The 72,089-nt window shown below is 44.8% G+C and overlaps 2 protein-coding genes across 2 annotated transcripts; both read right to left on the bottom strand.

The window, feature by feature from the left end:
• Positions 1-11,993: 11,993 nt before the first annotated feature.
• LOC309557957 (hemoglobin subunit beta-2-like) lies at positions 11,994-13,609 on the bottom strand. The gene is made up of 3 exons (XM_082260844.1): positions 13,495-13,609; positions 13,058-13,280; positions 11,994-12,138 (listed from the first exon to the last, which is right to left on the bottom strand). Exons 1-3 carry the CDS (start codon positions 13,584-13,586, stop codon positions 12,010-12,012), a joined length of 444 nt encoding a protein of 147 aa, XP_082116970.1. The 5' UTR covers positions 13,587-13,609; the 3' UTR covers positions 11,994-12,009.
• A 22,356-nt stretch (positions 13,610-35,965) lies between these two features.
• Positions 35,966-68,360, bottom strand: LOC309558903 (hemoglobin subunit beta-3-like). Its single transcript, XM_082261999.1, has 3 exons — positions 68,207-68,360; positions 67,453-67,675; positions 35,966-36,105 (listed from the first exon to the last, which is right to left on the bottom strand). Exons 1-3 carry the CDS (start codon positions 68,296-68,298, stop codon positions 35,989-35,991), a joined length of 432 nt encoding a protein of 143 aa, XP_082118125.1. The 5' UTR covers positions 68,299-68,360; the 3' UTR covers positions 35,966-35,988.
• Between the last annotated feature and the right edge of the window lie 3,729 nt (positions 68,361-72,089).

Raw genomic sequence — 72,089 nt, 5'->3', positions numbered from 1 at the left:
AGTCTAGGGGATGTGTTTTTGTATTTTATTTGGAGAGCTTGGATAGGAGAAGGGATTTAGTAGGATACTCCAAATTAACAATTTACAGGTGAGGGCAACTTCATTAATAGAACTGTGTAGCAGACTGTCAGTAGCACTATGCAGCAGGCTGTACAGAGTAAAGAAAGTCTCTTTGCTTCTTCAAGACACTAGCCAGTGTCCCCCTTAGCTTACACTCAGTATGCTGACTTTCTAGCACCAAGAGGGTGATTTTAGCAACAACAGTCTTTGGAAACCCTTTAGGGGGTCTGTACTCACAAGGCCCTGACCATTGTAAGAGAGCCATGGGCTGTAGCTTCAGTATTTCAGGCCCTCGGGTCTCCTACCTGAGGTCGCATGGCAGCCTGTGCTGGGGAGAGGCAGCAGCCCTCTCCCCACCTGGGTCTCTCCCTGTAGAGGTGGGCTGGACTGAACTGCACTGCACATGTGCTCCTTAGATATAAATACAGTCACACAGCATGGCTTAGAGCTCATCCCCTTCTAATTGGCATGGGCTGTATAGACATCCCAAAAATGTGCCTGACTGTCTCCCTTTTTGGCAGAGAAACCAAAAACTGTATACACTCACTCTAGTGCATAACTAGGAGGGCACTACACTTCTCTTACTTCTTTTAATCAGTGGCGTCACTAGGGCTGGTGTCACCTGGTGCGGTAAAACATGGTGTCACCCCCCCCTATATTCGGGCCGGGCAGCAGCTCAGCTCAGATTTTTGGAGCAGGATGCGATGGTCAATAAGGCCTACAGGATAGCAGGTTAGGCACTTCCTAATAGCTCAGTCCCTAGGAGCAGTAATACAAGAGATGGTCAGAGACTACAGACATGATACAGGAGATGGTCAGAGACTGCTGACATGATACAAGAGACTGTCAGAGACTGCGGACATGATACAAGAGACTGTCAGAGACTGTGGACATGATACAAGAGACTTTCAGAGACTGCAGACATTATACAGGAGACTGTCAGAGACTACAGGCATGATACAAGACACTGTCAGAGACTGCGGACATGATACAAGAGATCTTCAGAGACTGCAGACATCATACAGGAGACTGTCAGAGACTACAGGCATGATACAAGAGACTGTCAGAGACTACAGGCATGATACAAGAGCCTGTCAGAGACTGCGGACATCATACAAGAGACTTTCAGAAACTGCGGACATTATACAGGAGATGGTCAGAGACTGCGGACATGAAACAAGAGACTGTCAGAGACTGCGTACATGATACAAGAGAGGGTCAGAGACTGTGGACATTATACAGGAGACGGTCAGAGACTGCGGACATGATACAAGAGATTGTCAGAGACTGCGGACATTATACAGGAGACTGTCAGAGACTGCGGACATGATACAAGAGACTGTCAGAGACTGCAGACATTATACAGGAGACTGTCAGAGACTACAGGCATGGTACAAGAGACTGTCAGAGACTGCGGACATCATACAAGAGACTTTCAGAAACTGCGGACATCATACAGGAGATGGTCAGAGACTGCGGACATGAAACAAGAGACTGTCAGAGACTGCGGACATTATACAGGAGACGGTCAGAGACTGCGGACGTGATACAAGAGATTGTCAGAGACTGCGGACATTATACAGGAGACAGTCAGAGACTGCGGACATTATACAGGAGACGGTGAGAGACTGCCGACATTATACAGGAGACAGTCAGAGACTGCAGACATTATACAGGAGACAGTCAGAGACTGCAGACATGGTACAGAGGGTGTTAGAGACTGCGGACATTATACAGGAGATAGTCAGAGACTGCGGACATTATACAGGAGACAGTCAGAGACTGCAGACATGGTACAGAGGGTGTTAGAGACTGCAGACATTATACAGGAGACAGTCAGAGACTGCGGACATTATACAGGAGACAGTCAGAGACTGCAGACATGGTACAGAGGGTGTTAGAGACTGCGGACATTATACAGGAGACAGTCAGAGACTGCGGACATTATACAGGAGACAGTCAGAGACTGCGGACATTATACAGGAGACAGTCAGAGACTGCGGACATTATACAGGAGACGGTCAGAGACTGCAGACATTATACAGGAGACAGTCAGAGACTGCGGACATTATACAGGAGACGGTCAGAGACTGCGGACATTATACAGGAGACGGTCAGAGACTGTGGACATTATACAGGAGACAGTCAGAGACTGCAGACATTATACAGGAGACGGTCAGAGACTGCGGACATTATACAGGAGACGGTCAGAGACTGCGGACATTATACAGGAGACAGTCAGAGACTGCAGACATTATACAGGAGACGGTCAGTGACTGCGGACATTATACAGGAGACGGTCAGAGACTGCGGACATAATAGAGGAGACAGTCTGAGACTGCGGACATTATACAGGAGACGGTCAGAGACTGCGGACATTATACAGGAGACGGTCAGAGACTGCAGACATTGTAAAGAGGGTGTTAGAGACTGCAGACATGCTTCTGTAGTGTACAAGAGACTGTACACTGTAAAATACTGTTGAAGTTCAATTTTCTTAAAGTTAAAAAGAACATGAACGATCCCAGTGATAATGTGCCAGCAGTGGAAGGGTTACCTGCAATTTAACTTGTACCAGCTTCTCCTATGCTGACAGAGAATGCAATTCAGCAGACTGGTGTGTCCCTCTCCCGTGTATAGGAAGTAAACATCACAGCAAGAGGAGGAGGGGCGGCTTCAGTGTACTCTCCGTACACACACACGACAAGTGAAGACTGCAGAGGCAGCTGGAGAGACATCCCGGCTACCATACAAAGTTTTGCCCGTAACCTAGACAACACGCACACGCCGCGGGCATTTCAGAAAGGTAGGGAGGTTTAGGCTTAAGTGGTGTCACCCCTCTGGCGGGTTTCACCCGGTGCGGACCGCACTCAACGCACCCCCATAGTGACGCCACTGCTTTTAATATATATGGACTGATTAATGATACCAGGACTGGACTGCTTATAGATTGGTCACTTTTACCACTATAGAGCTTAGTGGTAATTATATTTTCTGTTCTAAAATTGGTCTCATTTACCAATGCACAGTTCAATGCTTACTATATTTGGTCCACAAAAGCACCTGTCCCTTTATTAATTCTATTAATTGTATATGCTTTCAGTTGTTGATTTTTTTGCACATATTATGAAATTATTGTTTGCTCACTTTTTGGTTTACCACTTGACGACCAGCCGCCGATGGCAGGTCAGTTCTGTTACGCAAAATGACGTACATGTACGACGCTTTGTGTAGCAGTTAATGTGGGCGCAGACACGCTGATTGGCTAGAGGGATAATCAGTGGGTGGGGCGGCCGCGATGTCCGCCGGGCACCCGCGATCGCTCCCCGTGTAGACAGAATGGCGGTCTACCGATGTAAACACGGCAGACCGCTGTTCTGTAAATGATGAACACATGGATCCTGTGTTCCACCTATTTGGGAACACAGATCTCTGTGTTCATCCGGTGAGCCCATTCACCACACAATGAGAAAACACCCCCTAGGCACACATTTAACCCTTTTCATCGCCCCTGGTGTTAACCCCTTCCCTGCCAGTGTCATTAGTACAGTAACAGTGCATATTTTTAGCACTGATTACTGTAGAAATGTCACTGGTCCAATCAAAAGTGTCAAAAATGTCAGTTAAGTGTCTGATCTGTCTGCCGCAATGTCTCAGTCCCGCTAAAAAAACGCTGTTTGCTGCCATTACTAGTAAAAAAAATAAAAATAAAAATTACATAAATCTTTTACGTAGTTTGTAGACGCGATAACTTTTGTACAAGCCAATCAATATACACTTATTGGGATTTTTTTAACAAAAATATGTAGCAGAATACATATTGGCCTAAAATGATGAAAAATTTGATTTTTTTAATTTTTTTTAATTGGGAATGTTTTATAGCAGAAAGTAAAAAATATTGTTTTTTTTTTTTCAGAATTGTCGCTCTTTTTTATAGTGCAAAAAATAAAAATCGCAGGTGTGATCAAATACCACCAAAAGAATTGCTCTATTTGTGGGGAAAAAAGGAGATCAATTTTTTTTGGGGACATCGTCGTACGGCCGCGCAATTGTCAGTTAAAGTAACGCAGTGCAGTATCGCAAAAAATGGCCTGGTCATTAAGGGGGTAAAACCTTCAAGCCCTTAAGTGGTTAACAGAGTAACCACATCAACTTATTATTAATTGGATTTTTTATTTTACTTAACTTGTTGTTTCATGGAGTAGCACAAAGCACTAAGCACTTTTTAAAAACTAATTGAAACACACACCCATCACCCACTAGCTCTTGAATCTTTTTCACATAGACTCTACCTAGATAGTTGTCTTAGTGGAGTTCTTACTACAGCACACAATTAACCATCTGCGCAGAAACAACCCCCCCCCCCCCATTTTTTTCTATGGTAAGTTTTTTGAAGATATCATTTTTTATCTAAATTTTTTGGAAAACTAAGAAATTAAATAAACAAGTTTTTTCACAAAGTTGTCATTTTAACAAGTTATGTCTCACACACAGCTTAGGCATGCTTATAATTACACCCCAAAAAACATTCTGCTATGCCTCCTGAGTATGGGGATACTACATGTAGCCAGGTACTGGTTAACTTTGCCCGTGTCATAGTGGGACATTCTGAAATACCAGCTGCGGTGTGCCTGTTTGCCTGTAGTGCACAGCCTGGACACTGTGTTATCTCCTAAATGCAGAGCAAGCAGAGAACATCACCTGAGAGCAAGGGATCATGGGATATGTGGTCAGAGGTTTTAGGAGATATTTGCCCTGCATGCAGCCGAGGACACTACAGAGTTCCTTGTCAGCTACCTGCTGGAAAGTGACTCCCGCGCGCATGTGCGGGAGTGATGTCATCGCGGCTCCGGCCACTCACAGCGCTGGAGCCGCCGAACCCAGAAGAGACGCAGAGGGAGCATGACAGCTCCCACAGCGGTGTCCGGGCGTCCGTGTCGGAGCTTCGTTTTAAGGCAAGTATTTCATAATAAGCTAGTATGCGATGCATACTAGCTCATTATGTCATTGTCTTCCAGGGTTTGTTTTTTTTGTTTTTTTGGCAGTATACAACCGCTTTAAAGTAGTTGACAACTGATCAATAAAAGACCTTTCAACTAACTGACTATATAAAGCATTAGAAAAACGGAGTCACTCTCACAACAGGCCAGTAATAAATTAGTGGCCCACCTAATAGTGTCAGCAGGTGGAGCAGAGTCATCTTCCACCAAAGGCTCAGTGGAAGAGGTCAGTGCTTGATTAAAACGTTGAGTGGTCGCAATAAGCTCTCTCTAAGGGTATTATCAGTAAGTCTCTTTGGAGGATGAATTTCCCTTTTAAGTCTAGAAGATATGTTTCAGTCAAGTTCTGGCTCTGACTTCAGTTCCCATGAACTACATCCTGGCTGTGGCTCTTCCAACCTATCAGGCACAACCTTCTGATCATTCACTGGCGGTAACACCAAGCCTTCATCAATAACAGGTGTCTCTAGATTTTCCTCAGGGAGAGGATCAGGGTTCCCAACATTGAATAATTCAGGGCTGGATGATGGAGGAATAACTGGAACCTCTTCAAGACACGGTACCTCTGGCTGTTCAACAAGCTCTGCTTCAACTTCTTGAATGTCTCTATCCACAGTCAAGACAGGGTTTCGTAAATCCTTAGACTGAGGCCTCTCCCTCACAGGTAAAGGTAACCAGCCTCCCGCAGAGGAACCATCACTTCCAGAGGTATCTTCCATTGAAGAAGGCCACCACCAATTAAATATCACTCCTTCATCTTCACTATCTTCCTCCTCTTCCTGTTGGGTTGAAGATCCTGATACCCGCTGTGTTCCAGATCGTAAGGTGGGGGTTTTAGGAATATCAGCACAAGGAACTGCGGGTACCCTAATGGCATCTGAAAGCATCTGAGGCAACAAATGATTTCTATGCCATGCCCTCACGGGACCAATCTTGCCCTCTGGACACAGGTGGGCCAGATAATTTTTTGCAAATGATAAAGGGTTGAGAACGCCAACGATCAGCTAGCTTGTGTTTTACTGGCACTCCCAAATTTCTCAACAAGACTCGATCACCTGGTTGTAGATCCTGGATCCTTACTTTTAAGTCAAAATTCTTCTTATTCAGCTGTTTTCTTAAGGCAGATACTTCAAGAGCCTTTTCATAGGCTATTTTCAAATTCCTCCGAAGTCGATCTACATAGCCTTTATAAGAACTCTGAGACGTATGATCAGGTGATGTTCCGAAGGCTAAATCTACTGGCAACCGAGCTTCTCTCCCAAACATCAATCTGTAAGGAGAATGTCCAGTGGAGTCATTCACAGTACTATTATAAGCATGCACCACCGTGGCAATGCGATCACCCCAATGTTGTTTTTTTTCCATCTGCAAGGTTTCCAACATGTCCAACAGAGTATGATTAAACCTCTCTGGTTGAGGGTCTCCCTGTGGATGATACGGGGTTCTCCTGGATTTCTGGATATTTAATAATTCACATATTTGTCGGATCAGCTTACTCTCAATGTCCCGGCCTTGATCAGAATGAATGCGTTGCGGTAGGCTGTATTGGACGAAGAACTTTTCCACGAGCGTCTTGACAACTGTGCTAGCCCGCTGGTCTCCAGTGGGAAAAGCCTGAGCATATCTAGTAAAATGATTTGTCACAACCAGGGCATTACTACACCCACCCAGATCAGGTTTAAGACACAGGAAGTCAATGCACACTAACTCCATCAGTCCCTAATTTCCCAGATGGCCCATTGGGGTAGCTCCATGGGGCAAAGTCTTTCTCTGGATACACAGGATACAAGAGTGGCAATAGCCTTCGACCTTCTTTCTCATAAAGGGCCAATAGAACCGATCCCTGACCAACTTGAAAGTTCGGTCCGGCCCCAAGTATCCATGAGCATCATGGAGGGCTGTCAATACGGTCAATCGGTGCTTCTCTGGCAAGACCAATTGCAGAAGTCCATTTACCTCCTCTGCAAGGCACATTCGATAGACAATTCCATCCTCCAACTTCATCTTGTCCCAGTCTTTACAAATTACTCTAGCCCCTCAAATTTAACTGTTCAGCAGAGTTTTAGGATCTCCTGAAATTAACGCTGCTTTCACTAACGCACACAGAGGGTCTTCCTTCTGATCCTTCCTCAAATCTTCTTTGGTTATTTGAGGAAGCTCCAGACTTCGCACTTGAGTTAGGTCGCAGTAACAATATGGCACTCCTGCCGGGGAGACTCCCACAGCCTCAGCTCCAGTAGCTCCCTTATGTCGATACTCCACTCCTTGACATACAGCTTGAACTCCCTCTGAGGTCAGGTGCACCCAGGCACTTTCTTCTCCATTTGCAGAATGAGGCCGTCTGGATAAAACATCTGCATCCAGATTTCCCTTCCCAGGCCAGTACTTCAGACTGGACTGGAACTCAGATAGAGCAGCCAACCAACAATGTCCAGTGGCATCTAATTTGGCTGTGGTCAGCAAATAAGTCAATGGGTTGTTATCTGTCTTCACCACGAAAAAAGCCCCATACAAATAATCCCGCAGCTTATCCACTACTGCCCACTTGAGGGCCAGGAGCTCCAGCTTGTTTATGGGGTAATTCTTCTCTGAAGGTGACAGACTGACTTACGTAGGCTACAGGACGAAGCCTCCCTTCACTTTCTTGGTACAGCACTCCACCCAGTCTGTCCCAACTGGCATCAACATCCAACTGACAAGGTTTTGCTGGATCAGCGTAGGCAAACACAGGGGCCCTGGTAAGGCTTTCTTTCAATTTCCAGAAGGCAGGCTCACATCCGGTGTTTCACTGATCTTGAATAGACTCTCTAGACCCTCTTGGTCCCTTCGAACGTTGTTCCTTGACATTCGGATGCAGACCTTCTTTGTCACTTTCCTTTTGTAACAATTCATTTAGAGGCTTTGCTATCTGAGCAAAATTCTTCACGAATCTTTAGTAATAGGAACAGAACCCCAAAAAAGAACATAGTTATAGTTACCATCCTTGGTCGGGGCCAAGTAGTAACAGCCTCAAACTTGGGGTCAGTAGCCACCCCATCTGCTGAGACCACATGCCCCAGATAGGTGACAGAAGTCTGTTAGAACTGGCACTTTTCCAGGGACAACTTTAATCCCTCTTCATAGAGCCTCTGAAAAACCTTCTCAAGACGAGTTTCGTTTTCCTCCAAAGTTTTGCCAAACACAATGATATCGTCCAGGTATACAAGGACTTTGATCAAATTCATGTCACCCACAGTATTTTCCATTAATCTTTGAAAGGTAGCGGGGGCACCTGCCAATCCTTGTGGCATACGGTTGAATTAAAAAAAACCCAGTGGGCTGATAAAAGCAGTCTTCTCTCTATCTTCAGGGTGCATAGGTAGCTGATAGTAGCCACTTTTCAGATCCAGTACACTGAACCACTTGGCTCCCAACAGACATTGCAGGGCATCTTCAATTCTTGGAGTTGTGTATTGGTCAGGAATGGTTCGTCGATTCAAGGTTCGATAGTCAATACACATCCTGATAGTTCCATTCTTTTCCTGAACTACCACAATGATAGAAGCATATGGACTGTGGAACTCTCTAATGACTCCAGACTTCTTCAGTTCAGATAGCTGTTCCTGGAGATCCTCCAAATCACTTAAAGGGATTCGCCAAGCTCTCTCATTCTTCGAGAAAAGTCTCTCCAATCTGGTCAACTGGGCCTTCATCCGCTCCCCCCACATGAATGGGACATCTTGGAGTCTTCTTTATGCCCACTCCCCTCTTCCTTCAGGATCACTAGAGTGGCAACACTCACCCGCCCCAACACCATGCAAGGCTTCAAACCGACCGGCTGTCCAGTAATGTTCTGGATGCTGACAGGAACCTTCCCTCCGGTTCTCCACAAAGTCTCGGGAACCAGCTCCAGCCCAGTATCTTCTCCCTGTATAGAAGACACCTGGGAGCCAGAAAGCGTGCTGATTGATAGGGGATCAAATATTTATTTCACTCATTAAAATGCAAATCAATTTCGTCACTTTTTTGAAATGCGTTTTTCTGTTTTTTTTTTTATGTTGTTATTCTATCTTTCACTGTTAAAATAAACCTACCATTAAAATTATAGACTGATCATTTCTTTGTCAGTGGGCAAATATACAAAACCGGCAGGAGATCAAATACTTTTTTCCCTCACTGTAAGGCCCCTTTTACACATACGGCCCATTCAGTTCATCAGTTCAGTGACGTCAAAATGTATCCGTTTTTCATCCATTTTTTTTCCACTACCAATGCAAAAACAGATGAAAAATGGACCGTTTGTCCGTTTACATCAGTTTTTCGTTCGATCCGTTTTTTTTGACGGATGAAAAATAGGATATTGACGGAAGCGGATGAAAATGGATGTTAACGGATGATCATCCGTTGTCATCCGTTTTTACATAAAGATGCATTGCTCTCCGTTTTTCATCCGTCAACGGATGGATGAAAAATGGACAAACGGACCATATGTGTGAAAGGGGCCTAAACCTTTCAGATCAAACTCAGGAAGGGCCCATCAACAGCTGCATGTGTTTCTAGAAAGATAAGACAAATATATAGGATTATTTAAAAGATCCTTTGGTAACATGGTCTTCCAGACATAATAGTTTTATCATAAACTAGAACAAGCATGTTTAGGTGATATAGATAATCTATAAATACTACAATGTATATAGACGTTATCCAGGAGCCCTTGGCACCCTAAATATACTCTGCACATCATGGTCTCAGATAGGCATATGCGCAATGATGGTTTTTTTTACATACTTGATAATGTCACACTGCCGGCATGCTTTTGGCAGGCTTGCTATGGGGGCACCTGTAAGAGAGAGAAGGTGCCAGAAGAGAAGGTTTGAGGCTGCTCTTTGCAAATCCATTACACAGAGCAGGTAAGTATACCATTACATTAAAGCATAAAGTTACCCCATAATTGTGTTTAATAGAGTTTGCAGTGCTTAGGAGGCGTTTTAGTCTATTCTTGTACATTTAACATATTCAGCTTATGTATTTTTTGAATGGGTTGTTTAAATGGTATACTATAGGTTACCCCACAGCCTTTCAGTAGGATTTTTAAAGTATTGAAAATTATAGAGTAGCGCTATCCTATAAAGTGCTAAATAAATGTAAATACATCAGAATAAACCTAAGTGCCTAAAAACCTTGAAAAAACAAACAAACAAACAAACAATGTAAAAAATAAATGAAGAGCTATATAAACTGCATCAATGTGACTGTGTTATTGTGACACAACACTCAGCGAAGTGCAAGATTATTATATCAATGTGCAATAAATGATTATTAAGGTGAAATGGTGCCACTCTGTGCTACAAGCTCAAAAGTTCAAAAACATATGCAAATGTGAACGATAAAGTCCTTTGAGGAGTGAAAGTATATTTCAGTGCCAACACTTCACTAACTCTGGGCTGCAACACACGTGCTCTGGACGTGTGCGAGTGTTACAACCCAGAGTTGGTGAAGAGTTGGCACTGGAATACACTATATTGCCATAAGTATTGGGATGCCTTTCTTTACACTCACATGAACTTTAATGGCAACCCAATCTTAGTCCCTAGGGTTTAATATTGAGTTGGCTCGACCTTTGCAGCTATAACAGCTTCAACTCTTCTGGGAAGGCTGTCCAAAAGGTTTTGGAGTGTGTCTATGGGAATGTTTGACCATTCTTCCAGAAACGCATTTGTGAAGTCAGGCACTAATGTGGACGAGAAGGCCTGGCTCGCAGTCTCCACTCTAATTCATCCCAAAGGTGTTCTATCAGGTTGAGGTCAGGACTCTATCAGGTTGAGTGTGCAGGCCAGTCAAATTCCTCTACCCCAAACTTGCTCATCCATGTCTTTATGGGCCATGCTTTGTGCATTGGTCCAAATCATTTGGTGGAGGGGGGATTATGATGTGGGGTTGTTTTTCAGGGGTTGGGCTTGGCCCCCTAATTCCACTGAAGGGAACTCTTGAGGCATCAGCATACCAAGACATTTTGGACAATATCATGATCCTAACTTTGTGGGAACAGTTTGGGGATTTCCCCCTCCTGTTCCAACATGACTGTGCACCAATGCACAATCAAGGTCCATAAAGACATGGATGAGCTAGTTTGGGGTGGAGCAACTTGACTGGCCTACACAGAGTCCTGACCTCAACCCGATAGAACATCTTTGGGAGGAATCAGAGCGGAGACTGCGAGCCAGGCCTTTTCATCCAACATCAGTGCCTGACCTCATAAATGGGCTTCTGGAAGAATAGTCAAACATTCTCATAGACAGACTCCTAAACCTTGTGTACAGCCTTCTTAGAAGAGTTGAAGCTGTTATAGCTGCAATAAAGTTCATGTGTGTGTAAAGGCAGGCGTCCACATACTTTGGGTAATATATTGTATAAAGTAGCATCTTATAGCACCATTTCACGTTAACACTAACTTATTGCACATTGATATAACAAACCCGCACCCTTAAGTGTTGTGTCACATTTACTTTTTGCATTTTATATAATTCTTCACTTATTTTGTACGTTGTTTATATTAGTTCATGTTTTTCAGGCATGTTTATTCTGATATATTCACTTTTATTTAGCCCTATATAGCTTAATTCTTCTATATATTTTTCAATACTTTGGTGCTTAGTGTACAGGGGGTACATTTCTTGAGCAGAAGCTGGGCACATTTAGATTTAGTTCACATAGGTATTATTAGAGTGTGGGTGTTCCTGTAGAATTTTTAAAATATTTTACTATATTAATGAAAAATATGAATCATTTTTTAAACCTTTGTTTCCCCGGACTCTTGGTAAAACATACTGTATGTATTAATAATTAAATATTATTATTTAAAATAAAAATACATTTGATAAATGAATTGAAAGCTTTATTGAAAATGAATAATCACAGTGGAATTTGCTGTCAATAATGATGTTAAGTCTATGTATTTTGAAATGTGGATTCAATAATATCCATGGGTCAGAGCATCCACCAAAACGTTGCTGAATTTCTCCCAGGCAGCCTGGACTTTAGGGGTGAAGGCAGCTCCCAGCCTGGTAGCCAAGACAATCACCAGCACTTCTGTAAGACGCTGTGGGAAAAGAAAAGCCATTACTAAATTACCTTTTATTGTATCGTACCATATTGTTCAATAAGGCCAAAAAAGTTACCAGTAACATAACCCACTTTGCAAAATTTGTGTGGATCTCCTGCCTAGCACCTGAAAAGGAACAGTTTACATCTTGTATTCATGCCAGACTGGCAAACACAGTAAGATAAATGAATTATTCTAATGATTTTCTTAGTCTGACTACATATTTAATATTAAACACAGCTTTGTGGGCCTGGCATTTATTAATTTGGTATAAAATTTTGTGCATTTACATAATTTCTGTTTTTTTTGGTATTAGAGTTAACCAAACATTTATTCATTTTTTTGTAATATTTAGGGATAGTGGTAAGTCATATCATCTATCTTTTCTCAAATTGTTATTCTTATTACATATAAGAATGAAAAGTTGTATTTATTTGAACAAAAACCTTTTCATACAACGATATACACCTTGTAGTTTCTTTCAAGCACCAATACCAATAGTTTGTATATACATATACAGATCTACTTATAGTAAATATCAGATAGACATACATCCTGTATATTGAAATTGAATAAATATTAATGTCCCGGGATGCTCTCATATCAATAAATATTAGACTAAAAGATGTTCATAATCTTATGAAAATGTTTTACTCAACTAAAATACTATTTTTACATTGTATGTGTCATTCAAGCAAAACAGTTTTACAAAAAATAAATGGTATTATGCTTTTCCATTATTCATAAAACCACAATATATTTAATATTTTTGATCTGTTTGACTGTAGATACCTGTATACTCTGGATTTATATAGTCGACTTCACCCCTGAATTGATATATTTTTCACTATTTTCATAGTAAAATATTAAACTTATAATTTCTGCTATAACAGCAAGAGCATTTCAATAAACTTACCTTAAAGTTTCCAGGATCCACATGGAGGTCAGCAGCATGTTCTTTGCTGAGGTTAGCCAGAGTGCCTTTCACATCATCCAGATGCTGAATAGCGTTGCCAACAGCTCCGAGCACCTTCTTGCCATGAGCACGGACTTTGGCATTACTAGAGATGGCGCTAGCACTGGACAAGTTTCCAAAGCTGCTGAAATACCTCTGGGTCCAGGGGTACACAAGCAATAGCCTGAATAGGTAAAAGATTGGCTTACTAATTGTATGTTCATCAACAATTTTTATAGCACCATATTACAAAAACAGAAGCATTATGTGAGTAAAAATATGTAAAATACATTTTACAGCTATGTTTCAAGAGTTTAAGGATACTTTTTATAATTACAGCTATATAAAGACCATGTGTGATGTTACAATATTAAGTAAAAGGTACATTATTTGCTTACCTGGTCAGGGCTTCAGCACCATCATTCTCAATACTGACTTTTGCCCATGTTGAGGTGATAGCAGCTCTCTCGTCAGCTGTCCAGTGGACCATTTTAGTGCTGAGGTTTAGCTGTTTCTGAGGATTCAAATGAGAAGTTTAACTCTTCTGCTCATCTGAGATATTAACCCTGATTTATAGTCAACTTTGCCAAGTCACACCCAGTATGATTTCTGCTGTGTCATGTTAACTCCACCCCGCTCTTCATATGTGCTCTGACGTGTCTAAACTATATTCTACTGTAAATTCTTAATATTTTTTTTCTCAGCTTTCAAAAATAATTTAAAGTTAACAGTTTTGTTGTACATAATTTAATAATTTTTGAAATGCATGCTGATATTTTGAATACAAATTTTAGGTTATGCAAATCAATAATGAAAGCAACAGCTATCAATCAGTTCAGATGGAGGTTGACAGTTTTCCCAAAGAAAATATAACACGATATTAGAAGATAGGCGTACCATTCTCAGGTATTCTGTCAATTACAATGCTTTCTTTTTAATAAGAGCATTTTCCCCTGACATGTAACACCTGCGTGTGAGGCCTCTGATAGAAGCAAACATTCTATTACTTCTTTCCTTCAGTGACAATGAACCTGCTGCACAGGACTTTATGGTAACTTGCAATCTTAGGCAGCCAAAGACATTCATTTTTGCATCACTACTGATTGTTCATTTAATTATATACTGTACAATTATTCTAAGTGGTCTTTGGATCTCTTGCATTGCTTCAAATATCCTGTAGTGCATATCCAGCATTATTAAACAGACCATTCAATGTACAAAAAAAAAAAAAGCATACTTTATAACACTATGTGGTTGATTTACTAAAACTGAAGAGTGCAAAATTTGGTGCAGCTGTGCACGGTAACCAATAAAAAACAATTTTAACCTTAGCTTGTTCAATTAAGCATTGACAAAAAAAAAAAAAAAACAACCTGGAATCTGATTGGATTCTACGCAGAGCTAAACTAGATTTAAACTCTCTAGTTTTAGTAAATCAATCCAATATGCATCTATTTGCCAATGTAAATTTTAATTAAAGTGTACACATTCTTTAACACACAGTAGAAATACCACCAGGGGGAGAGAGAGTGCTTAGAGTAGCCTTCAGTATTGCCCTGAAGCAGCTGGGGGATGGAAGCTATGTCCTCATAGAAACTCCTGAAGAGATGATGAACAAAGAAGGAAGGATGGTGATTCCTGAGAGAAAGGACTGGAGAACCGGAGTGGAATTATCTACAGTAAACCTACATCATGTCATAACAGGTCCTCAACAAGTTGTAGCTAACTTCTTCCCTGTGTTGCGTGTTGACCCCTATACTGTAGTCCAAGTCAGAAATACAACTTCTACCCTCAAATTTAATCTGAGGGATCCAAAGTTGTCAGATCTGCTGGAAGTGTTTTCTACAGATGATATTGATATAGGTTGTGCCAAGAGTGCTTAACACATTTTTAGAATCTAAAACAAAAAATAGTACGCTGTCCCTTTAAATGATATAATAAATAATAAGCTCCATAGGTAAACCATAAAAACAAAATATGCAAATAAATGCAATAGTGCAAATCAAGCAGTGAATAAATTGAAGGTGTACAGATAAATGCTATATAGTATTAATAATCAATAAAAAACATCATAAAGAGTCTCTTATTTAAAAAAGCCCTGATATGAGTAATGATGATAAAGGTGCTCTGTGCTGAAAAAGTGCTGGAGTGCTCAGAAGTGCTCCTTCAAAAAAAAAAAAAAAGGGATGGCTCCTTACCAAACAGTATCGATCCCAAGTTACAGTGATCAAGAAAGCATGCAATCTGTCTCCAGGTAAGAAGCTTCCATACAAGACCAAATTTTGACAATATGCTTCCTCAGTAGACTGCAATGGACTGCAATGGACTATTGAGAATCGGCCCTTATGCCATCACAAGATCACACTCCATGGGATCACATATAGTAGACAAGCAGGGAAAATCTCAGATTCACTTTTATTAAAAAATAAAGTTGCACTTACAATTAGGCAGTGCATAAATGACAACAAATATAAAACACGTTAGCCACAGCATCTCCCATCCCACCGGCATGCAATAACGTCACACACACTCCATCTGACGCATTTCCAGAAAAATGGCATCCTCTGGGATTGGAGGGTTGTGTGTAATGTAAGGGGTCACTCTTTTAACCTGGCCGTGACACTGGAAATGTCCGACCAATACAAGCAGCCTCTGGGAAAAGAGATCACTCATACAGGGATGCAAAAATGTAAAAAATTGGATCTGATTTCTGTTGATGATTGTTATTGACCTGATTCTGCATTCTGCTTGCACACCTGTTTCTGACCTTGACTTTGTTGCTGAACACGCTACCTCCTACAATTCTGTACCTTGCTGCCCACCTACTACTGACTTTGGCTACTTCTGTGACCTTGCTCTTTTCTCTGAATTAGCTTCATACTACTTGTGAGTGCCTGCTTCGACTGTCCACCTTCTCAGCTTCAGTCATCACAGTGTACTCCTGCCTAAAGCCTGCTGAGAGCTTCGACAAGCCATGCATCCAGAACCTGCAGTACATGCGGAATGCCCCTGGTCCAGTGTGCTCCTGGCCTGATGTACTGTCTTACTTCTTAAGCCTGCATCTTTTGCTACAAGTTCTGCTATCAACCCCTGCCAGCACTCGTGTTCCTCCTGTCCCTCAGCACCATCTGATCCACCTTCTGTGGGGCCTGGGCTGGAGATACAAGAGGCCAACCTTGTCAATTTAGTATCCTACCAGGTACATGACAGTAATGGTCAGCCAGGGATTGAGTCTGAAAGGGAGGCTTCTCCTTTGGAGGATGTTTATCGATTGATTTCTGCTTTATCCTACATCGTGCGAGTTTGCATGGAAAGCCAATTACCAATCATGCCAGATGCTGTATCTTCCTCTGCTTCTCTAGCAGTCACAGACTCCTTTTTCCAGACAGAGTATGGCATCTTCTGTGGGGATTTCCCTCCGCCAAAACCTAGGGTACCTAAACCCAAATGTTTTTCTTTAAATCGCAAATTTTGGCCCTTTTGAAGCTCTTGTGAACTGTATTTTCCTATCAGAAGCTACTAAGGTGGGGTTTATTATTTCACTTCTTCTAGATGAACCCCAATTCTGGGCTCATCATCTCTGGGAACAATTTGATCCTGCTCTGGCTACTACAGACTAATTCTTCTTAGCAAGGTCCTAATTGTAAGCTGACCCTTTTGTGCATCAGACCTCTGAAACAACTCTTTGTAAGCTGCATCACGGCCAAAGGCCTGTGGAGGACTGTGTGGCTGATTTCTGTGTATGAAGTACAGACACCAAGGGGAATGATCCAGTGTTGATGAGCCTTGTCATTCAGATCAATCGTCACTTGCGGGAAAGACAATCTGGGAATGTTAGCATGCACCTGAAAGTCCTGAAGTACCTCCTTCAACACCTGTCACCATGCAGCTCACTTTTAGTCAGAATCGAGGAAGGGGACAAATGGAAGATGGCCTTTTGGACACGCTTCAGTCACTTTGAATATATGGTCATGCCATTCGGCCTCTGCAACACCCTAGCAACATTTCAGCATTTTGTAAATGATACATACATTCTGGGACTATCTTAAATTATTTATCATTGTTTACTTAGATGACATTTCCTGGTCATCTCGCACCTCCACTACGGCAAATCCCTTCTCTTTGGCTTACCTCTACATAGAATATCCCCCCTTCCAGACTCATCCTATCCCCCCTCAGGCTATCCGTCCTGCCAGACTCATCCACCTTACCAATCTCTCAGTGTCCGCTACTCCTCTCTGTCAAGCCCTCCACTGGCTTCCGCTCACCCAACAAATTAAATTCAAAACACTAACAACATCTTACAAAGCCATCCACAGTTTAGCCCCTCAACTACATCACTAACCTAGTCTCAAAATACCATTCTAATCACTCTCTTCGTTTTTCTCAAAACCTCCTGCTCTCTAGCTCCCTCGTCACCTTCTCCCATGCTCGCCTCCAGGACTTTTCCAGAGCCTCTCCAATCCTATGGAACTCCTTACCCCAATCTGTCCGATTATCTCCTACTCTATTAGCTTTTAAACAATCCCTGAAAACCCTTCTCTTCAGAGAAGCCTATACTACCCACACCGAACAACTATACTTCCTTTTTCTCCATCAGCTCATCCCCCACAGTTATTGCCTTTTGTTTCACTTGACCCTCCCTTCTAGATTGTAAGCTCTAACGAGCAGGGCCGTTCAATTCTTCCTGTATTGAATTGTATTGTAACTGTATTGTCTTCCCTCATATTGTAAAGCGCTGTGCAAACTGTTGGAGCTTTATAAATCCTGTGAACACAGAGGTGTCACCTACACTGAAGACTCCCACTAATTTTGTGTTATAGTTTCTGGCTTGATCACACTGAAGATTCACTACTATGTTTTCTAGTCACTGGACTATTGCACACTCAATTCATTTATTTATTGGCTTTTGTTCACGTTCCTAATTGTTGACCACATGGTGAAGGACAATTTATCTTGCAAATTTTTTCATGTCAATAGTTATTGTTTGTGTTTTATATTTTACATTGAAGTTTTTATGTTATACCCATTTCATTCATTCACATTCACTATCATAGCCACACAGCGCAGCACTACACCACTTCCTTTAAAGACTTTACTTACTTCTGCTTCTATCCTGAAGCATCTGAATCTCACTTTGGCTTATGTACTCGAGGTAGATGCATCAAAGCGTGCAGTAGAGGCAAATTTGTCTCAATGCCAGGGTCTCAATACCCAAATCTTTGCTCCATCCTGTTGCTTTCTTCTCCATAAAATTGAGCCCCACCAATCTATTGGATAAGATTTCACACCCCATCCTCATTTTCACACAAAGTACCTAAGGATTGTTAAGACTGAGCTCTTCTTCTCTCACTTCGTGTTTTATATAACATATCATTCAGGATTAAGGAACTGTAAACCAAACACACTTACACACATGTTTCTTGACACAGTGTTGTCCTCTGAACTGGACACAATCCTCCCAGCCAAGAACTTTCTACTTTTGCAAGTTAATCTAGTGTCACAAATTAGGGAGGCGATCATGGACCATCCTTCACCTCAGGATTTGCATATTCAACAAAATCGAATTGGGAGGTATGGCCTTTAGTTTAATAAAGGACAAATCTTTGTCCCTGAACAGTTCAGGGTCTCTGAAGCTCTGGTGAACTTCATGCCCAAGAGGGTTAAGGCAGTGCTGGAAAATAATGGTGGCCGCACAAAATATTGACACTTTGGGCCCAATTTGGACATTTTAACTTAGGGGTGTACTCACTTTCGTTGCCAGAAGTTTAGACATAAATGGCTGTGTGTTGAGTTATTTATGCCGTTATACAAGCTGTACACTCACTACGTTACATTGTAGCAAAGTGTCATTTCTTCAGTGTTGTCACATGAAAAGGTATAATAAAATATTTACAAAAATGTGAGGGGTGTACTCACTTTTGTGAGATTCTGTATATACAGTGGGTACGGAAAGTATTCAGACCCCCTTAAATTTTTCACTCTTTGTTATATTGCAGCCATTTGCTAAAATCATTTAAGTTCATTCTTCTTCCTCATGAATGTACACATAGCACCCCATACTGACAGAAAAACACAGAATTGTTGACATTGTTGCAGATTTATTAAAAAAGAAAAACTGAAATATCACATGGTCCTAAGTATTCAGACCCTTTGCTCAGTATTTAGTAGAAGCCCCCTTTTGATCTAATACAGCCAGGAGTCTTTTTGGGAAAGATGCAACAAGTCTTTCACACCTGGATTTGGGGATCCTCTGCCATTCCTCCTTGCAGATCCTCTCCAGTTCTGTCAGGTTGGATGGTAAACATTGGTGGACAGCCATTTTTAGGTCTCTCCAGAGATGCTCAATTGGGTTTAAGTCAGGGCTCTGGCTGGACCATTCAAGAACAGTCACGGAGTTGTTGTGAAGCCACTCCTTTGTTATTTTAGCTGTGTGCTTAGGGTCATTGTCTTGTTGGAAGGTAAACCTTCGGCCCAGTCTGAGGTCCAGAGCACTCTGAAGAAGGTTTTTGTCCAGGATATCCCTGTACTTGGCCGCATTCATCTTTCCCTCGATTGCAACCAGTCGTCCTGTCCCTGCAGCTGAAAAACACCCCCACAGCATGATGCTGCCACCACCATGCTTCACTTTTGGGACTGTATTGGACAGGTGATGAGCAGTGCCTGGTTTTCTCCACACATGCCGCTTAGAATTAAGGCCAAAAATTTCTATTTTGGTCTCATCAGACCAGAGAATCTTATTTCTCACCATCTTGGAGTCCTTCAGGTGTTTTTTAGCAAACTCCATGCGGGCTTTCATGTGTCTTACACTGAGGAGGCTTCCGTCGGGCCACTCTGCCATAAAGCCCCGACTGGTGGAGGGCTGCAGTGATGGTTGACTTTCTACAACTTTCTCCCATCTCCTGACTGCATCTCTGGAGCTCAGCCACAGTGATCTTTGGGTTCTTCTTTACCTCTCTCACCAAGGCTCTTCTCCCCTGATAGCTCAGTTTGGCTGGACGGCCAGCTCTAGGAAGGGTTCTGGTCGTCCCAAACATCTTCCATTTGAGGATTATGGAGGCCACTGTGCTCTTAGGAACCTTAAGTGCAGCAGAAATCTTTTTGTAACCTTGGCCAGATCTGTGCCTTGCCACAATTCTGTCTCTGAGCTCTTCAGGCAGTTCCTTTGACCTCATGATTCTCATTTGCTCTGACATGTATTGTGATCTGGAAGGTCTTATATAGACAGGTGTGTGGCTTTCCTAATCAAGTCCAATCAGTATAATCAAACACAGCTGGACTCAAATGAAGGTGTAGAACCATCTCAAGGATGATCAGAAGAAATGGAAAGCACCTGAGTTAAATATATGAGTGTCACAGCAAAGGGTCTGAATACTTAGGACCATGTGATACTAAGACACATGAAAGCCCGCATGGAGTTTGCTAAAAAACACCTGAAGGACTCCAAGATGGTGAGAAATAAGATTCTCTGGTCTGATGAGACCAAAATAGAAATTTTTGGCCTTAATTCTAAGCGGCATGTGTGGAGAAAACCAGGCACTGCTCATCACCTGTCCAATACAGTCCCAAAAGTGAAGCATGGTGGTGGCAGCATCATGCTGTGGGGGTGTTTTTCAGCTGCAGGGACAGGACGACTGGTTGCAATCGAGGGAAAGATGAATGCGGCCAAGTACAGGGATATCCTGGACAAAAACCTTCTTCAGAGTGCTCTGGACCTCAGACTGGGCCGAAGGTTTACCTTCCAACAAGACAATGACCCTAAGCACACAGCTAAAATAACGAAGGAGTGGCTTCACAACAACTCCGTGACTGTTCTTGAATGGTCCAGCCAGAGCCCTGACTTAAACCCAATTGAGCATCTCTGGAGAGACCTAAAAATGGCTGTCCACCAATGTTTACCATCCAACCTGACAGAACTGGAGAGGATCTGCAAGGAGGAATGGCAGAGGATCCCCAAATCCAGGTGTGAAAGACTTGTTGCATCTTTCCCAAAAAGACTCCTGGCTGTATTAGATCAAAAGGGGGCTTCTACTAAATACTGAGCAAAGGGTCTGAATACTTAGGACCATGTGATATTTCAGTTTTTCTTTTTTAATAAATCTGCAACAATGTCAACAATTCTGTGTTTTTCTGTCAGTATGGGGTGCTATGTGTACAATTTCTTGAGGAAGAAGAATTAACCTAAATGATTTTAGCAAATGGCTGCAATATAACAAAGAGTGAAAAATTTAAGGGGGTCTGAATACTTTCCGTACCCACTGTATGTCTTCTGTCTGTTATTTATTGGGAGGATCAGATATTTTGTTCCCTAACCATATACTGTATCTAGTTATTTATATTTACCACTGCATAGAGATACTGTATTTAAGAATAAATTGTCCTTTTTGTTAAACTTTACATATTAACTAATTTATACACCACATTTTTTTGAGGTTTTCATCCGATAATTCGATTAAGCGAAACAATAATCGGTCAACTAATCGATTATGAAAATAATCGTTAGTTGCAGCCCTATTATTTTCTGACCCAGTAAACAGAAACAATCTACTGAATGACTGTTGCTGTGTTCTCTCCCTATTAAAAAATAAGAGTAATAAAGCCCATTAGAAATGATTGCATGAACAAAAATGTGCTTCTTTGGCCACATGAAGCATCATTTTGTTTCTTCAAATTCTCCCCCTGTGGGCTACTCTAGGCCAAACATAAGGAAAACACAGCATATTTTCTGGATGTTGCTACACTCACGCAGCAGACCTAGTTCTTGTGATCAAGGTGTTGGGGCCCACCAATGCCTAAGCAAGAAGGTATTACTAATCCTTTAAAAAAAAAAAAAAAAACTAGAATTAAGGTTTAAGCATTTTCAACATCAGCAAAAGGAATAGAGTCTCAATCAACATTTTTGGACAGGATAGAAAACCTGCCCTGATCAACGCTAATAAACCTAGCCGGTTTCTTGCCCCCCCCCCCCATGTTGATTGGCTTCCCCAAGGCAGATTGTATTGTACTTTTTCACTTGGCTACCCTCTGTTTATGTGTGGTTTATTCATGGAATTTTATGTATATTTACATGTGGTTTAATAACATAGATTTTCCTTTATTGATATAAGGTTTGCAATAATAATTTGAGTTATACTGTTTATTACCTTGCCAAAAACACATCAGTGTGACATCAAAATAGGGTCATGGTTCAGAAGACATAGGGCATCCACTTCACTTTTCATCCAGAATGATGTCTCTTTTGTCCAAAAACTGACTGGACTGAAGTTCTCCAGATGGAAGAGATTTGAGTTATTTATATATGAGTACTGGATACAGTTACTTTTATAAGGGCAGCTGGGCAAGCTTTTTAGCTTTTAAAAGATGATCCTTGCACTATGTCAAATAAATAGGCCTCTAAATGTAGATATAATCTGCTCCAAAACATTAATAATAAAATAAAATGGACATGCTTGATGGATCAATATGCATTTGAGAATTCAGTAATAGTTCTTTGATAGAGCTTGAGGAGAGTAACTTATATATAGGATTGGGTTTGTTTTACCTTCTAATAACACTGATAATGTGGCTTTGCAGCCATATCTCTACCTATAATTTTGAGTAAAATAAATTAGGAACATTAACATTCATTTTATACTGGTTGATATGTAGTTATTTATTCTTTTAGAAAGTAATGCAAGCTAGCAAATGTTTTAAGGTATAGTTTTTATTTTTCAGTTTTTATTCATGTGACCTCATCAGTTTCTAGAACATAGTTGTTGCAATACACAGTATATATACAAGCACAAACGTTTCATATTGTTTTACTAGGTACCTACTGTACCTATACAACATTTTAGTAATTACTTAGAAGATGAATAAAACACATAATCATATTTGTTGGCAAAAAAAAAAACTCAATTATGTTTAAACATACTTTGCTATTTGTTTGTAGTTGGCTTGAATAACATTCGCTTATGTAAATGACATACAATGTACAATGCATTTATTGCTAAACATTGTGTAATTAAATTACCTGTACCTCATCACTGTTTTTTTTTCTGTCTAAAAGTAATCTGCTACCTAAAGTGTGGCCAAAATCAAAAAATGGCATATATGATACAGCCTGTCACCAGCATTATCAAAGTGGTCTTTGTTTTTCTGAGTGCCCTCATAAAATAGTTTTTTAGCAGCGTATCCAGCCATTAAGTCTGCTTTTCAGCTTCCTTTTAGGCCCCATTCACACCTCTGCAGTATGCTTTTGAGCGTTTCTTCAGTGCTTTTTGCAGTTGTTTGCCACAATTTGCGTTTTGCATTTTTTTAAATGCTTTTTTGGCAAATTTGTTGCTGGGCAGATTAAAAAACGCAAGGCGCTGCAAAATCACTGTAAAAATGCATTACATGCTTTTCTGCAGCTTCTCCACTGAAGTCTATTGAACCAAAAAAGCAAAAAAAAGCACTGTTTTATGTTTAAAAAAGTCCCTGACCCTTTCCAAAAATGCATTGATGAGAACGTGTTTCATGGGAACCCATGTTAACCACTTCAATACAGGGCACTTTCACCTCCTTCCTGCCCAGACCAATTTTCAGCTTTCAGCGCTCTCAAAATTTGAATGACAATTACTCAGTTATGCAACACTCTACCCATATAAAATTTGTGTCCTTTTTTTCACACATATAGAGCTTTCTTTTGGTGGTATTTAATCATGACTGGGTTTTTTATTTCTTGTGCTATAGATAAAAAAAAAGACCAAATGTTTTGTGAAAAAACACATTTTTCTTTGTTTCTGTCATAAAATTTAGCAAATTAGTAATTTTTCTTCATAAATGTTGGCAAAAATGTATACTGCTACATATCTTTGGTAAAAATAATCCAGATACTTATATCATTTGGTCTTTGTGAAAGTTATAAAGGTCTACAAGCTTTGGTGCCACTGAAAATTGATCACACCTGATGTACTGAAGTCCTATCTCATTTCTTGAGACACTAACAAGCCAGGAAAGTACAAATATCCCCAAAATGATGACTTTTTGGAAAGTAGACATTCCAAGATATTTAGTTGTAATTTTTTCTTTGTAAAATTAAGATTTTTTTTTTTTTTTACAAAATTGTTGTATTAACAGGTTATTTCTCTCACACACCATATGCATACTTGCAACTACACCCCAAAACACATTCTGCTACCCCTCCTGAGTATGGCAATACCACATGTGTGTGACTTTTTCACAGCCTAGCCACATACAGAGGCTGAACATGCAAGCAGCACCGTCAGGTGTTAGAGGGACATAAATTATACATATACAGTGCCTTGCGAAAGTATTCGGCCACCTTGAACTTTGCGACCTTTTGCCACATTTCAGGCTTCAAACATACAAGTGGGACACAATCATGAAGTGGAACGATTGGATATTTCAAACTTTGTTAACAAATAAAAAACTGAAAAATTGGGCGTGCAAAATTATTCAGCCCCTTTACTTTCAGTGCAGCAAACTCTCTCCAGAAGTTCAGTGAGGATCTCTGAATGATCCAATGTTGACCTAAATGACTAATGATGATAAATAGAATCCACCTGTGTGTAATCAAGTCTCCGTATAAGTGCACCTGCACTGTGATAGTCTCAGAGGTCCGGTTAAAGCACAGAGAGCATCATGAAGAACAAGGAACACACCAGGCAGGTCCGAAATACTGTTATGGAGAATTTTAAAGCCGGATTTGGATACAAAAAGTTTTCCCAAGCTTTAAACATCCCAAGGAGCACTGTGCAAGCGATAATATTGAAATAGAAGGAGTATCAGACCACTGCAAATCTACGAAGACCTGGCCGTCCCTCTAAACTTTCAGCTCATACAAGGAGAAGACTGATCAGAGATGCAGCCAAGAGGCCCATGATCACTCTGGATGAAATGCAGAGATCTACAGCTGAGGTGGGAGACTCTGTCCATAGGACAACAATCAGTCGTATACTGCACAAATCTGGCCTTTATGGAAGAGTGGCAAGAAGAAAGCCATTTCTTAAAGATACCCATAAAAAGTTTAAAGTTTGCCACAAGCCACCTGGGAGACACACCAAATATGTGGAAGAAGGTGCTCTGGTCAGATGAAACCAAAATCAAACTTTTTGGAAACAATGCAAAACATTATGTTTGACGTAAAAGCAACACAGCTCATCACCCTGAACACACCATCCCCACTGTCAAACATGGTGGTGGCAGCATCATGGTTTGGGCCTGCTTTTCTTCAGCAGGGACAGGGAAGATGGTTAGAATTGATGGGAAGATGGATGGAGCCAAATACAGGACCATTCTGGAGGAAAACCTGATGGAGTCTGCAAAAGACCTGAGACTGGGACGGAGATTTGTCTTCCAACAAGACAATGATCCAAAACATAAAGCAAAATCTACAATGGAATGGTTCACAAATAAACATATCCAGGTGTTAGAATGGCCAAGTCAAAGTCCAGACCTGAATCCAATCGAGAATCTGTGGAAAGAACTGAAAACTGCTGTTCACAAACGCTCTCCATCCAATCTCACTGAGCTCGAGCTGTTTTGCAAGGAGGAATGGGCAAAAATTTCAGTCTCTCGATGTGCAAAACTGATAAAGACATACCCCAAGTGACTTACAGCTGTAATCGCAGCAAAAGGTGGCGCTACAAAGTATTAACTTAAGGGGGCTGAATAATTTTGCATGCCCAATTTTTCAGTTTTTTATTTGTTAAAAAAGTTTGAAATATCCTATAAATTTCATTCCACTTCATGATTGTGTCCCACTTGTTGATTCTTCACAAAAAATTACAGTTTTATATCTTTATGTTTGAAGCCTGAAATGTGGCAAAAGTTCACAAAGTTCAAGGGGGCCGAATACTTTCGCAAGGCACTGTAATGTCATGATGACCTATCACACTTTTAAAGGCCCTGGAGCACCAGGAAAATAGAAACGCCCACAATATGACAAAATTTTGGAAAGCAAACACCCCAACGTATAATTTTTGAGGCATAATGAGTCTTTTAAACATGTCTTTTTTTTTCCACAGGTTTTTGTAAAATGTGGAAAGAAAATGAAAACGCATTGTTTTTAACACAAAGGTGTCCATTTATACAATATTTCTAACACATAGCATGTACATAGCAAAAATTGCACCACAAAAAAACATTCTGCTACTCCTCAGTATGGCAATACCACATGTGTGAGACTTTTACACAGCCTAGCCACATACAGAGGCCCAACATTCAAGTAGAACTGTCAGGTGTTCTAGGAACATAAAATACACATCTAATTTCCTGACAACCTATAATTTTTGAAGGCCCCACATAACATGTACATACCAAGAATTACCAAGAGAAGAGGAGAGCATTGGTCCAGGCAGCAGGCAGGGACATGCTTAGCGACAACAATAGTAATTATCCAGGCAGCAGGCAGGAATATTGCCTATAGTCATTAATGGGATATTGTCAGCACAGCCCAAGCATTTGTCCAAAGGAATTGTCCAGACAGAGACATGGTCAGCACAGCCATATTATTGGTCCTGGTACACTGTTACCTGCAGAAACACATAATTGTAACACTCTCCAGCCCTTCATAAACATATTGCCTCTTGCTACAGCTAATTATTCCCATAGTACAGATAGCAGGCAGAGGTGTGGTCAGTTCATGTGGCAGGCAGAGGCATGATGGCAGTAAGTCAGCAGCAGGCTGTGGGCCTCGGTCAGGGAAGACCTGGGCACAGGGGTAGAGACTTCTCCCACCCAAATCTCTTTGAAGCCTCTGGACTCCAGACCCTAACGCAGAAATTACAAACCAAAAAATTTGTTTTCTCCATCCGGAAAAACAATTCTGGAGCCCTTCACATATGTGAGACCCCTGTGTACTACAGTAGCAGGGCAACAGATCAGTCCAAGCAGGAGGCAGAAGTATAGTCAATCAAACAGACCAGGGTCAGTTCATGTGCAAGTAGTCCAAGCAGTAGGCTGAAGCATAGTTGATAAAATAGGCCAGGGTCAGTTCATGGGAAAGCAGTCCAAACGGTAGGCAGAGGCATAGTCGAAAAACAGGCCAGGGTCAGATTACGTGGAAGGCAATGGCATGGTTATTTGAGGAAACATGGAAAATGTTCAGCACAGATGATGAAAATAGGGGAATGATTAAAAATATGGACTACTATTTTAGGGATGTGTGATAAAGTCAGAAGCATTCTCCAATGCACAGGCCGGGTTGGGAGCAGGGCCGGACTGGCCTAGCGGGATAGCGGGAAATTCCCCGGGAGGCCGTCTGCCCTGGGGCTGCTGTCGGCTATGAGCTGCTCTGGGATGTTTTTTTTTTTTTTTCTTTCACAAGAGCAGCGTCCGGGTGCCGCCCACTCCATTACAACTGGTGCCTGGCAGTCATATGATTGGAGTGCAGCCACGCCTCTTTTTGTCAGCTGGCTGTGTCGGGGCTTTCACAGTAAGAAGAGCTCCGGTACAGGTGGGCGGAGCTAGAAGAGATTACACAGCAGCCCCGATCACTGCTTCCTGCCTGCCCAGCACATTCTGGCTGTCCCTGGCTGAGAGAAGATCTGAGAGGACAGATGGATGGCAGCCTTCATCTTCTCACTGTAAGTCCTGACCTTCTCTGCCTTTCACCCTCTTATATGCTGTCTGTAAGGCTACATTCACACCTGAGCGTAGCGTTTTTCGCGCGTTTTTTACCGCGATTTTACCGCGATTTTTGCGGCGTTTTTACCGCGATTTTACCGCGATTTTTACCGCGATTTTTGTGCAGGCGTTTTTAGATTGAATAGAGATCAATGGAAAACGCCTGTAATCTGCCCAAAAAGAAGCTCATGTACTTTTTTGAGCGTTGGGCGTTTTGTATACAGCGTCAAAACGCTCAGATGTGAACAGGGGCCATTGAAATGAATAGGATTTGTCTTGTTGGGCGTTTTGAGAGCTGATTCTAGAGCAGAAAAACGCCCCAAAAACGCCCCAAAACGCCTAGATGTGAACGGAGCCTTAATCTGCCCTGCACCTTACATTGCAGGTTTACAGAGAAGGAGAGAGAAAATTTCTTATAATAGGTTAGGGATATTTTGGGATGTGATACATAGATGTATTCCACACACACCTTTTATAATAAGATATAGTATGTATATGGAATACATCTATGTATCTCCTCAGAAGTTTAAGCATATTCCTAACCTATTAGAAACTTTAAGCATATACAGCAATAAATGGAATTGCATAACAGAGCCAACTCCAGGAAAGTAAAAAACAAAAAAAGTCCACCCTTGCAGTGTAGGTGTGGGGAGGGGGAGGGGGAGAAAAGCCTCTTTTACCTCATTCCATATTATTTGCAGACAGCTCCAGTGCTCTCTGCCTCCACACAAAGTCCTGACACCATCACAATACCATACAGGGACATTAACCCTGTATAGTATGATGGGGAGGTGGGAGTGTGGCACAGCCAGCAATCTGAACAAAAAAAAAACTGTGCATGTGTTCCAACTTAAATGATAAATTCACATTTTAGAAAATGTTACACCAGTATTCAGGGTGTAACATGTTCTAGTTGACCCCCCTCTCCTCCTCAGGCTCCTGTACAATGTCCGCAACCTCTGACCTCCCCTGTACCATGTTCACAGCCCTTGACCTACCCTGTACTATGTCCGCAACCTCTGACCTCCCCTGTACCATGTTCACAGCCCATCACCTCCCATGTACCATGTCCACAGCCCATGACCTCCCATGTACCATGTCCACAGCCCATGACCTCCCATGTACCATGTCCACAGCCCATGACCTCTCCTGTACCATGTTCACAGCCCATGACCTCCCCTGTACTATGTCCGCAACCTCTGACCTCCCCTGTACCATGTTCACAGCCCATGACCTCCCATGTACTATGTCCACAGCCCATGACCTCCCCTGTACCATGTCCGCAGCCCATGACCTCCCCTGTACCATGTCCGCAGCCTCTGACATCTCCTGTACCATGTCCGCAGCCCATGACCTCTCCTGTACCATGTCCGCAGCCCATGACCTCTCCTGTACCATGTCCGCAGCCCATGACCTCTCCTGTACCATGTCCACAGCCTCTGACATCTCCTGTACCATGTCCGCAGCCCTTGACCTCTCCTGTATCATGTCCACAGCCCATGACCTCCCCTCTACCATGTCCGCAGCCCATGACCTCCCCTCTACCATGTCCGCAACCCATGACCTCTCCTGTACCATGTTTGCAGCCTCTGATCAGCTCCTGTAACATGTCCAAGGTCTCTGACCAGCTCCTGTAACATGTCCGCAGCCTCTGATCAGCTCCTGTAACATGTCCAAGGTCTCTGACCAGCTCCTGTACTGTGTCCGCAGCCTCTGATCAGCTCCTGTAACATGGCCGCAGCCTCTGACCATCTCTTGTCTTTTATGGTGTCTGCAGTCTCTGAGAGGGAGCCTGGAAAGGAGTTTGCTCTTATAATTATAAAGCCCTATGTGCTTTCATATCTGTCTTATATTTATATAATACACTCTTCAAATGTGCTTTAAAACTCATGGTTTTCCCTATCATGAACAAGAAAATAATGACGTTATGCTGTTGGGCTGGTATGAAATTATTTCCAGGGCTGAATTTTATTCCCAGTCCGGCCCTGGTTGGGAGGGACACTGGGGACAATGGTAGCTGGTATCTCTACGAAATCCTTTATTGCTGCATACATCTTTTTTGGCGTCTTCGGCCTGCTTCAGATGGTGGAATGTTGTCCGGGAAGTGGCGCTCACGAAGTCTGCTAACAGCATCAGAGCAAAGGTTTTCTGGGGGGGGGGGGGGGGTCTTTGTTGATAGATGAGGGACATGACAACTTCTTTGATTAATTTTAGGAAGGGGGTGGGGTTTTCCATGGATTTGGTGTAGATAATATAATGGCTAAATTCATTAAATAAATCACTACTTTCTTGTACCAAAAACAGGACCTCCTTGTTGCCAAATAGGGCTGAAGGATTTGGTCATTGAAATCCACCCCCCCCCCCCCCCCATGTAAGGATTATATTATTGGACGCATTTTGGCTTTTGAATGGGACCTCGTCTTCTTTGAACCTCAACTGTGGTGTCATTTTGGATGGTGGACTTCATATATACATCTCTGCTATCCTTTCACCTCAAGGCTAGCACTTTGCTGCTTCTCAAAGCTGCTTTTTCCCCCTTTCACATTTTTTGTGGAAAGCCCTTCCTGTTCTTTCTGGTGGTTCCCCACGCCAGGGTTTTTGCATGGTGTAGGTGTTTGAAAAGGGGCAGGCTGGTATAGTAGTTATCCAGGTATATATGATAACCTTTGTTCAGCAGTGGATATGCTAGGTCCCATACAATTTTTCCGGTTGTGCTGGAGGGTGCTGGAGCTGGGATTTTCTTCCTTCATATGTGCGGAACGCATATAAATATCCCGTGGCTCTTTCACATAACTTGTGAATTTTGATCCCGTATTTGGCCCTTTTGCTAGGAATATATTGTTTTATTCCTTGCCGGGCTGTAAAGTGTACCAGGGACTCATCCATATGTATGTTCTGATCAGGGACATAAAGTTCTGCAATTCTTTGGGAAAAAAAGTTTATGAGAGGGCGAATTTTACATAATTTGTCATATTTTGGATGGTTTTGGGGAGGGCACTGGGTGTTGTCTCTGAAGTGAAGGAAGCGCATAATCATCTCATATCAGGACCTGAACATTACGGCAGAATAAATGGGCATGGGGTGGATAAGGTTGGTGGACCAATAGGCATATCCTTCATTTTTTTTGTAAGCCCCATGTTTATAGTGAGGCCCATAAACAATTTGAACTCCTCCAAAGTCAAATCTCTCTACTCTAACGGACGGGCATAGGATGATTGGGGGTTGTTTGCAATATACGGTTTGGCATAGAGATTGGTCTAGTCCACAATAAATTGCAGCAAAGTGTTTTGCAAAAATTAACAAAGAAAATCAATTTCTGAGAAATTCTCAGGATTGGCCTGCACAACTGGCTGGGCAGTGAAAGGGTGAATGCTTGCTGTTCCCGAGTTGGAAGGCAGCCATGTTGGTTTGGCAAGTGCATCTGGAAGGTATGTAGTGGCCCTGAATCTTGGGGGATGTGACACTCCAGTGCTGGTAGGAGGGGGATTTGAAATTCCTGCGCTGGTACTTGGATGTGATACTGCAGCACTGGTGCTGGGCCTGGGCATTTGATCCTGGGGTCTATTGCTGGTGGCTAACTGGTTTCCAGAGCACCATGCCCTTTTAGGAGAGACTCGATCTTCCTCCGATTCCGACGCCGATCCACTGCTATCAATTGGTTCAAATTCTGAATTGAATTTGGAATCGGAATTGAAATCTGGTGAGAACTCCTAACTGTTCTTATCAGTCATAGAGAGGATCTGAAATGCCTCCTCACTGCTGTACACTTTTTTTGGACATGATGGTGGCTGTATAACGGTACTTTGGTGATGGGCTGTGCGACGGGTGACAGATGACTGCTGACTGTCACTAATGGGTGGCAGGTGACGATCACTGATAGGTGACACGGACGGTCCTATTCATACATCACATTTATATTTTATATACACAGAGAGCCTACACACCTATCCTCTCCTCCAAATAGACCACTAGCGCGGAAGTTTTATATCTTTCAGGGTGAGGTGAGGTCCCCTATATAGATCCCCCCCTTACAGCAGGCCAGGGTCCTCCCCCAGACATTTCCTCTCAGTCTCCGCACCGACAGGATTGGGTTTGGGAGCTGAGCAGCCAGGGGCAGAAAGCAGCAGACACAGCGGCGGCGGCCATGGCAGAAGCACTGCACGAGGGTGATTCGGCACACCCGGCACACCCCGTGCACACGCCTATGAGTAGGGCTGCACAATATTGCCCTCCATCAATGTAGTCACCAGCATGCCCCCCCCCCATAAATTGACGATGTAGTAACCAGCATCCCAACCCATCAATGTAGTGACCAGCATGCCCCCCATCAATTGACAATGTAGTGACCAGCGTGCCAACCCATCAATGAAGTGATCAGCGTACGAACCTATCAATGTAGTGACCAGCATCCCAACCCATCAGTGTAGTGACCAGCATACCAACCCATCAGTGTAGTGACCAGCATCCCAACCCATCAATGTAGTGACCAGCATCCCAACCCATCAATGTAGTGACCAGCGTCCCAACCCATCAATGTAGTGACCAGCATCCCAACCCATCAATGTAGTGACCAGCGTACCAACCCATCAATGTAGTGACCAGCGTACCAACCCATCAGTGTAGTGACCAGCATCCCAACCCATCAGTGTAGTGACCAGCATCCCAACCCATCAATGTAGTGACCAGCGTACCAACCCATCAGTGTAGTGACCAGCATCCCAACCCATCAGTGTAGTGACCAGCGTACCAACCCATCAATGTAGTGACCAGCGTACCAACCCATCAGTGTAGTGACCAGCATCCCAACCCATCAGTGTAGTGACCAGCGTACCAACCCATCAATGTAGTGACCAGCGTACCAACCCATCAGTGTAGTGACCAGTTTACCAACCCATCAGTGTAGTGACCAGCGTACCAACCCATCAGTGTAGTGACCAGCATCCCAACCCATCAGTGTAGTGACCAGCGTACCAACCCATCAATGTAGTGACCAGCGTACCAACCCATCAATGTAGTGACCAGCATCCCAACCCATTAATGTAGTGACCAGCGTACCAACCCATCAGTGTAGTGACCAGCATCCCAACCCATTAGTGTAGTGACCAGCATCCCAACCCATCAGTGTAGTGACCAGCATCCCAACCCATCAGTGTAGTGACCAGCATCCCAACCCATCAGTGTAGTGACCAGCATACCAACCCATCAGTGTAGTGACCAGCATCCCAACCCATCAGTGTAGTGATCAGCATGCCGTGTCCCCTTCAATCATGCAGAGACCAGAGAGACTTACCTAAGGGTACAGCAGGTAGAAGAAGAAGTGAACGAGTGGGCGTCTGTGCAGCTAGTTCTCTGTGACTGAGCGCGGTGAGCAGCAGCGGCGCCGTGAGCCGCTTCACAGCTAACCAATCACGCGTGCCTGCACACCTGATTGGTTCGCTGTGCTGCTACTCACGGTGAGTAGCGGCACAGTGAACCAATCAGGTGTGCAGGCACGCGTGATTGGTTAGTTGTGCAGCGGCTCACCGCGCCGCTGCCGCTCACCGCGCTCAGTCACACAGTCACAGAGAACTTGCTGCACAGGCGCCCTCTCGTTCAGCTACCACAAGCAGTGTGGCAACAGGGGTGGCAAGGATGTCGTCTGGGGTGGCAATTGCCACCCCAGCTAGCCCTCTGGCTCTGCCACTGCAGAGACTGCAGACATGATATAAGAGATGGTCAGAGACTGAGGACATGATACAGGAGATGGTCAGAGACTGAGGACATGATACAAGAGATGGTCAGAGACTGAGGACATGATACAGGAGATGGTCAGAGACTGAGGACATGATACAGGAGATGGTCAGAGACTGAGGACATGATACAGGAGATGGTCAGAGACTACAGACGTGATACAGTAGATGGTCAGAGACTGCAGACGTGATACAAGCGATGGTCAGAGACAATACAAGAGATGGTCAGAGACTGCAGACATGATACAAGAGATGGTCAGAGACTGTAGACATGATACAGGAGATGGTCAGAGACTGCAGAAATGATATAAGAGATGGTCAGAGACTGCAGACATAGTACAGGAGATGGTCAAGAGACTGCGGATGTAATACAAGAGAAGGTCAGAGACTGCAGACATGATAGAAGATAGAAGAGCACTAGGGGGGCCAGAGAGCACAGGGAAAGCAGATAGCACTGGAGGAGCTGAAGGGCAAGGGGGGGGGGACTGGAGAGAATTAAAGGGGGGGTTGGAAAGCATTGCAGGGGGGTTGGAAGGCGCAGGGTGTGGATAGCACTGGGGGGGGGCGGGCAGGGAAAACCAGGGGGATGGAGAGCACGGGGAGGGGACTGGAGAGCACGGGGGGGGGCTGGAAATCACTTAGGGGGGAGCCAGGGAGCACAGGAGGTGGAGAGCACTGGGGGAGCCAGAGAGCATAGGGGGAGATGAAAAGCACTGTGGGGACTTGAAGAGCACGGGGGGGGCTAAGGAGCACAGGGGGTTTAAGAGCACTGGGGGGCTAAGATCACTGGGGGGAGGGGGACTAAGATCACTGGGGGGAGGGGGGCTAAGATAATGGGGGGGAGGGGGAGGCTAAGGTCACTGGGGGGGGAGGGGGGCTAAGATCACTGGGGGGGAGGGATAAGAGCACTGGGGGGCAGTAAAAGAAGTTGAATAGGAGGGGGATGGGACAGCTCAGCTGCATAAAGAGAAATTGATATTTCCATATTTCTCCTGCAGCAGCACAATGCCTGTAGAAGGGAGGAGGAGAATCATCCATCCATCCATCCAATGGCAGCAGGAGCCAGAATAGGGAAACATCAAATCCTCTATATGCAGCCGAGCCGCCCCATCCCCCTCCTATTCAGCACACACGGCCGGGGCTGCACAGGCTGCACTGCAGGCAGTCACTTACCTTCTCTCCCCGCCCCTGCCCCCGCGAGCAGCCCGGAGTCGGACTGAAGGTTAGGAGCTCCCATCTGCAGCTTCTCTTGATTGATCATTCTTGCCGATGCGAGGCTGGGCTGGCCACACCGGGCAGGACATCGGCGGCCGCGGGAAAGAACACACACACTGACTACTTGAATTCCGGGCCGGCTCCGCGGCCAATCAGCCTCCCTGAGCAGAAGGCTGATTGGCCGCGGAGCTGGTGTAGCTGGCAAGTACAGCGGCCGGCGGCCGCAGTGGGGGAATGTCTTCTAGTACTGTCTGTGTCTGTGAATCTGATGACTCTGAGCTGAGTGAGAGCAGCGCCGCGGCCCACCGGGACAATGCCCGTTCTGCCCTATGGCCAGTCCGGCCTGGCAGGGACAGAGAAGCTGGTCAAAGTTGATGGGAAGATGGATGGAGCCAAATACAGGGCAATTTTAGAAGAAAACCTGTTAAGAGTCTGCAAAAGACTTGAGATTGGGGTAAAGGATCACCTGCCAGCAGGACAACCCTAAACATACAGCCAGAGCTACAATTAAATGGTTTAGATCAAAGCATCATGTGTTAGAATGGCCCAGTCTAAGTCCAGACCTAAATCTAATTGAGAATCTATGGGAAGAATTGAAAATTTCTGTTCACAGACGCTTCTCCATTGAATCTGTCAGAGCTTGAGCTATTTTTCAAAAAATAATGGGCAAAATGTCACTCTCTAGATGTGCAAAGCTGGTAGAGACATCCCAAAAAAGACTTGCAGCTGTAATTGCAGTGAAAGGCGGTTCTACCAAGTATTGACTCAGGGGGGTGAATACAAATGTACGCCACACTTTTCACATATTTATTTGTAAAAAATTTTGAAAACCATTTATCATTTTCCTTCTACTTCACAAATATGTGCCACTTTATGTTAGTCTATCACATATAATGCCAATAAAATACATTTACGTTTTTGCTTGTAACATGACAAAATGTGGAAAATTTCAAGGAGGCATGAATACTTTTTCAAGGCACTGTATGTAATAGGAGTTCTCAGCCCACCTAAATGGAAAAATGATATGTTGCCCAGGGTTTAGGCTGAACAAGAAAATTTTAACCTTGTTTTTTGGGTTTCTGTAATTCATTTATGTACTTCTACCAGTATTGACACCTGTTAATATTTCAAAACGCGTAACTAAGAAAAACAATCCAATACAATAGAACTAGCTGCTATATGCACAGAGGTTGCATGTATTTGCATTTTATTACAGTATAAAAGCTGAAGTTCTTGCCTATGGAATCCATCTGCTTTTAAATAAAATGGAAAGAATGAAGTGAAAGAGAGATACAAAAAATATAATATAATATAATATACACAAATGTAGTAGGAGCCTTAGTTTAGAGCATCCACCATGGCATTCATGAATTTCCCCCAGGATTGCTTGGCTTTAGGGGTGATTTTATGTCCCGTCTTTTCAGCTGCTTCCTCAACCACTATCTCACCAAAACGCTGTGAAAGAAAAAACAATGAATTATTTTGACAGGCAGAGAGGCATCTAGACTGAGAGAGATTGGAAGTCAAAGTAACTAGTGTTATATACAAAAAATAAACTCTAGTGGTTTTTATTTTTGGTTTGGATTTTCCTTCTTTTGAAAGAAACACCATTAACACTGAACAAAAAAGAGGGTATGAAAGGTGGAGTACCTAGCACCCAGAGCCAATCATGTTTTTTACACCCTGCAAAAATGGTTTGAGTGAGCTGGGCCAAATTGTGGGCGTGGACAAATTGCAAAAAGTGGGAGGCCACAGTCCTTTTACCTGAAAAAATATGCTTTAATGACTATTCCACAAGCCTGAGTGTAACAAAGAAACTTCAGCACACTCATTTTAATGAACTGAAACTGTTCCATTATATATGCTTTTCTACATACAGCCTACCTTAACCACTTGCTTACTGGACACTTTCACCTCCTTCCTGACCAGGCCAAGTTTCAGCTTTCAGCGCTCTCACACTTTGAATGCCAATTCGAGAGTCATGCAACACTGTACCCAAATTACATTTTTTTTAATTTTTTTCCACACAAATAGTTTTCTTTTGGTGGTATGTAATCACCACTGTTTTTTTATTTTTTGCTAAACAAACAAAAAAGACAGAAAATTCTGAAAAACAAAACAAAACCTTTTTTATATTTTGTTATAACATTTTGCAAACAGGTAATGTTTCTCCTTCACTGATGGGCATTGATAATCTGCATTGATGGGTGGCACTGATGGGCACTGATAGGTGGCACTAATGGGCACTGACAGGTGGCATGGATAGGTGGCACTGATAGGCAGCACTAATTGGCACTGATAGGTGGCTCTGCTGTGCACTGATCAGGCACTGATAGGTGGCAGTGGTGGGAACTGAATAGCAGTACTGATGGGTACTGATGGATGGCACTGATGGGCACTGATATTTAGCAGCACTGGAGGGCACTGAATAGCAGCACTAGTGAGCACTTAGGGGACCAAAGTCTCTCTAACAGAAGTCGGTTAACAGCTTTCTTCTTCTTTTCTTCACGCTGATGGCTTCTATTTACTTCTGTGATCAGCTGTCATTGGCTGACGATCACGTGGTAAAGGGCCTGCTGTGACTGGCCCTTTACCTTGCTCTGTGATCAGCTGAGTCCCAAGGACTCGGCAATCACAAAGCATGCCGCCTCAAGGGCACAAGAATGGAGGACGTCTATTTTTGCCCTCCCGGCAGTTGAAGCCCACGCTATAGCCATCTTTTGGCTATAATGTGGGCGCCAAGTGGTTTAAGAAGAACTTCAGGAGTAAAGTCCTTAGGGTGCAGTGGTCAGGAGTATAAAAGGTAAAAAGCAGTGAGTGGAATTTATCAAAACTGGAGCAGACAGAATCTGAAGCAACTGTGCATAGCAACCAATCAATCAGATACTATCGTCAGCTTGTTCAGTTAAGCTGTGAAAATAAAAGCTATAAAATGATTGATTGCCATGCACAGCTGCTCCAGATTTGATCATTTACCCCCAGTGTCTATAGTGCAGGGGTCAGGAATACATAATGCACTCTCTACTTTACAGAGTGCAACCAAAACGACCTCCTCTTCGAAGCACACATCAATCTTCATCCCAAGCCCATATCCACACAGTACAGATCTCCCCTAACAACCCTAAACCCTCCTCCCAGCCTACCTCTTCAGTCCAGACTCCCCCTTTCAAGAGCACAGTCCATCCCCCCCCCCAACACAGCTCCTTCAGCATAGACTAACCCCCCAGCACAGATCCCTCAACACAGACCCCCCCTTCAAGCACAGACTCCTCAGCACAAACCAAACTATCAGCATAGATCCCTTAGTACAGACTCCCCCTCCCCCAGGACAGAACAAAGCCCCCCCGGCAAAGACCCGTCTTAAACACCCCCCCCCCCCTTGCCGCTCACCTCCTCAGTATGGACCCCTCGGTAGAAGAAACCTCCTCTCCCAGCACAGACCCCTTAGTACAAATTCCCCCCACCTTCTTCAGTATGGACCCCTCAGAAAAGACAACCCCCCTCCCCAGTACAGGTCTCTCAGTAAAAACAACCCCCCTCCCCAGTACAGACACTCCGCCCTCCCTGACCCCTAGTACAGATCCCTAAGGGCTCAGTCACACGTTTTGCTCTTTGAAGAGTTTTCCATGTTCACTGAGGTTATTCTTCAGAGAGCATTTGACTGCTTTTACTCCATCATTGCACTCATGCAATGAAATTGCATGCATTCCATGCAGTTGTGAAGCACTTGCAGAGTAGCCCATTTACTTGAAAAGTGACAGGGGGTATAATTCTCTCCACGGCCATGAAGCAAAACATTGCAGCCATGGCATGCATACACCCCTTGCTGCTGCCTCTGCAGCTAAAGGGGATAGTGGTTGGGAGTGGTAAAAGCACAGCTAAATCACAGGGTTTTACCACTCCCCAATCTTACATGTGAATGAGTCCTAAGTAATAAAAAAAAAACCTTCCCCCAGTACAGACAATACACAACAAGCAAATTGACTCCTGCGCTTGAGGGGTGGCATTGCAGCTAGTATCCCAAAAAATGCGATTTGGGTCTGATTGAAGTTATTCCGGCTGTGCTGCCACTCTCAACGGGTCGTGGTAACCCAAACAGGTTCTGCAAAAGGAATGGACAGAGGGCGCACCAGCCTAGCGCATTATCTTTAAAACAGTTTATTGTACACATTCGTATACATTATACTCACAAGACAGTTGTGAAACATGAGGATCTGCACTGGGCGTCATCTGCTACTGCAGGCCGTGGAAGGATGTGGACCTCCAAAAAAAACACTTATGCGTTTCGGGGTGTTCCCCCTTCATCAGAGCGGGGCATCGCTGTGTATCCGTGTGTCTCCGTTTCCTGTTTGTATCTGTATGTACATGTCTGGTGCCACCATCCTGGACACGTAAGCGTTTTTTTGGAGGTCCACATCCTTCCACGGCCTGCGGTAGCAGATGACGCCCAGTGGAGATCCTTGGTGCTCCCATATTGCTTATACTTGCCCATGTTTCCCAATTGTCTTGTGAGTATAATGTGTACGTATGTTTACAATAAACTGTTTTAAAGATAATGCGCTAGGCTGGTGCGCCCTCTGTCCATTCCTTTTGCAGACAATACACAACCCCCCCACTTCACAGTACAGACCTCTCAACACAGACAACCCCCCCCCCCCCCAGAACAGGTCCCTCAGTAGTAGAAACACCACCTACCTCTGAGTAAAGGCAACCCCCTCCTTCCCAGTAGAGACCCCCCATTCCCCCCCCCACCCAGTACAGACCCCTCAGTAATAGACTCCCACCTTCTCCCCAGTACAGACTCCTCAGTACAGGCAACCCTCCCTCTTCCTGGTACAGACATTCCCTATCCCCCCCCAAGTAATAGATACATTCCTCCCCCCTTCCCCTTCAATATAGACCCCTCAGCACAGGCAATCCCCTATCCTTCATCCTCTAGGTACAGACCTCCCAGTACAGATCTCTTCTGACACCTGCAGATGTGAATGTACTTTAACCACTTAAGCCCCGGAGGATTTGGCTGCTCAAAGACCAGGGCCCTTTTTTCAACTTGGCACTGCGTGACTTTAACTGACAATTGTCGGTCATGCAATGCTGTACCCAAACGAAATTTACTTCCTTTTTCCCCACAAACAGAGCTTTCTTTTGGTGGTATTTGATCACCTCTGCGCTTTTTATTTTTTGCGATAATAATAAAAAAAGAGTGAAAATTTTGAGAAAAAAATTACATTTTCAACTTTGTCTTTAAAAAAAATATCCAATATACTCAATTTAGGTCATATATTTTGGGCAAAATGTATTTAGCTACATGTCTTTGACAAAAAAAATCTCAATGAGCGTATTTTTATTGGTTTGCGAAAAAGTTATAGCGTCTACAAACTATGGTGTAAATACTGAAATTTACGCAGCTTTAGTGCCGGTTCACACTGGGGCGACCTGTGAGGCGACCTGGTCACCTCACAGGTCGCCGCAGGTCTCCTCCCATAGGGAAGCTGCGGACCCGTTCTAATAGGAGCGACACAAGTCGCTCCGACCTAGAAAAAGGGTCCGGAGCTTCTTTGGGGCGACCAGGAGGCGACCGCCATAGACTTCAATGTTATGAAGTCCGTGGCGGCCGCTCCGAGGTCGCGGCGCGCTGCTCGCACCGCGATCTCGGAGGTCGCCCCTGCAAGTAGCGTCGCGGTAATGTGAACCGGCGCTTAATTTCAGACTGCCTATCTCATTTCATGAAGTGCTAAAATGGCAGGGCAGTACAACCCCGCCCCCCCCCAAATTACCAATTTTTGGAAAGTAGACATCCTAAGGAATGTCCTGAGAGGCATGTTGAGCTCATTGAATATTTCATTTTTTTGTCACAGGTGTTTGAAAAATGACTAAAAAAAAATGTTTTTTTTTTTTTTTTACACAAAGTTGTCATTAAAATTATATATTGCTCGCTCATGCCATGGGTATATGCGTAATTACACCCCAAAAGATATTCTGCTGCTTCTTCTGAGTACATGGAAACCACATATATGAGACTTTTTGGGAGCCTAGGTGTGTACGGGACCCCGAAAACCAATCCCCACCATCAGAATTTCAAAGTGCGTACATTTTTCATTGCATTTTCTCACTACCTATAACGGATTAGGAGGCCCTGAAATGTTAAGATACCACAACCCCCCCCCCCCCCCAAATGACCTGATTTTGGAAAGTAGACACTCCAAGCTGTTTGCTGAGAGGCATGGTGAGTCCATGGAATATTTTATATTTTGCCACACGTTTTGGGAAAATTAAAGTTTTTTTTTTAATTTTTTTTAACACAAAGTTATCACTAAAAGATACATTTCTCACACATGACATGGGTATATGTGGAATGACACCCAAAAATACATTCTGATGCTTCTCTTGAGTATGGGTATACCACATGTGTGAGACTTTTTGGGAGCTTAGCTGTGTACGGGACCCCGAAAATCAATCACCATCTTCAGGTTTTCTAATGGCGTAAATTTTTGATTTTACTCCTCACTACCCAGGCCCTGAAATTTCAAGATAGCACAAAACCCCCCCAAATGACCCCATTTTGGAAAGTAGACTGTGACGGAACCGTCGACCCACACCGTGCTTGTGGTCTTCCGTCAGTATACGGCTTCCTCCAGTCTGGACATATAGAGATATTCCAGCCGCCCCCCATACAAAAACTAGCCTGAACTTAGCTTGTATGTCTCTGAAAGCAACTAGCTCATTTATTAAAACAAGCAGTAGACTTTTATACACTTGAGAAGCATGACAGTCACTACATGAACAATGGCCTGAATATTTACATAAAAGCATCACATAATGAATAGATAACGAGGTACAGCTGACTCATGGCTAATCCCATCTAGACAAGGATATCATTCACATGCTAATTAGCTCAGCGTACTTAAGTCAGCCTGGAAGCCCAGACTGCCGGCACCAAAAGTAAAACAGATACAAATACACATATTATAGTGTAAATACTGAGAACCCACAGTAAACAATAGATGATCAAATCAACATGATTTACAATCCATGGAAGACAGGTGTTTGAGCTGATGACATGCATCTGTCACAAGTCTGATCAACTGAGCAGTCCAAACCATCAATTTATCTGTCACATAGTTTTTTTTCAGTCTCAGTGACGGCGAGTACCGTCACATATCTTCCCCCCAAAGGTAGACGAACCAGGTACCAGACCCCCAACTGGTCTGTGCCTGAGTTCGTCGGGTAACAAGTCCCAAAGAGTCAATCCATCATGGCAACTTCCTTGACAAAGTTCCACATAGCTTGTAAGTTTGTCCCGGCAGGGCGCATGGAGCTCTCATAGCCAATCAGTCTGTTGAAGTCTGGTTTGGGCAGGCCAGACTGGGCTTCTTGGTCACCCTGTGTCCCTAAAAGACACAGGGTGATTTAGACATAAGAAGTGCCTAGGGGGTTGAGAGAGGTATTTCCCAACCTCTCTAAGGTAAGCTGTGTTCCAAGGACCCCCCAACCAAAGTGACTACCGTCACATCTCTCTGCTTCTGGAAGGAGACTAACACAGGAGGGGACCCCAAATGGGTTGACTTTGAAGGTAGTCTGTAGTTCCAGCCCCCCAATGTCTATACCCACACAGTACCCCAAGCAAATTGTCCCAAAGGGAGCATTACTCACCCAACCAACCTCTGCCTCTCTCGCAGAACATACCCGCTGTAGGGAAGAAGCGTGGACTGGCCCTTCTCCCTGGAGTCCTTTCAGCTGCTGGGGAGAAGACAGGGTGGCTGGGCTCACTCCCTCATGCTGTTGGGGATCTGGGCCGACTGCCCAGCATCCCTGGGGTATACAGGTGGGGATTGTAGTCTCATCCACCTGCTCAGGAAATCCATCCCTTGTGAGTTGAGGGCAGAGACCAGCAGCACTCTGCTCTGTTGCCAGCACTTCTGCTGGGGACTCCACGTAATCTTCTCCGGCAACCTCTTGTCTCTTCTCCCCCTGCATCCTGATCTGCTGCTGGGGAGTGACCACCACCTTCTCACCCTGGGCCTCCGGGACTGATGCAGGTGTGGGGCAGAGGTCTTGGACCCTCTGTCCAGTTGTCAGCGCTTCTGCTGTAGAAGTTTCTTGTAACTCCACACATGCTGCTGGCCTGAAATCCCATGTCCCTGTCAGTGGTGTAGCAGAAAGGTCAGCTGCCTCTTCTCTCTGGGAAGCTGAAGCTGCTGTTGGTGTTGGGCAGAGCTCAGTAGTGCTAGGCCCTGATGCCAGCTGTTCTGCAGGAACATAAACTGAAAAGTCAGTGGCCTTGCACACATCTTGCTGGGTCACCAATTGTTGCATCCAGAGGTCAGCAGCGCTAGGCCTGGATGGTTGCTCATCTGCTGCAGGCTCACTGGGAGCTTCCTCCTCAGCAGAAAAGTCTAATAAATCTCCAGTGTCTGGAATTGCTAAAAGTCCAGGACATGGACTGGTGGCACTTGGGCCCAGTGCCAACACTTTTGTAGGTGATTTATAATCCAAATCATCTTCCAATGGAAAGTCCATTAAATTTGTAATCCGTGGTTTGGGAATGAAGATGGCTTCCTCTTCTCCCATACCTTTATCCAGCGGCTGAACAGATGCATTCCTCCATCCAAGCTCATCCTGTGCAGAAACACGTTCGTCCAGGTGAGTCAGCACTTGCTGCATCCGCCATAAGACCTCCGCATCCAAAGCCGTGGGTGCAGGTGAGCAAAGCACACTATTACTGTGCCACATTGCCGACTCTTCAGTCAGGATTTCTGGACTGTCAGCTGGTACTTCTGGGTATTCCCAGGCAAGGGGAGCCCAGGCCTGGCACTGAGCAGAGTCTAGCAGCTGTCTGTAGGCGATCTCCAGCTCCCATTCCTGATTTGCTAGAAATTCCAAATCTTCCAGTACCCAGTGCACATCCAAGACATTCAGCATCTGTTCTCTGTATTCTAAGATTTCCTCCAAACGCCACTCCAAATCGCTCCCAAAGTCAGGGTCCTCAGACAGCCTCTCTAATAACAGCCCCAGGCCGCCGTAGCAAAAGCCTTCTGTTGGGCTGCCATCTGCTGTCCATGGGCACACTTGGGTTACATACCAGCGGAGGGCTCTATAGCTCTCATCCAACCGCATCTCCACCTGGACCAGCCTGCTTAACTCAGCTTTCCATTCCTTGTGCGGTAGTCTCCCCAAAAACACCATTCGCACTTCGTACTGTGACCAGTACCTTTCCTGGAAGGAGGGGAGGATTTTTCCCTGGTGTCGCTGCTCACAGGCTAGCGCTTCCTCCCAGAGTTCCAATCGGATTGAATCGTGCCATCCCAGCAGGACCTTCTCTGACACCGGTCCCCTGTGCTGTATCCGCATCTCTCGCAACCTCCTTCCGAATTCCTCTTCCATGGCGGCTGATATCTGTACCTCTCCTCTTCTGCTCCCCGGACCTTGGATCCCGGTGGAGGTTTGGATGTTCTAGACTGCAGGAAGCATCCCACCGCTTGCCACCAATGTGACGGAACCGTCGACCCACACCGTGCTTGTGGTCTTCCGTCAGTATACGGCTTCCTCCAGTCTGGACATATAGAGATATTCCAGCCGCCCCCCATACAAAAACTAGCCTGAACTTAGCTTGTATGTCTCTGAAAGCAACTAGCTCATTTATTAAAACAAGCAGTAGACTTTTATACACTTGAGAAGCATGACAGTCACTACATGAACAATGGCCTGAATATTTACATAAAAGCATCACATAATGAATAGATAACGAGGTACAGCTGACTCATGGCTAATCCCATCTAGACAAGGTTATCATTCACATGCTAATTAGCTCAGCGTACTTAAGTCAGCCTGGAAGCCCAGACTGCCGGCACCAAAAGTAAAACAGATACAAATACACATATTATAGTGTAAATACTGAGAACCCACAGTAAACAATAGATGATCAAATCAACATGATTTACAATCCATGGAAGACAGGTGTTTGAGCTGATGACATGCATCTGTCACAAGTCTGATCAACTGAGCAGTCCAAACCATCAATTTATCTGTCACATAGTTTTTTTTCAGTCTCAGTGACGGCGAGTACCGTCACATAGACACCCCAAGATATTTGCTGAGAGGCATGGTGAGTCCATGGAACATTTTATATTTTGCCACAAGTTTCGGGAATATTACATTTTTTTTTTAACTCAAAGTTGTCACTAAAATATAAATTGCTCACACATGCCATGGGTATAGGTAGAATTGCACCCCAAAATACATTCTGCTGCTTCTCCTGAGTACAGGGATACCCCATGTGTGAGACTTTTTGGGAGCCTAGCTGTGTACAGGACCCCGAAAAGCAATCACCACTTTCAGGTTTTCTAATGGCGTAAATTGTGCATTTCACCTCCACACTACCTGTCACAGTTTCGGAGGCCCTAAAATTTCAAGATAGCACAAAACCCCCCTAAATTATCCCATTTTGCAAAGTAGACACCCCAAGCTATTTGCCGAGAGGCATGGCGAGTCCATGGAATATTTTATATTTTGCCACAAGTAACGGGAAATATATTATTTCTTTTTTTTTTTGTTTTTTTACACAAAGTTGTCACTAAATGATATATTGCTCACACATGCCATGGGTATATGTAGAATGAATCAACAATTTACACCCTTGGAAAGCCTGAAAGTGGTTATTGATTTATTAAATTTCGGGGTCCCGTACACAGCTAGGCTCCCAAAAAGTCTCACACATGTGGTATCTCTGTACTCAGGAGAAGCAGCAGAATGTAATGGGGTGTCATTTCACATATACCCATGGCATGTGTGAGCAATATATCATTTAGTGACAACTTTGTGTTAAAAAACAAAACAAATTGTCACCTTCCCGAAACTCAGGGCAAAATATAAAATACTCCATGGACTCAATATGCCTCTCAGCAAATAGCTTTGGGTGTCTACTTTTCAAAAAGGGGTCATGGGGGGGGGGGGGGGGTTTAAACTGTCCCTGCAGTTTATGCTCAATCTTAGCCACACATCACCCACTCTTCTAACCACTTGAAAACCAAGCCTTTTCTGTGACTTTGTGTTTACATGAAAAAAATACATATTTTTCTTTTTACTAGAAAATTACTTTGAACCCCAAACATTATATATTTCTTTAAAGCAGAGGCCCTATAGAACAAAATGGTGGATGTTGCAAATTTTTTTGTCACACGGTATTTGCGCACAGATTTTCCAAATGCAATTTCTGTGAAAAAAATACATTTTTTTTTAATTTAATGCACAAATACACTATATAATTCCAAATTGTTTGGTAAAATGTAGAAGATGATCTTATGCTGAGTACATAGATACCAAACAGGACATGCTTTAAAATTTGCGCACGCCCGTGCAGCGGGAACAAATTACGTACATTTTTAAAAGCCTTTAAAAGTCTTTACAGGTTACCACTTTAGACTAACAAAGGAGGTCTACTGCAAGAATTACTGCCCTTGACCTGGCGTTCGCGGCGATACCCAACATGCATGCTGAAATTGCGGTTTACATATGACACTAGACCAACGCTTGCGTGCGCCTTTGCGCACAAGCACGGGGGGACAGGGGGGGCTTGATTTTTTTTTATTTATTTTGCTTTTTTTTGTTATTTTGACACCTTTCCTTTCATTTTTTTTTTTAATCATTTTTATTGTTATCACAGTGAATTTAAATATCCCCTATGATAGCAATCTGTAGTGACAGGTACTCTTTTTTAAAAAAAATTGGGGTCTTTTAGACTCTAGATCTCTCCTCTGACCTTAATGCATCTGAGCACACCAAAATTGGTGTGATAAGATGCTTTCCCAATTTCCCAATGGCGATGTTTATTTCTGGCGAAACAGAAGTCATGAAATGCTCGTAGCTTCCGGTATCTTAGGCCATAGAGAGGATTGGAGCCATTCTCATCTCCAATCAGCTCTATGGTCAGATAATTGAACCACCGGCTGCACTCTCGGGTTAACCAGTGGGACAGGAGAGCCTGAGAAAAAACACGGAAGGCGGCAGAAGGTGGCGGAAGGGGGGGGGTTGAGTCCCCTCCCACTGCATGTAAAAGCAATCTAGCGGCCAATTATCCACTAGGATTGCTTTTACATGTAAGCCGACCGCTGGCTGTAAAAAACGATACCAAGGTGATGCCTAAATCTGCAGGCATCATCCTGGTATAACCACTCAAAGTCCAGCAAGGTACCAGTACATTGCTGTTACTTGTTTGGCATATAGTGTAGGTTTTTTTTTTTCCATGCAGCCTGTGGGCTGAATGAAAAAAAATGAGAACCTAACAGAAATCAGCACAGGAATATTGTGTAGTATTACACACAATTAACCACCCAAACAGCCTCCCACTGATTTTAAGGTTTGTATACATGACAATATACCATGTATACCTAAAGGTATTTTAACTGCAGTGGTGAAATCAGCCTACCACAGCTGCTGCCATCAGAGGTATCCATATATGCTGAGTGCAAATGCTGTTTGTGTCAGAATATATAAAATCAGTGTGGCAGCTGACGGGTACCTGCAAGAGAAACAGGTTAACAAAAGAATGAAAAACAAACAAAGTACAGTAAAAGTACAGTAGGAAGAGTAGAAGAACATAAAAATAACTGACACGACAACTGTTTTTGGCTTTTTAATTTATTTTTTTATTTTTTCTGTGAACTGCAATTTTCCAGCTTGGGTCTCTCAAAAATGTTGATAGCCATCGAACATCTTTCGAGACCCTGTGTTTGTGTGCCCTACACTATGTCGTGCTGTACCCTACACTAATACACTACTTGTGTGTGGTAGCGCTCAAAGCATTCCCCGATGCAGAGACCAGGTTGGTCAGGACATCTGGGACAATAATAGCGGCTGTCACGCCTAAATCCGCGCCTGCGACAGAAACGACATCTTCTTTGGGGGTATCTTTGGGTAGGGGTACGCGGGAGGACATGTGGAAAATGCCTCTCATGCAGCCGGCTCACTGCATCTAGAAAGGGGAAGTTGGATAGGAACACCTCCTGGGTACAGGTAGGCATTGATGATCGCTTCCTGGAATTCTAGGAAGGATCCAGTTCGTCCTGACGCCCTGTATAGGACAAAGGCGTTCAGCATAGCCAATTGGAATAAATAAACAGTAGTTGCTGTAGGAATTTGGATCCTCGTGTCTGGGTGAATGGAGGACAGAACGAAAACATCCCGTGTATCCCTCCACTTCACTGCAAGCAATCTGTCCGTTTTCAAGCAGGCTCTCTCCCCCCGACTAAGACGGGAATTTACAAGCCGTTGGGGGAAGCCCCAGCAATTAGGTTGCATGGTGCCACATGCGCCAATTTGTAGTTCGAGCAGGTGACTAAATAGTGGCACTCTTGTGTAAAAGTTGTCCACGTACAAATGGTACCCCTTTTCGGATAAGGGTGACACCAAGTCCCAAACTATCTTGCCGCTGCTCCCTATGTAGTCTGGGCAGTTGGGGGGCTCCACAGTGCTATCTTTTCCCTCATAGACCCGGAAACGAACTGTATAGCCTGTGGCCCTGTCACAGAGCTTATACAGCTTGACCCCGTATCTGGCACGCTTGCTGGGGAGGTACTGTTTCATAGCAAGGCGGCCAGTAAACTTAATCAGGGACCCGTCAACGCAGACAACTTTTTCGGGGGTAAACAAGGCTGCAAACCGCTGATTGAAGTGGTCTATGAGGGGCTGAATTTTGTGGAGCCGATCATATTCAGAGTCTCCCCGAGGACGACAGATTTCATTGTCGTTGAAATGCATAAATCGCAGAATTTGCTTGTATCTCGCCCTGGACATGGAGTACACGCGCATATGGTGAATTGGGCTAGTGGACCAATATATCCGCAATTCACTCTTTTTGGTTATGCCCATGTTGAGGGAAAGGCCCAGAAAGGTTTTAAAATCGGAAATCGTTACAGATTTCCAGCCGAATGGTCTGGCAAGGGGCGAATTTGGGTTGGCGGCAATGAATTGGCGTGCGTATAAATTTGTTTGATCCACAATAGATCTGAAAAGATTCCACGTGGATTCCAGGTTGGGCAGTAAATGGGGGAAGTACTGGCGCTGTAGCATCAGTGGGTTGCCAATTGGGATATGCCAGCGCATCAAGGAGGGCACTATGGGCTCTATGCGCCTGTCTTCGAATACGTGGTGTCTGCGGGCCACTACTCATGCTAGCCACTGCACCAGCTTCAACTGCACTTATGGGACTCGCCACGTCACCAAGTGTTACTGCAGTACTGCAGTGCTGGTTGTACAAGGTCCAGGGTGTACTAGGCCGCTGGCGCTTGCCAGGCCACCAGAAGGATGAGCGGCACTAGTACCGACACTCTGCACCATATGAGCACCCTGCGATTTCTGCACCTCAGCAACTCCAGAATGGGGTCGGGTACGCCTGATTCTAACAGGGACCCATCCATCATCGGAGCTATCTGTCAGGGAGCCGCTGCTCTGTTCAGGTTCGTATACTGACCCCGATTCTGCCAGTGAGGCTTCCCCATCGCTCTCATCTGACATGGTCAGTATACTGTAAGCCTCTGCACTACTGTACCAACGTTTGGTCATTTTAGTAACTAAATTTACTGGTACAGTAGTGTGACTCACAGGTAAAAAAAGCACCTGGTTGTCAAGGACTATTTAAACCGCTACCAAAAAAAACTGCTAATGCTAGCAGGGATCAGGCCTGACTCTGCTAACACAGCGGTTTTGTGTGTTTTTTGTAAGTGACAGTAATCTATCGATTACTACACTTGCCTGGGTGCGGTTGGCTGGGCGGAGGGGTTAAACGCAGGTGCTGGCAGGAATCAGTGCTGATCGTGCAAACACCGCGTTTTGGGAACCCTAAACTATGGGGACGCTAGTATAGTTCTGATCAGATAAGATATTGATCTGTTCAAACACTATACTAGTAATGGAAGTGTATGTGTGTGTGTGTGGGGTAATCAAGGGGTTATTTCTAACTATGCGCCGGGGATCTGCTCTAAACCTACTTGGGACAGAAAATAATTTGCTAGCGCTAACCTCAAATCACAATCACACTAATACAAAAATACAGTAAACCACTATATTATGTGTGTATAGTGTGCAATGTGACAGGGGGAAGGGGTTAACTGGGGGTGATCGGGGGGATCAGGGGAGGGTGGCGGGGACCCTAAACCTAAAAGGAATGGCCGCAAGCACTAAACCTGGCCACAAGTCACACTGCTACAGGTATATAGGAAACGGCTATATATTGTATGCAGTGTGTGTTGTGACAGGGGGTTTAGGGGTTAACTGGGGGTGATCATGGGGTTAAATATTTATTGGGGGGTGGCAGGGACCCTAAACCTCCTTGGGACAGAAACTAACTCGCTAGCGCTAACTCAAGTCACAATCACACTAATACAAAATACAGTAAAACACTATATTACGTGTGTATTAGTGTGCAATGTGACAGGGGGAAGCGGTTATCTGGGGGTGATCAGGGGGTTAAATCTTTATGGGGGGGTGGCGGGTATCCTAAGTATAAAAGGAATGGCGGCAAGTGCTAAACCTGGTCACAAGTCACACTTATACGGGTATATAGGAAAATGTTTTATACTGTATACAGTGTGTGTTGTGACAGGGGGTGTAGGGGTGATCAGGGGGGGCATCAGGGGGTTAAATTTGTATTGGGGGGGTGGCGGGGACCCTAAACCTCCTTGCGACAGAAACTGATTCGCTAGCGCTAACTCAAGTCACAATCACACTAATACAAAATACAGTAAAACACTATATTACGTGTGTATTAGTGTGCAATGTGACAGGGGGAAGCGGTTAACTGGGGGTGATCAGGGGGACATCAGGGGGTTAAATCTTTAGGGGGGTGGCGGGTATCCTAAGTATAAAAGGAATGGCGGCAAGTGCTAAACCTGGTCACAAGTCACACTTATAAGGGTATATAGGAAAATGTTTTCTACTGTATACAGTGTGTGTTGTGACAGGGGGTGTAGGGGTGATCGGGGGGGCATCAGGGGGTTAAATCTTTATTGGGGGGGTGGCGGGGACCCTAAACCTCCTTGGGACAGAAACTGACTCGCTAGCGCTAACTCAAGTCACAATCACACTAATACAAAATACAGTAAAACACTATATTACGTGTGTATTAGTGTGCAATGTGACAGGGGGGAAGCAGTTAACTGGGGGTGATCAGGGGGGGATCAGGGGGTTAAATCTTTATGGGGGGTGGCGGGTATCCTAAGTATAAAAGGAATGGCGGCAAGTGCTAAACCTGGTCACAAGTCACACTTATACGGGTATATAGGAAAATGTTATATACTGTATACAGTGTGTGTTGTGACAGGGGGTGTAGGGGTGATCAGGGGGGCATCAGGGGGTTAAATCTTTATTTGGGGGGTGGCGGGGACCCTTAACCTCCTTGGGACTGAAACTGACTCGCTAGCGCTAACTCAAGTCACAATCACACTAATGCAAAATACAGTAAAACACTATATTACGTGTGTATTAGTGTGCAATGTGACAGGGGGAAAGGGGTTAACTGGGGGTGATCAGGGGTTAAATCTTTATTGGGGGGGGGGGGGGTGGCGGGTATCCTAAGTGTAAAAGGAACGGCCGCAAGCACTAAACCTGGTCACAAGTCACACTTATACGGGTATATAGGAAAATGCTATATACTGTATACAGTGTTGTGACAGGGGGTGTAGGGGTTAACTGGGGGGGCAATCGGGGGTTAAATGTGCCTATCTAAGTGTGTGTGGGTGTGCTTTGGATTCATCCTCTCAATGAATCCAAAAAGGATCATGGGAGGGGAGAGCGGGTCTTTTCTGTGCCTGTGTTTACATTACACAGGCACAGATCAGAATCTGATTGGGCCGGACAAATCAACAGGTCCAGGCCAAAAATCATTAGCCTGGACCTGATGACTGATCGGTTCTGAACCCAATCAGGTTATCAGCAGGAGCGCGCCCCAGAGCGGCGGGAGCGAGCGACGAAGTACTACGACGCTTTGCCTGCACGGGGCTGACCGCCGCAGTAAATGTACTTGCGGCGGTCGGCAAGTGGTAAATCTAACTCTATGTTCTCATTATAGTGTAAAAAATAAAACTAAAAAATTTGATTAACCCAACAATTCCTGTTTATAGGCATATAAACAAAAACAAACAGGCACTTATTTGTCTAAACAAAACAAAAAAAAGTTAAGAAATGCAAATTAATGATAGAATTTTTGACAAGTTACTAGAGGGATTTTGAAGGTGCTTTATTCTGAGTATCTAGACTTCAATGCCCCTGGTCATGAAGGGGTTGACGTGGCTGGTGTTATATATAGAAAAACATTCTGCATGAGATTGATTTTTATTCCCATTCACTAGCAGAATTTTGCAAGGGTCATTTATAATCATATATACAGTATCTCACAAAAGTGAGTACACCCCTCACATTTTTGTAAATATTTTATTATATCTTTTCATATGACAACACTGAAGAAATTACACTTTGCTACAATGTAACATAGTGAGTGTACAGCTTGTATAACAGTGTAAATTTGCTGTCACCTCAAAATAACACACAGCCATTAATGTCTAAACCAATGGCAACAAAAGTGAGTACACTCTAAGTGAAAATGTCTAAATTGGGCCCAATTATCCATTTTCCCTCTCAGGTGCCATGTGACTCATTAGTGTTACAAGGTCTCAAGTGTGAATGGGGAGCAGGTGTGTTAAATTTGGTGTTTTTGCTCTCACTCTCTCATACTGGTCACTGGAAGTTTAACATGGCACCACATGGCAAAGAACTCTCTGAGGATCTGAAAAATAAAAATGTTGCTCCACATAAAGATGGCCTAGGCTATAAGAAGATTGCCAAGGCCCTGAAACTGAGCTGCAGCACCGTGGCCAAGACCATACAGCGGTTTAACAGGACAGGTTCAAATCAGAACAGGCCCCGCCGTGGTCGACCAAAGAAGTTGAGTGCACATGCTCAGCATCATATCCAGAGGTTGTTTTTGGGAAATAGACGTATGAGTGCTGTCAGCATTGCTGCAGAGGTTGAAGGGGTGGGGGGTCAGCCTGTCGGTGCTCAGACCATTTGCAGCACACTGCATCAAATTGGTCTGCATGGCTGTCATCCCAGAAGGAAGCCTCTTCTAAAGATGATGCACAAGAAAGCCCACAAACAGTTTGCTGAAGACAAGCAGACTAAGGACATGAATTACTGGAACCATGTCCTGTGGTCTGATCAGACCAAGATAAACTTATTTGGTTCAGATGGTGTCAAGCGTGTGTCGTGGTAACTAGGTGAAGAGTAAAAACACAAGTGTGTCTTGTCTACAGTCAAGCATGGTGGTGGGAGCAGAGATGTATAGTAACTAAGTAGAACTACTTCACTACTGTACTTAAGTACCGAAAGGCGGTATCTGTACTTTCCTAGAGTATAACTTTTTTCTCCTACTTCCACTTTTACTTCACTATATTTTTTCGATGATTCCAATACTTCTACTCCGATATTTTTTTTGTGCTGCATAGTTACTCGTTACTATTATAAAAATTACCACTGCCAGAACAGTAGATGCCAGGTTTCATGAAGCTCAAAACATGTGTATTATCAGCGCATACTAAAATAAATGCTACTATATGTATAAATAAAAGCTGCATTTAAAAAATAAAAAACAATATGATGTTCAAACTTTTGACTTCTTTCTTTAATAACTACATAACACAGTACTTGTACTCTTACTTTTGGTACTTGAGTAGCAAAATTTTTAAAAAAAACTACTTGCAATACTTAAGTACAAAAAATGTTGAATACTTTAGTACTTCTACTCAAGTCACTTTTTGATCAAGCACTTCCACTTCTACTCAAGTCACTTTTTGATCGAGCACTTGTACTTTTACTCAAGTATGGGTTTCGAGTACTTTATACAACTCTGATTACAGTCAGCTGTTAAATGTCTCCCCAGTTGTACTCAATATAAAATACTTGTATTTGGGAGTGGACTACTGTAATATGAATGTAGTAGACTTAATCTTCACCTTTGCATGCTATTCCTGTTTCCCCCTAGTGCTGGACTCAGATCATCTGCATCACATTTCTGAGCACAGAGGAGACTGTTGTGGGAAATGTAGTCCTCTGCGCAGCCATTACTGAATTGCTGAATTCTTTGTAGACTACATTTCGCAACAAGCCACCCTCTCCATGGGAGAATTATGGGAGAAGCTATAAAATGGTCCTCCCAGCAGGCCAATGCTCTCTTCTTCCTTGGATCAATCAAGTGAGCACCGGCCCCAACACCCAGCTGTGGGATATGCGGCCTGCTGTGGTGCCAGGAGCCACGCTGTTCCTGCCCAAGAGGACTTGCCATGCATTGCTGTGCTGAAGAACCCCTGTGACCAGTGGAGTACTAACAGGGGGGTGGGAGGAGGGGTGGTCCGCCCCGGGTGCCAGGGAGCACCAGGGTGGCACCCAGGGCCGGCCACCGGACTGCCTACGCCGCTCACTGACACAGGAGAGCGGAGCAGGAGGCAGTGAGTCTAAAGCAGAACAGGACAGGGAGAATCATCAGCCCTGAATAAACAGTGGGAACTGCGGAAGTTAACTTTGATAACAGCAGGTGATTGGTTGTTAGGGCCCCTAGCAACCAATCACCTAATGTTAACTAGCAAAGTTAACTTCCGCAGTTCCCACTGTTTATTCAGGGCTGATGATTCTCCCTGTCCCGTTCTGCTTTAGACTCACTGCCTGCTGCTCCGCTCTCCTATTAAAAAGTAAGGTTGGGATGTGCTTTTGCTGTGTAATGTAAATTGTTCCTTGGGGGGGGGGGGGTTGGGGCTGTGTAATGTAAATGGTTCCTTGGGGGAGGGGGGTCTGTATAATCTAAAGGGTTCCATTGGGTGGGGGGGGGGGGGAGTGAGACTGTATAATGTAAATGGTTCTTGGTGGGGGGGCTGTATAATCAAAAGGGTTCCATGGGGGGGTTCTGTATATTGTAAAAGGGTTCCCTGGGAGAGGGGCTGTATATTGTAAAGGGTTCCATAGTGGGGGGCTGTATAATGTAAAGGGTTCCATGGGGGGGGGGCCTGTATGAATAGGGTTCCATCAGTGCCGGGACAAGTTCATCCAGCGCCCAGGGCAAGGATGCCAAACTGTGCCCCCCTTCCCTTAGGGTTAGGGTCAAGACAGCCCCCCATCCCTGCAACAAACCATTGCGCCCAGGGCAACCGTCCCTCCTGCCCACCCCTTGTCCCGGCCCTGGGTTCCATGGGGGGGGGGCTGTATGAATGTAAAGGTTTCCATCCATGGGGGGGTGAGGCTGTATAATGTAAATGGTTCTTTGGTGGGGGGTTTTGTATATTGTAAAGGGTTCCGTGGTGGGGGTTGTATAATGTAAAAGGTTTCGTGGTGGGGGGGTTGTATAATGTAAAGGGTTCCATGGGGGGGGTGAGGCTGCATAATGTAAATGGTTCTTTGGTGGGGGGCTGTATATTAAAGGGTTCCATGGGGGGGTTCTGTATATTGTAAAGGGTTCCGTGATGGCGGGGGGGTTGTATAATGTAAAAGGTTCTGTGGTGGGGGGGGTTGTATAATGTAAAGGGTTCCATGGGGGGGGTTGTATAATGTAAATGGTTCCATGGAGGGCTGTATGAATGTAAAGGGTTCCATGGGGGGGCTGTATGAATGTAAAGGGTTCCATGGGGGAGCTGTATAAAGTAAAGGGTTCCATGGGGGGGGGGTGAGGCTGTATAATGTAAATGGTTCTTTGGGTGGGGGGGGGCTGTATAATCTAAAGGGTGCCATGGGGGGGGGGTTTCTGTATATTGTAAAGGGTTCCCTGGGAGACGGGCTGTATATTGTAAAGGGTTCCCTGGGAGAGGGGCTGTATATTGTAAAGGGTTCCATGGTGGAAGGGGGGCAGCTGTATAATGTAAAGGGTTCCATGGGGGGGGCTGTATAAATGTAAAGGGTTGCTTGGGGGGGCTGTTTAATGTAAAGGGTTCCATGGTGGAGGGGGGGGCCTGTATAATGTAAAGAGTTCCATGGGGGAGCTGTATGAATGTAGAGGGTTCCATGGGGGGGGGGGCTGTATAATGTAAAGGGTCCCATGGGGGCTGTATGAATGTAAAGGGGTCTATGGGGGGGCTGTATGAATGTAAAGGGTTCCATGGGGGGCTGTATAATGTAAAGGGTTCCATGGGGGGGGGGGGGGTCTTCTGTATATTGTAAAGGGCTCCCTGGGAGAGTGGCTGTATATTGTAAAGGGTTCCATGGTGGGGGGGGGGCTGTATAATGTAAAGGGTTCCATGGGGGGGGGGGAGCTTGTATGAATGTAAAGGGTTCCATGGGGGGCTGTATAATGTAAAGGGTTCTATGGGGGGACCTGTATGAATGTAAGGGGGTTCCAAGGGGGGGGGGGCTGTATAATGTAAAGGGTTCCATGGTTAGGGGGGGCTGTATGAATGTAAAGGGTTTCATGGGGGGGGCTGTATGAATGTATAGGGTTCCATGGGGGGGCTGTATAATGTAAAGGGTTCCATGGGGGGGGGCTGTATGAGTGTAAAGGGTTCCATGGGGGGGGGGGCTGTATGAATGTAAAGGGTTCCATAGGGGGGGGCTGTATAAATGTAAAGGGTTCCATGGGGGGGCTGTATAAATGTAAATGATTCTTTGGTGGGGGACTGTATAATCTAAAAGGTTCCATGGGGGGGTTCTGTATATTGTAAAGGGTTCCCTGGGAGAGGGGCTGTATATTGTATAGGGTTCCATAGTGGGGGGGGATGTATAATGTAAAGGGTTCCATGAGGGGGTTGTATAATGTAAAGTGTTCCATGGGGGGGTCTGTATGAATGTAAAGGGTTCCATGGGGGGGCTGTATAAATGTAAAGGGTTCCATGGGGGGGGGTGTATATAGCTCCAGGGGAGGTTGCAAAGGGTGATGATTAATGGGGAGTACTCAGATTGGGCGGGTGTGGAAAGCGGGGTCCCCCAGGGTTCTTTCCTGGGGCCAATCCTGTTAAATTTATTCATAAATGATCTAGAGGAGGGGATATCGAGTAAAATCTCAGTATTTGCGGATGATACTAAACTAAGCATGCCAATATCTTCTGGGCAGGATGTGGAAACCTTACAAGCGGACCTGAACAAAATAATGGGGTGGGCAACTACATGGCAGATGTGGTTTAATGTTGAAAAATGTAAAGTAATGCACTTGGGTGCCAGAAACCAGAAAGCAAGCTACTCACTAGGGGGGGAACCTTTGGGTGATTCTAGGATGGAAAAGGACCTGGGGGCACTGGTAGACAACAGGCTTGGCAGTGGTATGCAATGCCAAGCCGCTGCAAGCAAAGCCACCAGAATACTGGGATGTATAAAAAAGGGGATTCACTCAAGAAATAAAGAGATTATTCTCCCACTCTACAAGACTCTGGTCCGGCCACATCTGGAGTATGCTGTCCAGTTCTGGGCACCGGTCCTCAGGAAGGATGTGCTGGAACTGGAGAGAGTCCAGAGAAGAGCAACAAAAATAATTAGGGGAATGGAGGACATCAGCTATGAGGAAAGACTACAAGCACTGAACCTATTCTCTCTGGAGAAGAGACGATTGAGGGGGGATATGATATCAATGTACAAATATTGTACTGGCAACCCTAGCATATGGAAAAACCTATTCAGAGAAAGGGAATACAATAAGACACGTGGCCACTCACTAAAACTAGAGGAAAGGTGGTTTAACCTTAAAATACGCAGGGGGTTCTTCACTGTAAGAGCAGTAAGGATGTGGAATTCTCTTCCGCAAGCAGTCGTATCAGCAGGGAGCATTGATAGTTTTAAAAAAACTATTAGATGGGCAACTTAAAGACCACAACATACAGGGGTATACAATGTAAGGTTAACAGCAAACACACACACACACATCATAGGTTGAACTGGATGGACTGATGTATTTTTTCAACCTCACTAACTATGTAACTATGAATTTAAAGGGTTCCATGGTGGGCTGTATAATGTAAAGGGTTCCATGGTGGGGGGGGGGGTGCTGTATAATGTAAAGGGTTCCATGGGGGACTGTATGAATGTAGAGGGATCCATGGGGGGGCAGTATGAATGTAAATGGTTCCAAGGGGGGGCTGTATAATGTAAAGACTTACATGGGGGGCTGTATAACGTAAAGGGTTCAATGGGGGGGGGGTGGCTGTATGAATGTAAAGGGTTCCATTGGGGGGGGGGGCTGGATAATGTAAAGGGTTCCATTGGGGGGGCTGTATGAATGTAAAGGGTTCCATGGGGGGGGCTGTATAATTTAAAGGGTTCCATGGGGGAGGGGGGTCCTGTATATTGTAAAGGGTTCCCTGGGAGTGGGGCTGTATATTGTAAAGGGTTCCATGGTGGGGGGGGGGCTTTATAATCTAAAGGATTCCATGGGGGGGTTGTATAATGTAAGGGTTCAATGGGGGGGGGTGGCTGTATGAATGTAAAGGGATCCATGGGGGGGGGTCTGTATGAATGTAAAGGGTTCCATGGGGGGGGGGCTGTATGAATGTAATGGGTTCCTTGGGGGGGCTGTATAATGTAAAGGATTCCATGGGGGGGCTGTAGAACATAAAGGGTGCCATGGGGGGGCTGTATGAATGTAAAGGGTTCCATGGGGGAGCTGGATAATGTAAAGGGTTCCATGGGGGGGAGGGGGGGCTGTATAATATAAAGAGTTCCATGGGTGGGGGGGGGGGGTGAGGGTGTAAAATGTAAATGGTTCCTTGGGGGAGGGGGCCTGTATAATGTAAATTGTTCTTTGGTGGGGGGCTGTAAAATCTAAAGGGTTCATGGGGGGGGGGGGGTTCTGTATATTGTAAAGGGTTCAATGGGAGGGGGGCTGAGGCAGTATAATACAAATGGTTCTTTGGTAGGGGAGCTTTATAATATAAAGGGTTTCATGGGGGGGTTCTGTATACTGTAAAGGGTTCCATGGGAGAGGGGCTGTATGAATGTATAGGGTTCCATGGGGGGGCTGTATAATGTAAAGGGTTCCATGGGGGGGGGGGGCTGTATGAGTGTAAAGGGTTCCATGGGGGGGGGGGCTGTATGAATGTAAAGGGTTCCATAGGGGGGGCTGTATAAATGTAAAGGGTTCCATGGGGGGGCTGTATAAATGTAAATGATTCTTTGGTGGGGGGCTGTATAATCTAAAAGGTTCCATGGGGGGGTTCTGTATATTGTAAAGGGTTCCCTGGGAGAGGGGCTGTATATTGTATAGGGTTCCATAGTGGGGGGGGGATGTATAATGTAAAGGGTTCCATGAGGGGGTTGTATAATGTAAAGTGTTCCATGGGGGGGTCTGTATGAATGTAAAGGGTTCCATGGGGGGGCTGTATAAATGTAAAGGGTTCCATGGGGGGGGGGGGTGGATATAGCTCCAGGGGAGGTTGCAAAGGGTGATGATTAATGGGGAGTACTCAGATTGGGCGGGTGTGGAAAGCGGGGTCCCCCAGGGTTCTGTCCTGGGGCCAATCCTGTTTAATTTATTCATAAATGATCTAGAGGAGGGGATATCGAGTAAAATCTCAGTATTTGCGGATGATACTAAACTAAGCATGCCAATATCTTCTGGGCAGGATGTGGAAACCTTACAAGCGGACCTGAACAAAATAATGGGGTGGGCAACTACATGGCAGATGAGGTTTAATGTTGAAAAATGTAAAGTAATGCACTTGGGTGCCAGAAACCAGAAAGCAAGCTACTCACTAGGGGGGAACCTTTGGGTGATTCTAGGATGGAAAAGGACCTGGGGGTACTGGTAGACAACAGGCTTGGCAGTGGTATGCAATGCCAAGCCACTGCAAGCAAAGCCACCAGAATACTGGGATGTATAAAAAAGGGGATTCACTCAAGAAATAAAGAGATTATTCTCCCACTCTACAAGACTCTGGTCCGGCCTCATCTAGAGTATGCTGTCCAGTTCTGGGCACCGGTCCTCAGGAAGGATGTGCTGGAACTGGAGAGAGTCCAGAGAAGAGCAACAAAAATAATTAGGGGAATGGAGGACATCAGCTATGAGGAAAGACTACAAGCACTGAACCTATTCTCTCTGGAGAAGAGACGATTGAGGGGGGATATGATATCAATGTACAAATATTGTACTGGCAACCCTAGCATATGGAAAAACCTATTCAGAGAAAGGGAATACAATAAGACACGTGGCCACTCACTAAAACTAGAGGAAAGGTGGTTTAACCTTAAAATCCGCAGGGGGTTCTTCACTGTAAGAGCAGTAAGGATGTGGAATTCTCTTCCGCAAGCAGTCATATCAGCAGGAAGCATTGATAGTTTCAAAAAACTATTAGATGGGCAACTTAAAGACCACAACATACAGGGGTATACAATGTAAGGTTAAAAGCAAACACACACACACACATCATAGGTTGAACTGGATGGACTGATGTATTTTTTCAACCTCACTAACTATGTAACTATGAATGTAAAGGGTTCCATGGTGGGCTGTATAATGTAAAGGGTTCCATGGTGGGGGGGGGGGGCTGCTGTATAATGTAAAGGGTTCCATGGGGGACTGTATGAATGTAGAGGGATCCATGGGGGGGGGGCAGTATGAATGTAAATGGTTCCAAGGGGGGGCTGTATAATGTAAAGACTTACATGGGGGGCTGTATAACGTAAAGGGTTCCATGGGGGGGGGGGGGGTGGCTGTATGAATGTAAAGGGTTCCATTGGGGGGGGCTGGATAATGTAAAGGGTTCCATTGGGGGGGCTGTATGAATGTAAAGGGTTCCATGGGGGGGGGCTGTTTAATGTAAAGGGTTCCATGGGGGGCTGTATAATGTAAATGGTTCTTTGGTGGGGGGGGGCTTTATAATCTAAAGGGTTCCATGGGGGAGGGGGGTCCTGTATATTGTAAAGGGTTCCCTGGGAGAGGGGCTGTATATTGTAAAGGGTTCCATGGTGGGGGGGGGGCTTTATAATCTAAAGGGTTCCATGGGGGGGTTGTATAATGCAAGGGTTCATTGGGGGGGGCTGTATGAATGTAAAGGGATCCATGGGGGGGTCTGTATGAATGTAAAGGGTTCCATGGGGGGGGCTGTATGAATGTAATGGGTTCCTTGGGGGGGCTGTATAATGTAAAGGATTCCATGGGGGGGCTGTAGAACATAAAGGGTGCCATGGGGGGGGCTGTATGAATGTAAAGGGTTCCATGGGGGAGCTGGATAATGTAAAGGGTTCCATGGGGGGGGAGGGGGGAGGGGGGGCTGTATAATATAAAGAGTTCCATGGGTGGGGGGGTGAGGGTGTAAAATGTAAATGGTTCCTTGGGGGAGGGGGCCTGTATAATGTAAATTGTTCTTTGGTGGGGGGCTGTAAAATCTAAAGGGTTCCATGGGGGGGGGGGGGTTCTGTATATTGTAAAGGGTTCCATGGGAGGGGGGCTGAGGCAGTATAATACAAATGGTTCTTTGGTAGGGGAGCTTTATAATCTAAAGGGTTTCAGGGGGGGGTTCTGTATACTGTAAAGGGTTCCATGGGAGAGGGGCTGTATATTGTAAAGGGTTCCATAGTGGGGGGGGGGGGCTATATAATGGAAAGCGTTCCATGAGGGGGTTGTATAATGTAAAGGGTTCCATGGGGGGGGGACCTGTATGAATGTAAGGGGGTTCCATGGGGGGCTGTATAATGTAAAGGGTTCCATGGTTAGGGGGGGCTGTATGAATGTAAAGGGTTCCATGGGGGGCTGTATGAATTTATAGGGTTCCATAGTGGGTGGGGGGGGGCTGTATAATGGAAAGGATTCCATGAGGGGGTTGTATAATGTAAAGGGTTCCATGGGGGGGTCTGTATGAATGTAAAGGGTTCCATGGGGGTGCTGTATAAATGTAAAGGGTTCCATGGGGGGGGGATGAATGTAAAGGGTTCCATGGTGGGCTGTATAATGTAAAGGGTTCCATGGTAGGGGGGCTGTATAATGTAAAGGGTTCCATGGGGGGGCTGTATGAATGTAGAGGGTTCCATGGGGGGGGCTGTATGAATGTAAAGGGTTCCATGGGGGGGGTGGCTGTATGAATGTAAAGGGTTCCATGGGGAGGGCTGGAAAATGTAAAGGGATCCATTGGGGGGGGGGGGGCTGTATGAATGTAAAGGGTTCCATGAGGGGTGGGGGGGGCTGGTTAATGTAAATGGTTCTATGGGGGGGCTGTATAATGTAAATGGTTCTTTGGTGGGTGGCTGTATAATCTAAAGGGTTCCATGGGGGGGGTCTGTATATTGTAAAGGGATCCCTGGGAGAGGGGCTGTATATTGTAAAGGGTTCCATGGTGGGGGGGGGGGCTGTATAATCTAAAGGGCTCCATGGGGGGGGGGGGGGGTGAGGCTGTATAATGTAAATGGTTCTTTGGTGGTGGGGCTGTATAATCTAAAGGGTTCCATGGGGGAAGGGGGTTCTGTATATTGTAAAGGGTTCCCTGTGAGAGGGTCTGTATATTGTAAAAGGTTCCATGGTGGGGGGGGCTGTATAATGTAAAGGGTTCCATGGGGGGGGTTGTATAATGTAAAGAGTTCATGGGGGGGGCCTGTATGAATCTAAAGGGATCCATGGGGGGGGGGTCTGTATGAATGTAAAGGGTTCCATGGGGGGGGGGCTGTATGAATGTAAGGGGTTCCTTGGGGGGGCTGTATGAATGTAAAGGGTTCCATGGGGGGGGGGGGGCTGTATGAATGTAAGGGGTTCCTTGGGGGGGCTGTATGAATGTAAAGGGTTCCATGGGTGGGCTGCATGAATGTAAAGGGTTCCATGGGGGGTGGGGCTGTATAAAGGGATCCATGGGGGGGGGCTGTAGAATGTAAAGGGTGCCATGGGGGGCTGTATGAATGTAAAGGGTTTCATGGGGGGGCTGTATGAATGTAAAGGGGTCCATAGGGGAGCTGGATAATGTAAAGGGTTCCATGGGGGGGAGGGGGGCTGTATAATGTAAAGAGTTCCATGGGTGTGGGGAGGGGTGATGGTGTAAAATGTAAATGGTTCCTTGGGGGAGTGGGGCCTGTATGTAAAGAGTTTAATGGGGGGGAAGCTGTATAATGTAAAGGGTTCCATGGGGGGGCTGCTGTGTGAATGTAAAGGGTTCCATGGGGGGCTGGTTAATGTAAAGGGTTCCATGGTGGGGGGGGGGGGCTGTAAAATCTAAAGGGCTCCATGGGGGGGGGAGTTGAGGCTGTATGATGTATATTGTTCTATGGTGGGGGGGCTGTATAATCTAAAGGGTTCCATGGGGGGGGGGGTCTGTATATTGTAAAGGGTTCCATGGGGTGGGTTGTATAATGTAAAGGGTTCATTAGGGGGGGCTGTATGAATGTAAAGGGTTTTTTTTGGGGGGGGGGGTATAAATGTAAAGGGTTCCATGGGGGGGGTCTGAATGAATGTAAAGGGTTCCATGGGGGGTCTGTATAATGTAAAGAGTTCCATGGGGGGGGGGGGCTGTATGAATGTAATGGGTTCTTTGGGGGGGGGGCTGTATGAATGTAAAGGGTTCTTTGGGGGGGGGGCTGTATAATGTAAAGGGTTCCATGGGGGGGGGCTGTATAATGTAAAGGGTTCCATGGGGGGGTCTGAATGAATGTAAAGGGTTCCATGGTGGGGGGGGGGCTGTATGAATGTAAAGGGGTCTATAGGGGAGCTGGATAATGTAAAGGGTTCCATGGGGGGGGGGGCTTTATAATGTAAAGAATTCCTTGGGGGGGGGCTGTATAAATGTAAAGGGTTCATAGGGGGGGGGGGGCTTTGTATCATAACGGGGCCCAAGTACAGGGCTATGTAATGTAAAGGGAGTCTTCCTACATTTTACCCGCAGTTATAGCTGCAGTCCTATAGATTTCTATTAGATTGCGCATTTTTTTTCTGCATTTTCTGAAAGTGCACCAAAAGTCCGGCATGCTGCATCTTTGACGCACTTTCAGAAAACAGGAAAATAATTTTTTGTGGGGGGAGTGACACCATGGTTTACTGCACCAGGTGACACCAGTCCTAGTGACGCCACTGGCAGTTACATGTATTTCCATCTGGTGCCTTGGGGGAGGGGGGCCTGTATGTAAAGAGTTTAATGGGGGGGAAGCTGTATAATGTAAAGGGTTCCATGGGGGGGCTGCTGTGTGAATGTAAAGGGTTCCATGGGGGGCTGGTTAATGTAAAGGGTTCCATGGTGGGGGGGGCTGTAAAATCTAAAGGGCTCCATGGGGGGGGGGGAGTTGAGGCTGTATGATGTATATTGTTTTATGGTGGGGGGGCTGTATAATCTAAAGGGTTCCATAGGGGGGTCTGTATATTGTAAAGGGTTCCATGGGGCGGGTTGTATAATGTAAAGGGTTCATTAGGGGGGGCTGTATGAATGTAAAGGGTTCTTTGGGGGGGTATAAATGTAAAGGGTTCCATGGGGGGGTCTGAATGAATGTAAAGGGTTCCATGGGGGGGTCTGTATAATGTAAAGAGTTCCATGGGGGGGGGCTGTATGAATGTAACTGGTTCTTTGGGGGGGGCTGTATGAATGTAAAGGGTTCCATGGGGGGGCTGTATAATGTAAAGGGTTCCATGGGGGGGGGGCTGTATAATGTAAAGGGTTCCATGGGGGGGTCTGAATGAATGTAAAGGGTTCCATGGTGGGGGGGGGGGCTGTATGAATGTAAAGGGGTCTATAGGGGAGCTGGATAATGTAAAGGGTTCCATGGGGGGGGGGGCTTTATAATGTAAAGAATTCCTTGGGGGGGGGCTGTATAAATGTAAAGGGTTCATAGGGGGGGACTTTGTATCATAAAGGGGTCCAAGTACAGGGCTATGTAATGTAAAGGGAGTCTTCCTACATTTTACCCGCAGTTATAGCTGCAGTCCTATAGATTTCTATTAGATTGCGCATTTTTTTTCTGCATTTTCTGAAAGTGCACCAAAAGTCCGGCATGCTGCATCTTTGACGCACTTTCAGAAAACAGGAAAATAATTTTTTGTGGGGGGAGTGACACCATGGTTTACTGCACCAGGTGACACCAGTCCTAGTGACGCCACTGGCAGTTACATGTATTTCCATCTGGTGCCTTGGGGGAGGGGGGCCTGTATGTAAAGAGTTTAATGGGGGGGAAGCTGTATAATGTAAAGGGTTCCATGGGGGGGCTGCTGTGTGAATGTAAAGGGTTCCATGGGGGGCTGGTTAATGTAAAGGGTTCCATGGTGGGGGGGGCTGTAAAATCTAAAGGGCTCCATGGGGGGGGGGAGTTGAGGCTGTATGATGTATATTGTTCTATGGTGGGGGGGCTGTATAATCTAAAGGGTTCCATGGGGGGGTCTGTATATTGTAAAGGGTTCCATGGGGCGGGTTGTATAATGTAAAGGGTTCATTAGGGGGGGCTGTATGAATGTAAAGGGTTCTTTGGGGGGGGTATAAATGTAAAGGGTTCCATGGGGGGGTCTGAATGAATGTAAAGGGTTCCATGGGGGGGTCTGTATAATGTAAAGAGTTCCATGGGGGGGGGGGGCTGTATGAATGTAACTGGTTCTTTGGGGGGGCTGTATGAATGTAAAGGGTTCCATGGGGGGGCTGTATAATGTAAAGGGTTCCATGGGGGGGGGGGGCTGTATAATGTAAAGGGTTCCATGGGGGGTCTGAATGAATGTAAAGGGTTCCATGGTGGGGGGGGGCTGTATGAATGTAAAGGGGTCTATAGGGGAGCTGGATAATGTAAAGGGTTCCATAGGGGGGGCTTTATAATGTAAAGAATTCCTTGGGGGGGGGCTGTATAAATGTAAAGGGTTCATAGGGGGGGACTTTGTATCATAAAGGGGTCCAAGTACAGGGCTATGTAATGTAAAGGGAGTCTTCCTACATTTTACCCGCAGTTATAGCTGCAGTCCTATAGATTTCTATTAGATTGCGCATTTTTTTTCTGCATTTTCTGAAAGTGCACCAAAAGTCCGGCATGCTGCATCTTTGACGCACTTTCAGAAAACAGGAAAATAATTTTTTGGTGGGGGGAGTGACACCATGGTTTACTGCACCAGGTGACACCAGTCCTAGTGACGCCACTGGCAGTTACATGTATTTCCATCTGGTGCCTCAGGTCAGTCGGCGCCATTTTTGCAGGGGAGGAGAAGGGGCCTGGCCACCGGGGGAGCAGAGGGAGGAGGACTCTTTCATGTTTCAGGCTGCAGTGCGTGGAGGCCCTACACACAACGTCACTTGATGACATGTTGATGTGTGGTGCGTCGTCTGGGGGGGGGCAGATATAGGATCCGCCCCAGGTGCCAAATGCCCCTGCCCGTGACCTTGGCTTAAGAAAGAGAGACAGCCCAGCGGATGACAGCTCAGATTGCTAAATCCATATCTGACCGATCAACCGCATACAGCTCCCTGCTGACTGGTGGGCAGACCCTGCATCACTTCCTGTGTGAGTGTCAGCCATCTCCAGGATCTGGTAAGGGGGCTTATGCCCAAACCCTCCCCTGCCTGTCTCTAACATACAACATATGGACACTTCATGCAGACAACATAAACTGAGTTGTCATTTGGGATTTACTACTTTGTCATACCTAGCATTCTTTTGCTGATTTTTGAACCCTATGTTATACACTGAGAATTTCCTGTTCACATCTGACCTCCAACGCTGCCAGTGAAGACAACCCTCAGGCTTAAATTTGGACTACTACTCTTCTTGCCTCTAAAGGGAAGTGTGACTGGTTCTCATACAGCTCAATCTCTCATTAGGATTAAAGTCACTGTATGCGGACCCTTGTAGTAATAGCTCAATCCGTTAAAGTCATTCTAATTATCTCATTGTATGAGTGTATGCAAGTGTTTTCCCAGGATTTGGCTGATTACTGAGTACAGGCATACCCCGCTTTAAGTACACTCACTTTAAGTACACTCGCGAGTAAGGACACAGCTTGTTCAGCTTGGCATGACACTACTCCCGGTTTTTAACATTGGCGTCTATAGGAAATCTTGGTCAGCTTGACATGGCACTGCTCCCAAACCATAAGTGACAGGGATACCAAACTTAGGGAGCACCGAGAGGGGACCCAGGACTACAACATATCCTGTTTGTGGCTGGCCAGCTTGCCTAGGTAATCTACTATGTCATAGTCCTGGATCCCCTTAACATGCTCCCCAAGCTTGGTGTCCTTGTCACATGGTTTGGGAGCAATGCCATGTCAAGCTGACCAAGATAGATTTCCTATGGAGCTAGAGTATTTACATGCATTGAGAAATGAAAAAAGGTATTGCTTCACTTTAAGTACATTTTCGTTTTATATACATGCTCTGGTCCCATTGTGTACTTAAAAGTGGGGTATGCCTGTACTTAATACAAAACAATGTTGAATCCTGCATTTCATTTAAATGGGTATACACCATGTCAGAACCCAGTGTGTCAGAACCTAGAATGTCACCTAGCGTGTCAGATGGGCTTGGAAGTTCCCAGGGTCAGGGTAGCACAGGACGACATGCAGTACCAACTGGCCCTCATGGGGGTGGCGCTACATACTTATTTGCTTTCAGTGGGTGTCTGAGGTTTGCTAACATCGCACAACAAACAAACAACCAGTCCCAAGTACAGTTGTTGTTACATAGTTGGTCAGGTTGAAAAAAGACACAAGTCTGTCTAGTTCAAGCAAAAAAAATAAAAAACAACTATACAATCCCATATACACAATCCTATACCCACAGTTGATCCAGGGAAAAGGCGAAAGGTGATTTCCTGTGTTTTCTTTTACAAAACATCTACAATGCAGGCATACTGCAGACATCTAATATACATTTAAGCTCTAGAAAATTGACAGATTTCCATATTTCTTTAGATATGTACCTTGAAACCCTCACGATCCGCATAGAGCGCATCAGCACCTTGCTTGCTGATACCAGCCAGGGGCTTTTTCATATCATCCAGATGGTGAACGGCTTTGTCCATGGTAGCAAGATATTTCTTGCCTTGAGCTTGTAGCTTGGTGTTACTTTTACTGGCAGCAGGGCTTGACTGAACTCCAAAATTGGCGAAATACTTCTGAGTCCAGGGATAGATAACTAACAACCTAAGACAAATACATGATGAATGTCAGAGACAGAAAGTGAGGTGAAATCTTCTGAACAGGGGTACAGACAGCAAAACAAATGGTACAGGGATGTTAACCCTTCCCTATGCTATCCAAAAACCTAAAAAATATTCTTTGGCTGGAGCTAAACTTAAAAAACATACCTGTTCTGTCTTACAAACAAATTTGACTTATAAACAAACCTACAGCATCTATCTTGTTTGTAACCCAAGGACCGCCTGTATGATGCACAATGAACTTGTGAATCACACACACAAAACAGTTAGGCTTTTTTGGCTGAGCTAGAGAGAAAATGGAAACACAGAGAGCATTTTTTTTTTTTTTTTGCGATTGCCTAAATACGTAAATATAATTTGATTTGTACAAGTCGTGGAGATTACATTATTAACTGTAAGGCATATACTGTATATTAGAATCATATACTGCTGCATAAATAAATTGTAAATCATGACTTTAAGAGTGCAAATAAAAAAATGATCTTGCCTACTTAACAACTTTAGGTGTTATTACCTGGATATAGCTAACCCACTAATGGCTTCCTGGTCAACTGTGGCCCAGGTGGAAGTGATGTCACCTTTCTCTTCAGCAGTCCAGTGAGCCATTGTTGCTGCTATGTGGGAGATTTAGAGGTGATGCGGTTGCTCTTGTATCAATCACAATAAAAATGGAAAGGACAGATAAACCAACTGGCATACTGTATATCCACCAAAAAGTCTTAAAATATCAGGCTGGGAAGAATAATTAAGACACTCCCATAAAGCAAAGTCCTCAGGCAAATCAAGTACTGACATGCACACTCTCAGAAGTCTCTGCTGTTACATCTTGTTCCAGAACAGTTGTGCTCATATTGGTAAGAAAGGGATACATGTCTCTCATCAGTAAACAAATTCTTCTACTACTGAAGGGTCTGTACTGAGGGGAGGGGGGGCTTCTACTACTGGGGGGGGGGGTCTGTACTGGGGGGGAGGGGGGGTCTGTACTGGGGGGGAGGGGGGCTTCTACTACTGAGGGGTCTGTACTGAGGGGAAGGGGGGCTTCTACTACTGAGGGGGTCTGTACTGAGGGGAAGGGGGGCTTCTACTACTGAGGGGGTCTGTACTGGGGAGAATGAGTGGCTTCTGCTACTGGGGAGGAAGGGGTGTCTTCTAATACTGAGGGGTCTGTACTGGGGGGGAAGGGGGCTTCTACTACTGAGGGGACTGTACTGAGGGGAAGGGGTGTGTCCTACTATTAAGGGGTCTGTACTGAGGGGAAGGGGTGTCTTGCACTACTGAGGGGGTCTGTACTGGGGGGATGGGGGCTTCTACTACTGAGAGGTCTGTACTGAGGGGAAGCTAGGATTCTACTACTGAGAGGTCTGTACTGGGGGGGGGGGGGGGCTTCTATTTCTGAGGGGTCTGTAGAGTGGAAGGCAGAAAATTTAAAAAAAAAATTAAAAGAATACGAATGGCTGTGATGGAGGATATATATATATATAATATTTTTTTTTTTTTTTTTTTTTGGAAGTTGGTGGGGGAAAAGGAAGCAGTGATTGATGTCCCCTGTATGTTGACTAATGGCTAATGTACATCCATCAAAAAGTCATAAAATATCAGGCGGTGAAGAATAATTGAAACACTCCCATACAGCAAAATCCTCAGGCAAATCAAGAACTGACATGTACACTCTCAGAATTCTCTGCTGTTACATCTTGTTCCAAAGCAGTTGTGCCCATATTGGTAAGATAGGGATACACGTCCCTCATCAGTAATAAATACTTCTACTACTGAAGGGTCTGTACTGAGGGGAGGGGGGCTTCTACTGGTGATCGACCAATATCGTTTTTCTTGTTGCCGATACCAACATTTTGGCCATTTAATATCAGTATCGGCCGATATTTTTGTACATTACATTTTTTTTTTTTATCACTTGACAGGTACGCTTGTGGAGGGATCGGAGGGCCTAAAAGACTCCAAACCCCTCCTCTGCACTTAAAAGCATTAAAAACGCCATGTTTGGCTGTTTTGAATGCTGTCTTTTTTTTTAATCTGGCGCCGAATACCCGGAAGTGATGTCATTCTGGCACCACTAGAAGCCGAACTGCTGTGTACACAGGAGCCCCCCCCCCCCCCCTCGGTCTCTGCATAGGACTCATCAAGTCAGCACCTGAACACCAGGGTGCCAGCATTGAGAGCCCCGGCAGACGCCCCATAGATCTTGATGGCCTCGTTGATCAGATAGGGCGCTCTCTCCTGCAGGCAGCTGGACACCCCGACATGGTAGACCCCGAGGAAGCCGCAGCCAGCGAAGGACAGGTTCCAGCCTCGCTCCCGATCGAACATAGTGGCTGTACACGGCACACACAACCCGATCACTGAGATGACATGACAAGGAAGACCTGTCGGTACAGATCGTTCAATATTTAAAGGACCGGACACAGTGACAGCCAAGCCCCATCCCCCAGATGCATTACATCGAGGTAGCAGCAAATTAGAGCTCCGAAAAGTGCCTCCTGCCCTGCGCGTTAGGATCCCCTAAATGTCACCCAGCTCTGGTCTGGAAGGAGAGAATTCCTCCCGGTGGGATGGGAGACCCGGGCGAACCGTGGAAGGCGGCAGTAGGGGGGACGTCCCCTCCAGCTCCTTGTAATGAAAGCCGAGCGGCTTCTCAGCCACATCGGTTGTCATTACAAGACAGCCGACCGTCGGCTATGGATGCCGGTACCGGGGTGATGCCTCTAGCTGCAGGCATCACTCTGGTACAAGCACTTTCCAAAATATTGGCAATATCGGTCACCTTGGTGGCCGATTCCGATATATCGGGGAAAGTGCATATCGGCCCTGCCGATAATCGGTCGATCCCTAGCTACTACTACTGAGGGGTCTGTACTGAGGGGAAGGTGGGCTTCTACTGCTGAGGGGTCTGTACTGAGGGGGGGGCTTCTATTTCTGAGGGGTCTGTAGAGTGGAAGGCGGAAAATTAAAAAAAAAAATAAAAGAATACTAATGGCTGTGATGGAGGATATATATATATATATATATATATATATATATATATATATATATTTTTTTTTTTTTTTTTTGGAAGTTGGTGGGGGAAAAGGAAGCAGTGATGGATGGCCCCTGTATGTTGACTAATGGCTAATGTACATCCATCAAAAAGTCATAAAATATCAGGCGGTGAAGAATAATTGAATCACTCCCATACAGCAAAATCCTCAGGCAAATCAACTGACATGTACACTCTCAGATGTCTCTGCTGTTACATCTTGTTCCAAAGCAGTTGTGCCCATATTGGTAAGATAGGGATACACGTCCCTCATCAGTAATAAATACTTCTACTACTGGAGGGTCTGTACTGAGGGGAGGGGGGCTTCTACTGGTAATGGAAAAAATGTGAGGGGTGTGGTACTCACTTTTGTGAGATACTGTGTGTATATGTATGTATGTATGTGTGTGTGTATATATATATATATATATACACAGCTGCAAGAAAAAGTATGTGAACCCTTTGGAATGAAATGGATTTCTGCACAAATTGGTCATAAAATGTTATCTGATCATCATCTAAGTCACAATAGACAATCACAGTCTGCTTAACTACTTAAGCCTCGGAAGATTTTACCCCCTTCCTGACCAGGGCCTATTTTGCGATTCGGCACTGCGTGACTTTAACGGACAATTGCGCGGTCATGCGATGCTGTACCCAAATTAAATTGATGTCCTTTATTTCCCACAAACAGAGCTTTCTTTTGGTGGTATTTGATCACCTGTGCGATTTTTTGATCATGCGCTTTAAACAAAAAAAAGAGCGTCAATTTTGCAAAAATAACAATATTTTTCAAATTTTTTTATATGAAATTCCCCCCCAAAAAAATGTAAAAATCAAAATTTTTTAACATTTTCAGCCAATTTGTTTTATGCTACATATGTTTGGTAAAAAAAAAAAAAAAAAAAATCGCAAAAAGCGTATTTTGATTGGTTTGCGCAAAAGTTATCGCGTTTACTAACAAAGGGAAAGATTTTTGTCATTTTTGTTGTTTTTTTTTAACGCGTAATGGCGGCGATCTGCAATTTTGTTTTTGCGGTACTGCAACATTGCGGCGGACAGATCGGACCCTTGACTGACATTTTTGACACTTTTGGGGTTACCAGTGACATTTCTACAGTAACCAGTGCTATACATATGCACTGTTACTGTAAAATTACACTGGCAGTGAAGGGGTTAACTTTTTTTGAGAGGGAGGGGTTATGTGTGTCCCTAGGGGCGTGATTCTAACTGTGATTGGCTGTGGCTTGAGGTGTAGGAACAGTGATCAACGGTCCTACATAGTAGAACCGTATGATCACTATTCCTACACAGGGGAGAATGACAGGCGCTTGTTTACATCGGCCGCCTGCCTTTCTCCCTCTGC

The sequence above is a fragment of the Pelophylax lessonae genome, assembly GCF_965119305.1.
Source record: "Pelophylax lessonae genome assembly, chromosome: 6".
Taxonomy (NCBI): domain Eukaryota; kingdom Metazoa; phylum Chordata; class Amphibia; order Anura; family Ranidae; genus Pelophylax; species Pelophylax lessonae.
Note: the sequence above shows the minus strand (reverse complement) of the source record. Positions and strands in the feature narration are given on the sequence as shown.

What these genes read in the sequence shown, in the direction of transcription:
- LOC309557957 (XM_082260844.1), bottom strand. Translation starts at nt 13,586, where the DNA reads ATGGTCCACTGGACAGCTGACGAGAGAGCTGCTATCACCTCAACATGG. An exon ending in GGTGCTGAAGCCCTGACCAG is followed by an intron (nt 13,281 to 13,494) that starts GTAAGCAAATAA and finishes TTACCTATTCAG; the next exon opens with GCTATTGCTTGTGTACCCCT. An exon ending in TGGATCCTGGAAACTTTAAG is followed by an intron (nt 12,139 to 13,057) that starts GTAAGTTTATTG and finishes CTTTTCCCACAG; the next exon opens with CGTCTTACAGAAGTGCTGGT.
- LOC309558903 (XM_082261999.1), bottom strand. Translation starts at nt 68,298, where the DNA reads ATGGCTCACTGGACTGCTGAAGAGAAAGGTGACATCACTTCCACCTGG. An exon ending in AGTGGGTTAGCTATATCCAG is followed by an intron (nt 67,676 to 68,206) that starts GTAATAACACCT and finishes TATTTGTCTTAG; the next exon opens with GTTGTTAGTTATCTATCCCT. An exon ending in CGGATCGTGAGGGTTTCAAG is followed by an intron (nt 36,106 to 67,452) that starts GTACATATCTAA and finishes TTTCTTTCACAG; the next exon opens with CGTTTTGGTGAGATAGTGGT.